Raw genomic sequence first — 72,089 nt, 5'->3', positions numbered from 1 at the left:
GATCCTTTGGTGTTCTGGAGACTTGCTTCTTGAGTTCTTTGTAAATTTTGGAGATTAGCCCTCTGTCAGGTGTGGAGTTTGTGAATACCTTTTCCCATTCTGTGGGCTGTCATTTTGTCTTGTTGACAGTATCCTTTGACCTGCAGAAGCTCCTCAGTTTCAGGAGGTCCCATTTATTAATAGTAGATCACAGTGTCTGTGCTACTGGTGTTATATTCAGGAAGTGGCCTCCTGTACCAATTCGTTCAAGGATACTTCCCACTTTCTCCTCTTAGAGATTCAGTGTGGCTGAATTGATATTGAGATCTTTGATCTATTTGGGTTTAAGTTTTGTGCATGGTAATAGACATGGAATTATCTGCATTCTTCTACATGCCAGCATCCACTTATGCCAGCACCATTTGTTGAAGATGCTCTTTTTTCCATTGTATAGTTTTAGCTTCTTTGTCAAAGATCAGGTGTTCAGTGGTGTGTGGGTTGGTATCAGGTCTTTGATTCGATTCTATTGGTCTGCCTGTCTTCTATTGTACCAATACCAAGCTGTTTTCAGGACAATAGAGATTGAAGTCAGGAATAGTGATTCCTCCGGAAGTTTCTTTATTGTACAGGGTTGCCTTGGCTATCCTCGGTCTTTTGTTTTTCCATATAAAGTTGAGAATTGTCCTTTAGAGGTAGGTGAAAAATTGTGCTGGTATTTTGATAGGGAGTGCATTGAATCTGTTGATTGCTTTTGGTAAGATTGCCACTTTTGCTAAGTTGATCCTACCTATCCAAGAGCATGGCAGATCCTTCCATTTTCTGGTATCTTCTTAAATTTCTTCCTTTAGAGACAAAAAGTTCTTGTTATACAGGTCTTTCACTTGTTTGGTTAGAGTTATCCCAAGATATTTTATGGTGCTTGTGGCTGTTGTAAAGGGTGATGTTTCTCTGATTTCTTTCTCATCCCCTTTATTGTCTATATATAGTAGGACTACTGATTTTTTAAAGTTAATTTTGTATCCTGCCACTTTGATGAAGGTATTTATCAGCTGTGGGAGTTTCCTGGTAGAATTCTTTTGGTTTCTTATGTAGACTATCATATCGTCTGCAAATAGTGAAAGTTTGACTTCTTCCTTTCCAATTCTCATCTCCTTGTACTACTTTTGTTGTCTTATTGCTCTAGCTAGAACTTCAAGTACTATATTGAACAGATATGGAGAACGGATATCCTTCTCTTGTTCCTGATTTTAGAGGAATCCCATTTAGTTTCTCTCCATTTAGTTTGATTGGTTGTTGGTTTGCTGTATAAAGCTTTTATATTTTATGTATTTTTTATTATTTTTAGGAGAATGTATATGAAGACAGAATCCATCCTTCTGTTGCATACAAGAAACACACCTCAATTTCAAACAGTCGCTACCTCAAGGTTATGGGTTGGGAAAAGACTTTCCAATCAAATAGATGTAAGAAGCAAGCAGTTGTACCTGTCCTAGTATCTAACAAAATAGACTTAAAACTAAAATTAATCAAAAGAGATGAAGAAGGTCATTTCATATTCATCATAGGAAAAATCTATCTGGAAGAAGTCTCAATTCTGAACATAGATGCCCCAAATATAAAGGTGTGCACATTCATAAAAGAAACATTACTTCAACTAAAATCACACATTAAATTCACTTTTTAATATCATTTCATATGTTCTAATGCATGTGCTCTTTGAACCACATTATAGGATATTAGGTCAAAGTCATCTACTTACCTTTATTTAAAGATAAATACCTCTCTCTCTCTTGTTTGCTCTATCTGTGTATATGTCTTATATTGACTAAGTAATACAGACTAATACAATATTATTAGGCAACCTATTCTCCACTGGAAACTCAAAGATAAGCATTCACAAATAATCTACCAAACAACAAAAAATTCTTCATATGGCATGTTTTAAGGCAATAAATGTTCTTGCTTTATATTAGACAGTTGGCTGCTTGAGCTTAAGGACTTTAAACTAAAATTTGTAGGAAGAGTATAAAGGACAAACATGTTTGGAGAACCCATTTTAGAAACAGCTCAGACGAAACATGTTGTATCCCATTTGTACTATATATATATATATACATATATATATATACATATATATATATACTGTGTGCAGTTAAATATATGAAGCATATCATATATTTGCTTATTACATATTTAATATATTATATTACACAGCAAACTTTCCCATTACAAAAGAGAATAATGAACAGCAAGGATAGATTAAGGTAAATCAACACAAAAGGAGCCCTGGTTTCCTATATGAAATTTCATGAGCTAGAAGTGCACTATTTTCATTCTGTAGGAATCATGACCTAAAATTCACCAGAAGGCTCATTAATCTCTGCAATCTGAAGGTTCTCTAAGCCTTCATTCTAAATTCCTCCACTTTTCTTCTACATGTACAACACAAAATATTCAGAAACACATACTGATGCTAAACATATTTAGCCTTTATCTCCTTTATTGCCACTGTTATGTGCTTCTTACATTAAATTCTACAGTGACAAATTGTTTAAAAGAGTGATTTAAGGAAGGAATTTCTAATTTGTCTCACTATTTGCTTATGTGCTCCACCACATTCATGAGGGGGATGCTGTCAGGAATGTGAGGTAGATGATGACAGTCCATCTGTCTTTAAGAAGCACAGAGATGTGAATTCTTTCACCCCTCCCTTTGTTTCAGTTTTAAATCAACAGCAGGGTCACTTCCTTATAAATTGTGTTTATTATTATTAACTTTTACCTAGTGTAGCTTGGTATAATGCTCAATAGAAAGTGCATATTGCTCAATGAAGTCACTATGGGTAGTTGTTTTAAAAATGATATAGTGTATTCCAAAATGATGAGTACATTTGTTTTATGTTTGAATGAGAACAAAAAGAGATTTGTCTGGTTATCTGTGTGTTGGATGGAGTATAATATAAGACAAGTGGACATATCTTTAGTCCATTACACTGATTCTAGCTGCTCTTGGTGAAAAGACTATACATCATTGGCAATATAATTGAAAGTGGTTGTACATTATGAAAATCTCACAGAAAATATTTTAGTATTTCTAGTAAAGAAAACTAATTAAATATAAAAACAGATTATTATTCTGATAAAGTATAGTGTGCAGAGAAATTTAAAGCATAATAAATAAAATCATTTGTGTTTGAAGACACTTGAATTCACCTTAAGAAATATATCATAGACAATTGATTCTTGTGTTTTACAATTGTAATTGCTTCCATAATTTCTTTCCATACTGATGAGAACATCCATTCACTTGCATGTAGTTAGAAGTTATACTTTCCTATACCACAGGAAGAATGACAAATATATATGGATTTTTGTTATCTTTTTCTATGGAAAAACATATCAGAGTATCTATACATCTGCTGCATGATGCATGAATTTCAAATATCATCATGGATCACAAAGCTCCTTCAAGGTTCCTGTATATGCTGAGATTATAAGCATCACTCCTGTCACATATAATGTTTCTATTCAAGAGGAACAACATACAAAAACACATAAATTTCAAACGTTCTAGTGTCTGACATATAAATATTGCCAACCTGATTGGCTACTACTTCTCTTTTAGAATTTGTATTACATTACATGCTTTTCCTCCAGATTTTTCTTTGTTTAAGGATTTGATATCTCTTTAAGGATTATGCTTATTAGGTACTAGGTGAACTGGGTTGACATTTTACCTATTTTTTCTAACTCCTAGAAAAATTAGCAGAGAAAGCTTTGTGAATTTACCCTGACTATTCACATGCTTCTATTCTTTAAGTTGTTTTGTATTGTAGTTGTTATTTTTGTTTTGAAATGAGTCATAGAAGGAGTTATCACAGGATAAGACATTGACTATTACATTAAACATATAGATATAGTTCCCAAATGAGAACAGGTTTATCATAGCAGAGCAGAAATTTGTACCATGACTTCAGATGTTATTTGCACATAATGCAATTTTCAGATCTTAGATAATATTAAGCTCATACTCAGTGATTACTTGATAAGGGCAAAAATGAGTATCTACACTTGTCATTCCTGCATCAAAATTACAAATCTTGCTAATAACTTGTGAAGCACTATATCACTAACAGATACTTAGAAGTGTTAAATAATGTGAACCCCTTAGGCAGAAATTATGCTGTAACTTCCTCAGAGCACACTTGACATCATTATTCCTCAGACTGTAGATCAAAGGATTAAGTGTTGTAGGTAACACAGTGTACAGCACAGAAAAAAACTTTCTGCAATTGATGGAATATTTGAGGGTGGCTTCAGACAGACAAAGCAAGCAGTAGCCATAAAAACAGTGAAAACAGTGATATGTGTGATGCATGTGGCAAATGCTTTGGACTGACCTTTAGCGGTAGGAATCTTAAGCAAAGTAGAGAAAATGTAAAAGTAAGAGATCACCAGACATATAGAGCAATATATGCCTAGACACAAATCAATTCCATGACTTATATAAATGAGCAGTGGTGGTGCACACCTTTAATCCCAGCACTCGGGAGGCAGAGGCAGGCAGATCTCTATGAGTTCGAGGCCAGCCTGGTCTACAGAGCTAGTGCCAGGATAGGCTACAAAGCTACACAGAGAAACCCTGTCTTGAAACACCCCCCCAAAAAATAAATGAGCACAAGTGTTTCAGAGCAGGTAATCTTTAGCAATGAGGGACATCACAGAAAAACTATGGGATCACATTTGAGCCACAGAAAGACATGGAAAATGTGCCAGGTGTAAATATCCCCAAAGAGTACCCCAGTAGCCCAGGAAATACCCACCATCAACATACAGACACTAGTATTCATGGTGACATCATAATGCAGGGGATAGCAAATGGCAACATATTGGTCATAAGACGTGGCAGTCAGGACAAATAATTCTTCTCCTGTGAAAAAAGTCATTAAAAATACTTGAAATGCACAACCAAGAGTGGAAATGAAATTGGTGTGAGTTAGGCATTGACAATAGTTTGGGAATATGAACTGACACAAATAAGCCATCCAACAGGGACAATTTCTTCAGAAAAAAGTACATGGGTGTTTGAAGCTGCAAGTCCAGGGTGGTAAGATTGATGATGCTGCCATGTATATCACTAGGAAGAACACACCACATAAAGTCCGCAGGTCCTGGAAGTCAGAGAACCCCAAAAGGATGAATCCACTTATTGCAGTGACATTAGGCATACTAAAATTTTTTAGGCCCTGTCAATATAAAATGAAAAATGAATAAATGCTGTTACTACCATAAGTAATAATGCTGATATAAATATATAATCCATGGAAAGGAATTCTAGAAACTACATGCAAGGCACAAATATATATTCAAAAAGTTCTTGTTTCTTTCTCCTTTCCACTCTCCTTGCCCTCTTTCTGTCCCTTCTGTATATTTTTGTGTGTATACATCTTCATCTTTCTTCTCTCTCTTCTCTCTCCCTGTCTCTCTCCTCTTTCTCTCTGCCTTTCTTTCTTATCTCCTCTCTCACCACAGCTTTGGATTATAATTAATGCTATACTCATGCAAAGTAGGTTTTTTTAAGATTCAGCTATAGAAACCTAACTCTTCTGAGTAGCATAAATAATATGATATAAAATACTATTATAATTTCAAATCTATTTTCATAATTATTTTAGATAAAGTCTTTTCATGACTTTAGGAAGCTCTTGATTCCATTCTTGATTTCATATTAGTATTAATATACTTCTTATGAATATTAATCCCAGCACTCAGGAGGCAGAGGCAGGCAGAACGTGTGAGTTCGAGGTCAGCCTGGTCTACAGAGTTAGTTCCAGGACAGCCTCCAAAAAATATAGAGAAACCCTGTCTCAATAAACCAAAAAGAAACTTTTTTCAAATAATGATTGATCATCCTGACACTTCCCTTTAGAATAAACAGGATTTGCCTCTCTAAACCAAGTCAACTGAAATTATCTAGATACTGTTCAGAAGCTGTGATCAGAATGAGGTCAGAATCAACCAGTACAACAGTCTGACCCAGTAGTTATTACCCACATTTCCTGTTCAATCAGGGAGTTCTTGTCACTAATGCAGAAGACAAGGTTATCTAATACATTAATGTTTGCAACATTCCTGTCCTAATTTTCACTATTATGTTTAATATTTGATTATTGTGGAGACCAGATATTCCTAATGTGCTGTAAGTTTCAAAAGCCAGGATCCCTAAAGAATTGAATTCCAATTAAGAAACTCCAACCAAGTATAGCCTCATTTCCTTGAGTATTTTTCATCATAATGCTGTATTGTTTAGAATTAATTTTTTAACCTTATCTGGTATGTCCTCATACAAGTCAAATGCCACATATTCAAAAACCACATATTAGTTGGTTACTAGGAAAAAATTATTTTTATTACTCTTTTCTTCATTAAATTACCAGTAGAAAAATTTCTCTATCTTTCTGGGTGTGTTTGTGTGCATTTGCATATGTGTTTGTAAATGTTCCATGACTAAATAATTGAGACTAATATGGAATATATGGGGCCATCTCTTTTTCTAGCTGATGAGGCAAATATAATAAGTATAGCCATATACAAACATTTTACTAAAAGGTCTTCATTCTTTAATTGGCATGATTTATTACAATAAAATCTTGATTTATTCATTAGTGAGGTTGGCTGCTTAAAAAATATGGTATTTACACTGATGTGCACAGGACAAGTATATAGGACAAATTCCCCTAGAAATGGCATTTAGGAAAACACACCTCTAGTGCAACATAAGATGAATCCTATTCAGAATATTTACATAAAATCTGCCTTTGTACTCTGGACAAAATGTGTGATAGAGGATAGAGATTCTGGACCCTTGCAAGGCTATTATAATCCTCTGTCTGAGGAAATACATAAAGAAGGCAAATATGAGATATGAAGGTGAATAATTCACTACTGAAATACATTGTTTTAATGCAATCCCCAATTTCCTCCATATGTAGGATATTTTACAAAAATGTTTCAGAGAGCATATTTTAACATTTTTAACAGTAGAAATTGAAATTTTGTAACTTACAAAAACTTAGATCCTTCATAGTCCTAGGTATGAGTAACTCTTTAGATTTTCCAGAAGGTTAAACTGAGTAGGGATATTTTTTTAACATCCACAAGAGCTCAGTTTATCATTGTATCACCTTGAAGAAACATGGAACAGGTGGTTACAAACTCTCTGTGGTGAGTTCAGAAATCATATCATTTTCTTTTGTCTTTGAGGTTGTTAGAAAACTCAAAGTTCTGTTTTAACCTGTCTTCATTTATTACCCTGAGAAAGCAAATATGAGCAAAAAGGAAAATATTTTACCTTTTTATAAACTTTGATATGGATTAATTTGAAACCATATATAATGAACATGTTCCTAACAGACATTGCAAAGTTACTTGGCTACACTCTGGGCATCCCAATAGGCCAACTTTTCTTGATAGCCTTATTAAGAACCCACGGCTTAAGACAATTAGTGTTGTAATAATTTCTGTTTTCTAAAATGAGATTAATCAGGTCCCAGAAATTATATCAGAATTTGTCAAAAAGAACATGTTCATATTTTCCTCTGAATAAAATTGCTAATGTATTTTCTTAGTGACACAGAGCATAGAGTTGGAGGCAATACTAGAGTTGTAAAAACGAAGTTACTCAGTAAGGATGGCAAGAAATAAGTAGAGGGAAATTCCAAATATGTCTGTGTCTTATGGATATTAGCGAATTCCAGGAAGATAAGTATGGTTACAGAAGTTACAATGACATACTACATTCATAATGCAGGGAACTATATCTGGGTAAATATTAGCAATATTAAGATAATAATATTGATGTACAGAAATGCTTGGTAGAAAATTTGTCACATCCCAAAAGTATAAAATATGATACATTTTTACATACAGTGTCATTTCTTTCTCCTCTCTTCTCATACCATTCCCCTCTTTCTCTTTCTTCTATAGATTTTCTGAGCAATACCTTTCTTCCTTTTCCTCCTCCTTTGCTCAGTCCCTTCTAACTTTCCTCACCTATTCACGCCCTCATTTTCCCTTCCCTCACTCCCTATTTCATTCTATCTGTCTACACTGGCCTTGGATTTTCCTTAAGGCTATTCACAAACAATGTAGGCTTTATAAAACTGAGATATAGAACCTTAAATCACCAGTATTTAAAGTCAATTCTGATTAGCATCAGCTACATGATATAAATTATTCTTATTTATTTTTATATTTTCATAATATTTAGGGAGAACTATTCATGGTTCTAGTTTGTGCTTGCTTCCACTTATATACTAATAGGCTGTCATTTTAAGAATATTTCATATACTTAAGTTAACTTTAGAAAGATTATAAAGAATTTTGAATGTTTGGATTGAAAAAGCACCTCAAAAAATCATTACTAATTTATTTAAGCATCGAATGATCACAATTACCCACCGTATGATGTACAATCCCGATGTACCAATATGCATAAACAAATAAATGATATAAAGAAAAATAAAAAACAAAAACTAAAATTATAAATTACAAGTGATTCATTCAAGGTGTAACCTGAATCTATTGTTTGTGTAAGGTGGCTATGAGTCAGAAGATATTCCTATCAATTCTTTCTTAACAGATTTCATGAAGGAACATCTTTTTTGGTGTTCTCAGTTTCTTTTCTTTTTTCTTTTTTAATATCCCTTTACCTAAACTGAAGCACCATCACAGAATAATTGTCAGATCACATTGGAGTCATAGAAAGGTATGACAATATGCCACTTGTATATATTGCTCCAAAGAGTACCTAGATATCCCAGGAAATACCCACCATCAGCACAAAGTGATCACCAATTAATAATAACTTCATATTACAGGGGAAAGCAGATGGCAACATAGCGATCACAGAACATAGTGTTTAGAAGAAATACACTTCCCTGATGAGAAAAAAATATCAGAAATCAATAAAAATGTCTTGATCTCCAATTTTCAATGCCAAATAGAGTCCTTCTTCCCCTAAAAACACGTCAGGAGTCAATTATCCACTATTTTAGTCTCCAGGAATTCTGACCTATACAAACTCAGTGACTTAGACTTCTCTAAGCCATAACTCCAAATTTTTCCACTTCCTTACTGCTCATCAGTTTCAGAATAATCAGAAACATAGATAGATTTTAAATATTTTAGGCTCTTACTCCTTGATTAACAATCTTATGTACAAGTTACATTTCACACTAATGTGACAAAATACATAAAACAGTGATTTGTGAAGGAATTTCTAATTTGTGTCATTGTTTGCATATGTAGTCCATCACATTCAGGAGGAGGCCATGAGATATATGATCACAATAAATCTGTTGTTAAGAAGCAAATGTTAAGAAGAGAAATGTATTCTTTCGCCCCTTCCCCTCAGTTTATTCAGTGTGGATCCATAAACCACAGAATTCAGTTCCACACAAATATGGATGAATCATCTACCTCACTCAAACTACTATGAAAACATACTTAGTGGTTTGTTTCTTACATGAATTTAATTTTGTAAAGTTTATAAGCAGCAATAACTATCACAATTATTTATAATGAAGTTTATGATAATGATTTTAACTTGGAGTGTAAGGTAAAGACCATGATATGAATCTTTGATACCATTTAAATATTTGGTACTACAGAAACACATGAAGCCCTCAGAATACTTACTCATTACTGGAAGTCATTTAGCATGAAAAACAATTTAATCATTATACACATTCATTGTTACATTGTATATTACCTAATAGATTTGTTAATAAATTTTTAATTTAAATTAGAAATAATATTCTTTTGCATTTCAAACCCAACTTCCTCTCCCTCCCCTCCTGTTCCGCCCCTCCCCCTATCTCATTCCCCTTCTGATCCCCAGGGAGGGTGAGGCTTTCTATGAGTGTTCTTCAAAGTCTGTCACATCATTTGTAGCAGGGCCTAGGCTCTCCCCCATGTGTCTAGGCTGAGAGTATCCCTCTATTTGGAGTGTTCATTAATATAAGTCTTGGAATTGGTCCACTTTTTCTCTGCTGTTTTTAAATTTTCCTCTCTTTTGATTAATTTTGTTTTGAAGTCTAATTTGTTAGATACTAGGATACCTACACCAGCTTGCTTCTTAAGGCCATTTGATTGGAAAATATTTTCCCATCCCCTTAATCTGAGGAAGAGTCTGTCTTAGAAATTGAGATGTGTTTCTTGTATGCAGCAGAAACATGGCTTCTGTCTTCATATCCATTCTGTTAATCTATGTTTTTTCACAGGTTAGTTAAGACCATTGATATTGTAGGATATTAATGACCATTGATTGTTGATTCTTGTTTTTTTTTTTGTATTTGTTTTTGGTGGTGATATTTTGTGGTGAATTTTGTGTGGGCTTTTGGTAAAAGGGATTTTCTATTGCATATATTTTTGTGAGTGTAGTTAATCTCCTTGAGATGGAGTTTTCCTTCCTATACGTTTTGCATGGCCAGATTTGTAGAAATGTATTATGTAAATCTGCTTTTGCCCTAGAATATCTGGTTTGCTCCATCTATGATGATTGTGAGCTTTTCTGGGTATAGATGTCTGGGCTGACATGCGTGCTTTCTTACTGTTTGTTGAACATCTATCCAAGACCTTCTGACTTTCAGAATTTCCCTTGAGAAGTCAGATGTAATTCTGATAGTTCTACCTTTATATGTTACTTGGTCTTTTTCTTTCATTTCTTAATAATTTTTCTTTATTTTGTTTTGATTATTATGTGACAAGGGCCTTTTTAATTTTATTTTGGTTGAGTCTATTTGCTGTTCGATAAGATGCTTTTCTTGTAATTTCATAGGCATGTCCTTCTTCAGATTGGGAAAGTTCTCTTCTATGATTTTATTGAGTAAGTTTTCTGCACCTTTGAGCTTCTTTGCCTTCTGCTATACTTATTATTCTTAGGTTTGGTAGTTTCACAGTGTCCCATATTTCCTGGATATTTTGTGTTGAGGATTTTTAGGACTTAAGATATTCTTTGGGCGATGAATCTATTTCCTTTAGTTTATCTTCAGCACCAGAGTTTCTCCCTACCCTAGCATATTCTGTTAATTATGCTTGTGTCTGGGGTTCCTGATTGTTTACCCAGCTTTTCTATTTCCAGCATTCCTACAGTTTGTATTTTTTTATTGTCTCTATTTCTGTTTTCAGGTCTTGAACTGTTTGAATTTTTTCCTTCATCTGTTTGATTGTTTTTTGTTTTGTTTTTGGCTTTCCTTGCTTTCTTTAAGAGATTTGTTGATTTCATGCATTTTTTACTTATCTTTTCTCTATTTCTTCCATTTTTTGTTTCTTTTTATTCTTCCATTTCCTTATGGGACTTTCTCATTTCCTCTTTGATGTCCTCTATCATTTTCATAAAGTTGTTTTAAGGTCATTCTCTTCTGCTTTATCTGCATTGGGATGTTCAGGTCTTGCTAGTGTAGAATCCTTAGACTCTGGTGGTATCATATTAATCTTTCTGTTGTTGAATGTGTTCTTATACTGTCATTTTCTCATCTCTTCTTCCAGTGGTTCAGGTGTGCTCTCTCTCTCTCCTGGTGGGTATGGGTTCAAGACTCTCTCCTCTCCTTTCTCCTTTAGGGGCAACACAGGCATGGTGTCCAATGCTGGATGCTTTGTTCTGCCTCCAGCTCCCTCTGGTGGATTTGGTGGCAGTAAGGGTCTGGTGGCATTAGGTCTGGTGACTCAAAGAGGGAAAGGTGTACTGGAAGAACTCCTGGCACTCAACTCTCTACCAGAGGGCAGAAGAGCAAAAAAGGAATGGTGGCCGATGCTGGATGCTTTGGTCTGCCTCCAGGTATCTCTCTGGATGGAGTTTTTAAGGAAGTGCACATTGCTCAAGAGATTTGTTATGGGCAATGATTTTAATGATCACACACATTTTGTATCCAAGAAGGGTGAGTACATTTGTTTTCTGTTTGAATGGGAGTGATAAGTGATTTGTCCCATTATGGGTATCTAAGATAGAACAGACATTCCATCAATCCTTTATCTGACTTTAGTAACCCTTTGTCAAATGACTATACATCATTGGTAATATAATTGAAAGTGGATGTACATTGAGAAATGTCAAGGAAAATACTTGTTTTTCAAGTAATGAAGACCAATTTAATATAAAGGACAGGTAATTATTCTAATAATGTTTAAAATCTATAGAGAGATAACATATCAAAGAGAATATTTTGTGTTCAAAGACACTGGTAAATTAACCTCAAGAAATATTTGATGGTCAAATGATTCTCATTTTATGCAATTTCAGTAAATTCTGTAACTTCTTTCCAGACACTGATAAAAACACTCGCTTGAATGTAGTTAGTAGTGATGCTTTCCTGCCCACAGGAAGACTGGTAAACATATATGTATGACTTTTGTGTTATGTTTTATCTGTAAGCAAACACCTACTAACAAGAGATAGAGAAACAGAATAAAAAGACCTAAGTAACTCCAACAAACTTAAAATACGTAAACCAATATAAAAACCCCAAAAAATAAATAAATGAGCACAAATGTTTAAGAGCATGAAATCCTTAACAATGAGGGGACATCACAGAAAAACTTCGGGATCACATTTGAGCCACAGAATGACATGGAAAATGTATCAGCTCTATATATGGACCCAAACTGTACTCCAGTAGCCCAGGAAATATCCACCATAAGCACACAGGTACCACCATTCATGATGGCATCATAGTGCAGGGGACTGCAAATGGCAGCATAGCAGTCATAGGACATGACAGTCAAAATAAATACTTCCCCTCCTGTGAAAGTACTCAAAAATACCTAAACCACACAACCAAGAATGGAAATGAAGTTGTTGTGTGTTAGGTTACTGAAAACAAAATTTGGGATGATAACTGACACAAAGAAAACATCTAGTAAGGACAAATTCTTCAGGAAGAAGTACATTGTGGTATGAAGCTGCAGATCAAGGGTGATCAGTATGATAATGATCAGGTTACTTATTAGGGCTGCCATGTACATCATTAGAAAGAACACTATACACATAGTCTGTAGCTCCTGGATGTCAGAGATACCCATAAAAATGAATCCACTTATTACAGTGATATTGGCCATACTAGATTCTTGACCTGTTATAAGGAAAGTAAAAATGAATAAGTACTGCCACAGCTGTAAGTAATAATATTAATATACAGATATGCTTAGAGGAAAATAATTCAAGAAGCTACACATAAGGTACAGATATATTTTAAAATATTTCTCATTTCATTACCTCTTCTCATATTCTTCCTTCTCTCTCTCCCTACTGCATATTCTTTCTCTGTGTGTGTGTATTTCTGTCTTTCTCACCTCCCTCACTCTCTTCTCTCTGAATTCCTCATTTTCCTTCTCCCTATCCTCCTATCCTCTCTCTGTGTCTCTGTGTCTCTGTCTCTGTCTCTCTCTGTCTCTCTCTCTCTCTATCTATCTATCTACTCAGGGATTGTCCATAAGTCTTTATATGTTCAAATCTTGTTTTCTATGATTCAGATATATAAACTTAAGTCTTCTTTGCAGCTTAAACAATATTTAATATAAATTAGTCTTTCATTTTGGGATTATGGTCATAATCAGTATAGGAAACATTTTCATGGACTAAGGAAAACCTTGTTTCTATTTAAGTATTTGTAAACTACCTCAATATGATAATGACACATATATCAAAATACCATATTATACCATATATTGTATGATTCATATGCATCAGTATGAATAAATACATAAAGGATAAAAACAATATGTAATGATTTTATTTAATCCTATATACTGAAACTTGATTTTGTATTAGATGACTATGAGTTTGCACAACAAAAATTTCACTAATTTAATGAATGTTTTTGTCAACTCTTTCCTAACAGTGTTCATCAAGGAATATTAAGAGAATAGTAGTAGTATTTAGATACTATTTTACCTAAAACCACTACAAATGCCCAGTGGAAAGCTGAAGGTAAGAGTAAATCCAGTGTCTTTCCTGTGATTTACTTTGCATTTGATGTACTTAAACTTTCTGAGAAACTGATGCTCAACTCTGGCAGCAATCACTGTATCTACTTCTAGACAGTAATGCTGACCCTTAAGGATTGAAGAAAGGATTGATTAACTAAAATTTTTCCAATTTATTAACAGACATTTTTACATCATCTATAAAGAACCACTAGGATGTCATTACTGTGTTCCTAAATATTTCTTGAAAAATAGAGGATTGTAGCAGATGACTCACTGTGTAGGCAGTACCCATAAAAAGGAGTAATAATTAAAATGGAAAGAAGTATCAAATCTTTCAAATAAACATCTGATATATCTCCACCATCATGCACAGGAAAAATATACATGACAAATTCCCCTAGAAATGTCATCTAGGAAAGCTTATCTCCAATGCAACATAAGATGAATCCAATTTGGAATATTTAAAGCAAGGATGTCTGTGCATGCCAGAAAACTGTGTGATAGAAGGCTGAGATTCTAAACACTTACCAGGCTATTAAAATCTTCAAGCTGGGGAAATATAGAAAGAAGGCTAATGTAAGATATATAGGTAAGTAAATCACTACTAAATTACATTGCTGTTAACACATTTCACAATATCCTACACATGTATATTATTTTAATTTATTTTGAGAACATATTTTAACATTGTGCTAATAGAAATGTGGAACTTCTACCTAAACAATTAAGATTCTTCACATTCCTAGGAAAAAGTTACTCTTAAGTTTTTTCTACCAGGTAGGTTAAAATAGTGAATTTCTTTTACATCAACAAGAGCTCAGTTTAAAATCAGATAATCTGAAAGGAAAACAGAACACACAATTCTCTTTGCTAAATCTCAAATCTTGCTATATTCTTCTGAATTTAAGGTTGGTTTACAACTCAGTGTCCTAATTTATCCTAGTTCAATTTCTTATCCTGGCAAATAAATTATGAGCAAAAGTGAAAATATTTTACTTTCTTATGAACTTTAATATGAATTAATTTGAAGTCATATATAATTACTTTATTCCTAGTAGACCACTCAAAGTAACTTGGCTACTCTGTGGAATGGCCAAAAGGCAAATCTTTCTGCCTAGCCTTATTAAGAACCCATGTCTTAAGACATTTAGTGTTATAATAATTGCTGTTTTTTCAAAATAACATTTATCAAGTCCCATAAAATGCACTAGAATGTGTGAATAAGTACATGGTCATATTTTTCTCAGATTTAAATAACTAAGGCATTTGCTTAGACACACATTGTATGCACTTGGAGATAATGTTAGAGCTGTAAAAATGAAGTTACTCATTAATGCTGGTAAGTAATCACTAGAGGAATATACCAAATAAATCAGTATGTCATGAATATCAAAGAATTCTAGAAGGATGAATCTGGTTATTGAAATTGAACAGGAAAACTCCTTTCATAGTGCAGGAGACTATACCAGGGAATCTATTTGCCATGTCCCAAATCATATAATTGATATACAAAAATGCTCAGTAGAAAACATGTCAATCAACTACTTAATGTATAAAATATGATATTTTGAATAAAACTGTATTTCTTTCTCACTACCTTTCATACCATTGCCCTCTGAATCCTTCATCTATAGGTGTTCTGATTTCTTTTGGCCCCTTTCACCCTCCATTTATCACTTTCTTCTGACTTTCCTCCCTTTTCATTGTCTCCCATTTCCCTTTCCCTCTTTCTGTCTCCATTTTCCTCTTCCTTACCATTCTATCGCAATATCCTGGCCTTGGATTGTCCTTAAGTTTCTGTACAAACTATGTAGGATTTCTAAAATTCAGTTATAAACCTTAACTCAATGCTATTTTAAAATAAAGTCTGATTAGCCTGATCGGTATGTAATACAAATCATTTTAATTTTATTTTAGAATATACCCGGCAAAGCTCTAAATCACTATAGATGGAGAAAACAAGATATTCCATGACAAAACTAGATTCAAGCAATACATATCCACTAATCCAGCCCTACAGAAAGTTTTGAAAGGAATACTCCAACCCAAGCAAGTTAACTACAACCAGAAAACATAGGTATTAGAGAATCCCTCTCTACCAACAGCCAAAAGAACAAAGGGGTGAAATTCCACACATAATTCCACCAACAACAACCATTGCAAATCGAAGAAGGATGAGCAATCAATGGTCATTAATATCCCTCAATATTAATGGCCTTAACTCACTCATAAAAAGACACAGACTAACAGAATGGATTCGAAAACATTACCCTTCCTTCTGCTGCATACAAGAAACACACCTCACCCTCAAAGACAGACATTACCTGAGAGTTAAAGGTTGGGAAAAATCTTCCAATCAAATGGACCCAAGAAACAAGCAGAGGTAGCAATCCTAATATCTAAGAAAGTAGACTTTAAAATAAAATCAATCAAAAGAGATGAAGGGGGTCAATACATACTTGTCACAGGTGAAATCCACCAAGATGAAGTGTCTATCCTGAACATCTATGCCCCAAACACAAAGGCATCCACATTCGTAAAAGAAACATTACTAAAATTTAAATCACATCTAAAGCCCCACACAGTTATAGTGGGAGATTTCAACACACCACTCTCACCACTAGACAGGAATACCAGACAGAAACTCAACAAAGAAGCAAAGGGTCTAACATAAGTAATGACCCAACAGGGATTAACAGACATATATACAACATTTCATCCACATAAAAAAGAATATACCTTCTTCTCACCACCACATGGAACCTTCTCAAAAACTGACAACATACTTGGCAACATATCAAACCCCAGAAGCTACAAAAAAAATTCGAATAACTCCATGCATCTTATCAGACCACCATGCTTTAAAATTAGAATTCAACAACAACACAAATTGCAGAAAACCTACAAACTCATGGAAATTGAATAATGTACAATTGCACCACTCCTGGGTCAAAGAAGTAATAAAAAAAGAAATTGGAGACTTCCTAGAATTCAATGAGAATGAAGACACAACATACCCAAACCTATGGGACACTTTGAAAGCACTGCTATGGGGGAAGTTCATAGCACTAAGGGCCCACATGAAGAAACTGGAGAATAGTTATATTAGAGAATTAACAGCACAGCAGAAAACTCTAGAACACAAAGAAGCAAACTCCCCCAGGAGGAGTAGATGCCAGGAAAAAATCAAATTGAGTGCTTAAATCAATAAAGTAGAAACTAGGAAAACAATACAAAGAATCAATGCAACGAAGAGTTGGTTCTTTGAGAAAACAAACAAGATAGAAAAACCTTTGTCCAAACTTACCTAACAGCAGAGGGTGAACATGCAAATTAACAAAATCAGAAATGAAAAGGGAGACATAACAACAGACTCTGAGGAAATCCAGAGAATCATCAGGTCATACTTTGAAAACCTGTACTCCACAAAATTTGAAAATTTAAAGGAAATGGATGACTTCCTGAATAGCTATCACTTGCCAAATCTAAATCAAGAACAGATAAGCAATTTAAATGACCTATAACCCCTATGGAAATAGAAGCAGTCATCAAAAGTCTCCCAACCAAAAATAGTCCAGGTCCAGATGGCCTCAGTGCAGAATTCTACCAGAAATTCAAAGAACAGCTTTTACCAATTCTTCTCAAAGTATTCCACACAATAGAATCAGAAGGCTCTTTGCCAAACTCTTTCTATGAGGCTTCAATAACCTTGATCTCCAACATACACAAAGACACAATTAAGAAAGATAACTTCAGACCAATATCCCTCATGAACATTGATGCAAAAATACTCAATAACATACTGGCAAATCAGATCCAAGAACACATCAAAACAATCATTCACCACGATCAAGTAGGTTTCATCCCAGGGATGCAGGGATGGTTCAACATATGAAAATCCATCAATGTAATCCACCATATACTCAAGCTGAAAAACAAAAATCACATGATCATCTCACTAGATGCTGAAAAAGCCTTTGATAAATTCCAACACCCCTTCATGATAAAGGTATTGGACAGATCTGGGATAACAGGGACATACTTAAACATAATAAAAGCTATATACAGTAAACCAACAGCCAACATCAAACTAAATAGACAGAAACTCAATGCAGTTCCTCTAAAATCAGGAACAAAACAAGGCTGTCCACTCTCTCCATACCTTTTCAACATGGTACTTGAAGTTCTAGCCATTGCCATACGACAACAAAGGTGGATCAAGGGGATACAAATTGGGAAGGAAGAGGTCAAACTTTCACTGTTTGCAGATGATATTATAGTTTACATCAATGACCCAAAGAACTCTACCAGGGAACTCTTACAGCTGATTAACACCTTCAGCAAAGTGGCAGGCTACAAGATCAACTCAAGAAAATCAGTAGCCCTACTATATACAGATGATAAAAGGGCTGACAAAGAAATCAAAGAAACATCACCCTTTACAATTGCCACAAACAACATAAAATACCTTGGGGTAACGCTAACCAAACAAGTGAAAGACCTGTATTGCTCTCCAAAATTTATAAATAACTCAAGAAGCAAGTCTCCAAAACATCAAAGTATCCAATTAAAATTGGACTGCAGAACTAAATAGAGAATTTTCAATCGAGGAGTCTACAATGGCTGAGAGGCACTTGAGAAAGTGCTTAACATCCTTAGACATCTGGGAAACGCAAATCAATACAACTCTGAGATACCATCTCACTCCTGTCAGAATGGCTAAAATCAAAAACACCAATGACAATTTATGCTGGAGAGGATGTGGTGAAAGGGGAACACTCCTCCATTGCTGGTGGGAGGGCCAACTAGTTCAGCCACTTTGGAAATCAGTATGGAGATTCCTCAAAAAAATGGGAATAAACCTACCACAAGACCCAGCAACTCCCCTCTTAGGCATATATCCAAAAGATGCCCATTCATACAACAAAGATGCCTGTTCCACTATGTTCATAGCAGCATTCTTTGTAATAGCCAGAACTTGGAAGCAACCTAGATGTCCCTCAACCGAAGAGTGGATAGAGAAAATGTGGTACATTTACACAATGGAGTACTATTCAGCAGAATAAAACAATGGAATCCTGAGATTCACAGGCAATTGGATGACACTAGAAGAAACCATCCTGAGTGAGGTAACGCAGTCATAAAAAGACAAACATGACATGTACTCCTTCATATATTGATTTTAGACATAGATCTGGGGAGTGTCAGCATACAATTCCATGGCCAGAGAGTTTGGGAAACTGAAACTTCATTCAGTGGCAGCAATAGAATTGCATGGAAATGTGCCAGCTTTATATATGCCTCAAAGAGTATTCCAGTAGCCCAGAAAACACCCACTATCAGCACACACAGGTACCAGCACTCATGATGGTATCATATTACAGGAAAAAATAGATGCAACATAGCCATCAAAAAATATAACAGTTAGGTGTAATACGCCTTTGATGAGGAAGAAGTCATAAAACAATACAGTGGTTTTATGTCAAAGTTTCAATACCAAATACCGGCATTGTTTCCCACAAGAAGACTCTTTTGCCAATTATACAAAATTTTTGCATCCAGGAATTCTCTCCTATAAAAATACCCCAGGCGGATATTTTATGTTAGAAATTTGTTGGACTTAAGATTTTCTTTGGTTAATGAATCTATTTTTCCTTGTATATATTCAATGCCTGAGATTCTCTCTTCTATCTCTTGTATTCTGTTGGTTATGCTTGCATCTGCAGTTCCTGATCATTTACACATCTTTTGTAATTCCAGCATTCCCTCAGACTGGTTTTTTTTTTTATTGTCTCTATTTCAGCTTTCAAACCTTGCACTGCTTGAATTTGTCTTGCAAGTTTTGATTTGTACTTTCTTCCATTTATTAAAGGATTTTCTCATTTCCTCTTTTAGCATCTCTATCATCTGCATGAAGTTGTTTATAAGGTCATTCTCTTCTGTGTTATCTGTGTTCAGATGTTCAGGTCTTCCTGTTGTGGAGTCCCTAGACTCTGGTGGCATCATGTTGGTTTTTCTGTTGTTGAATGTGTTTTTATATTGTCATCTTCTCATGCCTTATTCCAGCCAACATCAAAATTAATGGAGAGAAACTCAAAGAAATTCCTCCAAAATCAAAAACAAGACAAGGATGTCCCCTCTCTCCATACCTATTCAATATTGTACTTGAAGTTTTAGCCAGAGCAATAAGACAACAAAAGGAGATCAATAGAATACATAAGGGAAAGAAAGAGGTCAAACTTCCACTATTTGCAAATGATATGACAGTTTACATAAGTGACCCGAAAAACTCTACCAGGGAACTCCTACAGCTGATAAATACCTTCGACAAAGCAGCAGGATACAAGATCAACTCAAGAAAATCAGTAGCCCTACTATACACAAATGAAAAATGGTTGACAATGAAGTCAGAGAAATATCACCATTTACAATTGCCACAAACAACATAAAATACCTTGGGGTAACCCTAAGCAAACAAGTGAAAGACCAATATTGTAAGAACTTTGAGACTTTTTTGGGGGGAGTTGGATTTTTAAAAATTTTTTTAAATAGCTTGCTTCACATGTCAATCCAACTTCCCTCTCCCTCCCCTCCTTCCACACCCCCACACCATCACCTCCAGCCTCCCACCCTATCGCCACTTCCTTCCATATAGGGAATATCTAGTATCTGTCATTTCACTCAGGGCAGGGTCCAGGCACTTCCCTAAGAGTCCAGGCTGAGTGAGCATCCCTCTTTGTGTTATGGAAATACAAAGTCCGTTTGTATGCCAGGAAAAAACACTGATCCACTGCCCAGAGCCCCATAGGTTGCCCAGGCCTCCTCAGTGATTCTTGCACTCAGGGGGTCTGGATCAGTGCCATGCTGGCCCCCAGCTGTCAGTCTGATCTGAACAGGGGAGAGTTCTTGGACCCCAGAACTTTGAGTCTTTAAAGAAAGAAATTAAAGAAGACACCAGAAAATGTAGAGACCTCCTATGCTCTTGAATAGGTAGGATCAACATAGTAAAAATGACAGTCTTGCCAAAAGCAATCTATAGATTCAATGCAATCCTGATCAAAATACCTGCAAAATTCTTCACAGAACTTGAAAGAAAAATTTCCAATTTTATATAGAAAGATAAAAGACCAAGGAAAATCCAAAATCCCTGTTCAACAAGGCAAATCCAGAGGCATCAGCATCCCTGACATGAAGCTCTATTATAGTTCTGAAAACAGCTTGGTATTGCCACAAAAATAGACAGGTGGACTAATGGAATCAAATAGAAAACCCTGATATTAACCCACACGCATATGAACACTTGGTTTTTGAAAAAGAAGCTAAAATTATACAATGAAAAAAAAGAAGGCATCTTCAACAAAGGTTGTTGGCATAACTGGATGCTGGCATGTAGAAGACTGAAGATACATCCATGTTTATCACCATGCACAAAACATAAATCCAAATGGATTAAAGACCTCAATATAAATCCACTCACACTGAAACCCTTAGAGAAAAAGTGGGAGGTACCCTTGAACGAATTGGTACAGGAGACCACTTACTGATCATAACATCAGTAACAGAAACACTGAGATCAACAATTAATAAATGGGACCAGCTGAAACTGAGAAGTTTCTGCAAGGCAAAGGACCCAGTCAACAAGACACACAGGTAGCCCACAGAATAGGAAAAGATATTCATTAACCCCACATCTCACTGAGGGCTGATCTCCAAAATATAGAAAGAACTCAAGAAGCAAGTCTCCAAAGCACCAAAGGATCCAATTAAAAGGTGGACTACAAAACTACATAGGGAATTCTCAATAGAGGAGACATAAATGACTGAGAGGCACTTGTAAAATTGATCAACATCCTTAGGCATCCAGGAAATGAAAATCAAAACTACTCTGAGACACCATCTTACTCCTGTCAGAATGGCTAAAATCAAAAACACCAAAGACAATTTATGCTGGAGAGGTTGTCGTGAAAGGGGAATATTCCTCCACTGCTGGTGGGAGTGCCAACTTGTTCAGCCACTTTGGAAATCAGTATGGAGATTCCACAGAAAAATGGGAATAAATCTACCACAAGCAACTCCACTCTTAGGCATATATCCAAAAGATGCCCATTCATACAAGAATGTCTGTTCCACTATGTTCATAGCAGCATTATTTGTAATAGCCAGAACTTGGAAGCAACCTATATGCCCCTCAACCAAAGAGTGGATAGGAAAATTGTGGTAACATTTACACAATGGAGTACTATTAAGTAGAAAAAAACCAATAGAATCCTGAAATTTGCAGGTAAATGGATGGCACTAGAAGAAACCTTCCTGAGTGAGGTAACCCAGTCATGAAAAGACAAACATGACATGTACTCTTTCATATATTGATTTTAGACATAGATCTTGGGAGTGCCAGCCTACAATTCCATGGCCAGAGAGTTTGGGAAACAGAACCGTCATTCAATGGCTGATGGAACCAGAGGCAGACTTCCACAGCTGAACACTGATCTGAACTCAAGAAATCCAGTGACAGAGAGGGAGGACTTATGAGTAAAGGGGTTAAGACTGGCCTGGTTTAACCCCCAGAAACAGCTGACCTGACAAGGGTTAGCTCTTGAATCCAAGACTGATGGCTGGGAATCCAGCATGGGACTGAACAAGACCTCCTGAATGTGGGTGTCAGTGAGGAGGCCTAGGTAATCTATTCAGCGTTGGGTAGTAGATCTGTATTTATCCTGGGTATACAAATGGACTTTGGGCACTCATCCAACAATGAGAGATGCACTCTCACACTGGATTCTTGGGAGAGGTCCTAGGCCCTGCCCTGGATGAAATGACAGACTATGGACACCCCAATGGAGGGCCTCACCCTTCCTGGGGAAATGAGGGGATATTGGAGGGGTTGGTGGGAGTGCATGGGGGGAGGTGAGGGAAAGGGAGAGCGACCTGGAATTGACATGTGAAGCAACCTTGTTTCTAATTTAAAAATAATTAAATATATATATTAGAAAAACACCAATGACAGTTTATGCTGGAGAAGATGTGGAGAAAGGGGAACACTCCTCCATTGCTGGTGGGAGTGCCAACTTGTACAGCCACTATGGAAATCAGTATGGAGATTCCTCAGGAAAACCCAGCAATTCCACTCCTAGGCATATACCCAAGAGATTCACATTCATACAATAGGGAAATCTGTTAAACCATGTTTATAGACACACTATTTGTAATAGTCAGAAACTAGAAGCAACCTAGGTGCCCCTAAACTGAAGAGTGGATAGAAAACATGTGGTACATTTACACAATGGAGTACTACTCAGAGGAAAAAAAATGGAATCTTGAAATTTGCAGGCAAATAGATGGTACTAGAAGAAACCATCCTGAGTGAGGTAACTCAGACACAAAAAGACACACATGATATGTACTCAATCATATATGAATTTTAGACAAGCATCATGGGAGTACTAGTCTACAATACCACTGCCAGAGAGGCAGGGGAACAGGAAGGACCCTAACAGAGATATGCATGGTACCCCAAAGAAGGTGGAATGCAGTAAGATATCCTGAGCATTAGGGGAGGGGAGAGAGAGCCAAGAACAAGAGAGAGGAAGAAGGGCATGGGAGAGGAGGAATTGGGGGTGCAGGATGTTTGAGTTGGGGGAAGAGTAGAAGAGAATAAGATGAGAGATACCATAATAGAGGGAGTCATTCTAGGTTTGAGGGGAGATCTGGCACTAGTGAGATCTCCAGCGATCTACAAGGATGACACCAACTGGCAAACTAAGCAGTAGTGGAGAGACTACTTTTAAATGCCCCTCCCTGATAAGGATTTTGACAATTATCCTACATAGTATCCTAGAACCTCGATCCTGTGACAGATGGAATTAGAGGCTAACACCCACAGCTAAACACTGAACTGAACTCCTGGAATCCAGTGACAGAGAGGGAGGAGTGATGAGCAAAAGGATCAAGACTGGACTGGTGAAACCCAGAGAAACTGCTGACCTGAAAAAGGGGGAGTTCTTGGACCCCAGACTGATGGCTGAGTCCCTAGCATGGGGCTGATACAGACCCCCTGAATGTGGGTGTCAGTGAGGAGACCTAGGCAACCTATGGGGCTTTGGGTTGTAGATCAGTATTTATCCCTGGTACACAAATGGACTTTGAGTGTCCATCCCACAATGAAGGATGCTGTCTCAATTCTGGACACTTGGGGGAGGGCCTAGGCCCTCGCCTAAGGAAATGACAGACTCTAGATATCCCCATGGAGGGCCTTACCCTCCCTGGCTAATGGAGTGGGGATTGGGATGGGGACTAGGGTGGCTGATGGGTAGAAGCAGGCATGGAGGGGAGAGAGAGTGAGCTGGGACTGACATGGTAAGCAAGCTTGTTTCTAATTTAAATATATAATAAAAAAGTGTTTCAAAAAATTACCACTCCTTTTAGATAGCTAAAATTTCCAGATAAGAATGGCTTTTTCATAACTTATCAGAAACTGGTGCAATGACTACATGGGTTATTCTCATATAATCTAATTTTCTGATCTTAGAAAGATCATGCTTGGAGACTTGCTTCTTGAGTTCTTTGTAAATTGTGGAGATTAGCCCTCTGTCAGATGTGGGGTCAGTGAATATCTTTTCCCATTTTGTGGACTGCCTTTCTGTCTTGTTGACTGTGTCCTTTGCCTTACAAAAGATTTTTAGTTTCATGAGGTCCCATTTGTTAATTGTTGATCTCAGTGTCTGTGCCACTGGTGTTATGTTCAGGAAGTGGTCTCCTGTACCAACTCGTTGGAGAGTATTTCCCACTTTCTCTTCTAAAAGTTTCAGTGTGGCTGGATTTATGTTGAGATCTTTGATCCATCTGGACTTAAGTTTTGTACAAGGCGATAAACATGGATCTATCTGCAGTCTTCTGCATACCAGTACCCAGTTATGCCAGCACCATTTGTTGAAGATGCTTTCTGTTTTCCATTGTATAGTTTTAGCTACTTTGTCAAAAATCAAGTGTCCATAGGTGTGTGGGTTAAAATCAGGGTTTTCAATTCAGTTCCATTGGTCTATCTGCCCATTTTTGTGCCAATACCAAGCTGTTTTCAGGATTATAGCTCTATAATAGAGCTTGAAATCAGGTATGGTAATGAATCCTGAAGTTCCTTTATTGTATAGGGTTGTTTTTGCTATCCCGGGCCTTTTTTATTTCTACATAAAGTTGATTATTGTTCTTTCCAGGTCCTTGAAGAATTGTGATGGAATTTTGATAGGGATTGCATTGAATCAGTAGAATGCTTTTGGCAAGATTGACATTTTTATTATGTTGAAACACCAAAGGATCCAATCAAAGGGTGGGGTACAGAACTAAACAGAGAATTCTCAATGGAGGAAGCTAAAATGGCCAAGAGACACTTAAGAAAGTGTTCAACATCCTTAGCCATCAGGGAAATGCAAATCAAAACAACTCTGAGATACCATCTCACTCCTGTCAGAATGGCTAAAATCAAAAACACTGAAAACAATTTATGCTGGAGAGAATGTGGAGAGAGGGGAACACTCCTCCACTGCTGGTGGGAGTGCCAACTCGTACAGCCACTTTGGAAAGCAGTATGGAGATTCCTCAGGAAAATGGGAATCAATCTACCACAAGACCCAGCAATTCCACACTTAGGCATATATCCAAAGGAGCCAAATTCATACAACAAGGGCATCTGCTCCACTATGTTCATCGCAGCATTATTTGTAATAGCCAGAACCTGGAAGCAACCTAGATGCCCCTCAACTGAACAGTGGATAGAGAAAATGTGGTACATTTACACAATGGAGTATTACTCAGCAGAAAAAACAAAGGAATCTTGAAATTCACAGGTAAATGATAGCACTGGAAGAAACCATCCTGAGTGAGGTAACCCAGTCACAAAAAGACAAACATGGTATGTACTCACTCATATATGGATTTTAAACATGGATCAGGAGAGTGCCAGTCTGCACTTCTACTGACAGAGAGTCTGGGAAACAGGAAAGTACCTAAAAGATATACATGGTACCCAAGAGAAGAGAAATGAGACAAGATCCTCTGAACAGATGGGGAACACTGCAAGGGGTGGGGGGGAAGGGGCCCTGGGAAATAGAGAGGGGGGAGAAGTGGAAGAGAGAATAGGATGTGGAGGAACAGGAAGGTCGACTGGGGGGTAAGATAGGGGGAAGAAGGAATCATAGGTTAGAAGACAGATCAGGCACCATTGTGACCTCTAGTGATCTAAACGGATGACACCAATTGGCAAGCTAAGCAATAGTGTAGAGACCACCTCAAATGACCATTCCTGATAGTGAACTTGATGTCTATAACCATCCTGAACCTTCATCCAGTGACTGATGGTAGCAGAGGCAAACACCCACAGTTAAATACTGAACAGAACCCAAGGAACCCAGCGACAGAGAGAGAGGAGCGAAGAGCAAATTGGCAAAACCAGCAGAGACAGCTGATCTGAACAGGAAAGAGCTCTTGGACCCCAGACTGACAGCTGGGAGGCCAGCATGGGCCCGATCCAGACCCCCTGAATGTGAGAGTCAATGAGGAGGCCTGGGCTACCTATGGAGTCATGAACAGTGGATCAGTGTTTATCCCTCTAATACTAACAGACATTGTGTGTCCATAATACAAAGAAGGTTGCTCTCTCTGCCTGGACTCTTACGGAAGTGCCTGGACCCTACCCTGAATGAAATGATAGACTCTAGATATCCCCTATGTGGAAGGAATTGGCAATAGGGTGGGAGGATGGGGGGGGGATGGTGGGGAGGTGTGGGAGGAGGGGAGGGAGAGGGAACTGGGATTGACATGTAAAACAAGGTATTTAAAATTAAAAAAAAAGAAAAGATCATCCTTATACAGAGTGCATATTCAGTCAGCGTAATAATGAATAACTACATTTTTCTTTACTATGTCAGAGATTAAAAAACTGACTTGTAAATTATGGGGCTTTGAAATGTTAAATGATGTGAACCCCTTGGGCAGAGATTTTGTTGCAATCTCCTCAGAGCACACTTGACATCATTGTTCCTCAGGCTGTAGATCACAGGATTAAGTGCCGGAGGTAACATAGTGTAGAGCACAGAGAAAAGCCTGTCTGAGATTGATGGTACATTTGAGGGTGGCTTAAGGTAAACAAAGCAAGCAGTAGCAGTGAAAACAGTGAAAACAGTGAGGTGGGGGATGCAGGTGGCAAATGCTTTGGACTGACCTTTAGTAGTAGGAATCTTAAGCACAGTGGAGAAAATGTAAAAGTAAGAGATCACCACACTGATAAAACAAGACATGCAAAGACACATACCAATTCCAAGACTTGTATAAATTATACCAAGTGTTTCAGAGCAGGAAATCTTTAGCAATGAAGGGACATCACAGAAAAACTGTGGAATCACATTGGAACCACAGAAAGGCATGGAAAATGTACCTGCTGTGTATACAGTTCCAAAAAGAAGCCCCATGGCCCAGGAAACAACTACCATCAGTAGACAGGTTCCACTAGTCATGATGACTTCATAGTGCAGGGGACAGCAGATGGCCACATAGCGGTCATAGGACATGGCAGTCAGGATGATTATCTCGCCGGCTGAAAAAGAAGTCATGAAAAGTATCTGAAAGGCACAACCCAAAACAGAGGTGGAGTTGTTGTGAGTTAGGCTATTGACAAAGAATTTTGGAATTGGGACAGACACAAGGAAGACATCAAACAGGGACAAATTCTTCAAAAAGTAGTACATGGGTGTTTGGAACTTCAGATCCAGGGTGATGAGGGTGATGATGAGGAAGTTACTCATCAGGATTGCTAGGTAGATTGCCAGGAAGAACACTCCACATAAAGTCTGTAGCTCTTGGATGTCAGAAAATCCCATAAGGATGAACCCTGTCATTGTAGTGAAGTTAGCCATTCTAGATTCTTCACACGGTCTGTTAGGTAGGAGAAATGAACAAGAAATGGCATGGTCACAAATAGTTACACTGATGTTCAGAAATGCTCAGTGGAAAAAGAGGCAGGATACTACATTGGTAGCTTCACACTGTTCTAGCATCCACCTTACATTACCATAAGGTGGTAATTTCACTTGATACTCATTTGTACTAATTTATCATTCATGGAAATTTATTGTACCATGTATTGTTACAAATTTTTAGAAAAACAATAGCAGACCTCTATCGTGCTTTTTAGAATACAGTGGACTCTTCACTTGAAACTGTAGGTGTCAAGTGGATGACAAACACCAGAAGAAAATCTTAGGGTCTTTCCTTTCGATGTTTTATTTCCTTTGTTTTAACTTTGCATAGGCATACTTACCACACAAAGGGATTTCACCTGAAGTTAGTGTCATTCTCCAAAGCTAAAGAATAGAGTACTTATAATATTTTCAAAAGATCGCTGTCTGCCATATCTTATCATGTGTTCTGGACTCTTTGAATGGCACCTGATGTCCTTATTCATTCGCTTCATTCTTCCTTAAACAAAACCTTTTTCATGCAAATCTATCAATGGAAACCTGTGCCTTAACCAGGAATGATCATCTACTAGGGACTAATTTATGTCCTTTCCTGATCACATATCTGGCAGAAAAACACCCTCCAGTGAAAATGAACATCCGCATTCCAAGCAGAAGCATTTTCTCTGGATCAAATGGGGATAGACACTAATTAAGCAGAAGCAGACACCCACAGCTAAATACTGAACTGAACTCCTGGAATCCAGTTGCAGTGAGGGAGGAGTGATGAGCAAAGAGTTCAAGAAATTTTCTTCTTACTAACTAGATTCTACAGGTTCAGAACTGAGATAACCATCAATCAGGTCACAGTGTGACAAGGAATGCTTGAGCATCCATAAATCTTATCCTTGTTTTCTGAGTACTACTTTTCTTCTCACTACTTGAAAATACATAGTTACCTTATAGGTTTATATTTATAAAATGACCTTCCTGGCCTTTGCCATTGTTTTTTATCTGTTTTCAGTAATGATTAACCACTCTTAATTTGCTTCAACTCTCTAAAATAAGGTTTCTCATAGTATATTTTCTCAACAAGAAATACGAATTCCTTTGACTGTGAAAGTAATATTATCCATCACATTTTTGTATGTGTAAAATAGACATGTGTTGTAATTGTAAAGTCTCAGTTAGGGTTATATTAATTCATCTATCATAGCCAAATAGATAATTCTATCCTAGTGAATATACACAGGTTGATATGAACATATATTTGATGTTCAATATTATATCATCTTGAATTCATACAATTGTGAACTATTAAACATAACACTGAGTTTATTTAGAAAAGAAATGAGAATTGGGGTCTCCTGAGGAATTGGAATGTTGGCTTTCCCAGTAAAAAGCATATCTCCATCAAAATACTTCCTGAATATTTCTCTTTAACACATCATGGTTTCTGAAATCACTTTTAAGTAAGGTAGAACATATTGTGTTCTCCTGAGTATATTCAAGTTTTATTGATAGGTACATTGCTGCATACTAGGTTTAGGTATTTACTTACTCTTCATTGAATAGAGATACAATATTATATATACATTAGATATATTATTAAATGATCATGAAAAATGAAGAAATTCGTGGGGCAGTGGGAAGTTTGTTCTCCTGAGGAGAATGCAAAATATAAGTACTCCTTAATATATATGAAACAATCACACAAAATCCTAGAACACTGAAAAAACTCAGTATTAGCTTATAAATTAGCTCTGTGGCTGATTGATAACAAAGATTTTCAGTTCACTACAAATGTAGAGAGCAATTTAACAGGACAGGTATCACTGCATAAGATATTTTAGAAAAAACTATTTTAATATGAAATAAAGGTGGGTCTCATTTAGATGATTTTAGGATAGCGCTGATCAACAGAGAGAAAGTGTGAAAGTAAGATGAGAATAATGATGACATTTGACAGTCCGTTGCAAACATCAAGGTGAAGAAATACAAAAAAACAGGCAAAATATTTGAAAAAAAATCAGATGCATTATAATGCTTTAGTATCTTCCCTAATTCCCTAGTTATTATATTACATATGATACTTAAACCTCATTTTTGGAGGATATTGTAGTATTTTTATCAACTGATACTTGCAGTCTCTACTTTAAAACAATTTTGATTCCTCAAAGTTCAAGGGAAAAGATTGGTCATCAGATATATGTCGGAATATTTTACTGCAGGGCCAGTTGAGGAGGAAATACTTTTTATACACATTAACATTCCAATTATTGATGGATCACCTAAGTGCTTGCACATTCTGCTATCATAACATGTCCTTACAATTTAGGCTTCTGATAAGAGGTAAAAGTCTATGCTAAGCTATAATAATTTCTAAGCATAGAATAAAACAAACACACAGGAATAAAAACATTTACCATCTTGTAAATTTTTGTTAGCCTTCCTTTGAAACAGCATGTAACCTAAAGTTCTCTAGCAAATCTTTTTAAGGCAGTTGGCTATAATTTTAAGATTACCCAAAGGAAAATCTTTCTGAGTAGACTCCCTTATTTACTTTTCTGTTAAGACAATTAGTGTTATAGTAATTGGAGCTTTATCTGGGAGGAAATGATCAGTCCCCTGAAAATACACCAGAATAGATCAGGAAGAACATGGCTCACATTTTTATCAGGATTATATTAAACTAAATACATACACTTTAAATTATACTGATCACAAATTTATGAACTATATTATTACAGTTGTTAGCAAGTTACTAGAATATATGCAGCAACTTTGCATAAGGATTCTAGCCATATATTTCAAGTTATTGGTTATTTTTATGATTGTTGTAACAAACCACCCGAAAAACAAAACATAACTTAAGAACATCAATGCTTATTTGGGTCATGTTTAGAGTGAACCAGTACATTATGGAAGGGAAGGCATGAGGCCTGAAGTTCGGAGCAGCTGCTCACATTGTACCTAAATTATGAAGCAGAGAAGACACATGCTAACACTTTGTTGATGTTCTGCTCACACTTTCCTCTTTATTCAGATAAAGACCACAGACAGCAGAATGGTGTGTCTAACACCAAAAGTCCACTTTCTAGCTCATCAAATGCTATTTGGAAAGGACATTGCAAATATGTCAAGATACTTCTTCTGTCATTCTAAACCACACACAGCTGAAAATTACGATAGATCATGAAAGTTTCATCCTTTGTCAACTTGGCACACAAGCATAAAATGTTAACATCACAATATTGCATTTCTGTTGTCTGAAGTTTCATACTCATTTCCTGATGCAAATTTCTCATAGTATATCTTTTAAGGTTTGCAGTGTTAAGAACACCATTATTTGCTGTGGTGGGATGCCTTGCTCATCCTTGATGCACAGTGTGTGGGGGGGTGCTTGATTCTGCCTCAACTGGATATGCTAGGCTGTGTTGACTCCACATGGGAGGACTTGACCTTTCTGAGGATTGGGCAGTTGGGGGGGGGGAGAAGTAATGGGGGAAGCTGGAAGAGGGGAGGGAGGAGAAACTGTGGATTGAAAGTAAAATTAATAGAAAATTTAAAATAAGGAGGAAAATGTTAAATTGACCAATAAATGTTGAACTCTTATAAAATCAAAATATAAGTTACAAGTTTCAAATACAAAATGTAACAGTATAAACAAATCCATTTGAAAGAGTTACATAACAAAAGAAAAACTGGTTGAAAACAAAACTTCCATTGATATTTCTAGAAATAATAATTGATGATTGTTTATTTTTTATATTGTTGTTGGTGGTGGTGTTGATGGTGGTGGTAGTGGTGGTGTGTGTATGCATTTTCCTTCATTGCTTTTTGCTATTGTGTAATAACCTATTTCCAGTGTTACTTCTTTCTTGGGTTAGAATTTTACTTCTAGTACCTTCTGTATAGGTGGATTTGTGCATAGTTATTGATTTAAATGGCTTGCTTTAAAAATCTTGCTTTTTCCATCCATGGTGATTGGAGATTTGCTGGGTATACTATAATATAGTCAGGGATGAGCTAGAATAGCACTGGCCTTGGAGATTATAGCAGGGAACAGAATCTAAGTACCGGTAAGTTTCCTGTGGCAGGCAAGTCCCTTACCCATTCTTGCTTGTCTGGCCTGGTCCTGCTTGGCATAAATCTGGGATTAGTGGGAGAATCCAGCAGTGGAGCAAGGGAATAGGTGGGGCTGCACAGGATTTTGGAAGGGTTGCTGGGGCCAGAATCCAGGGAGGGATGTAGTTCTGTCGCTGGACTTGTCAGTAACCATTCTTGCTGATGTGGTCTCTGCGACAGTGGCAGAAGTTCAATGGGGTTGTGGTAGGGGACAAGCAGCAGCAGGACCATGGAAAAGTTGGGATGGCTTTGGCCTGGGGAAGGGTCTCAAGGACAGAGAGGCAAAGAGATCATAATGCCTCATAAACATTGTTGCAAAAATACTCAATAAAATACTGGCAAATCAAATCCAAGTACATCTCAAGAAGGTCAAGTAGACACCATCCCAAAAATGTGGAGACATTTCAACATAAAAAAATCTATGAATGTAATCTACCCATAAACAATCTGAAAGAAAATAAACACATGATAATTTTGTTAGGTGCTGAAAAGGCCTTTGTCAAAATCCAACACCCCTTCATTATAAAAGTTTTGGAGGTTTCAAGGACATAATGAACATACCTGAATATAATAAGAGCAATATACAGCAAGCTAGCAGCCAACATCACATTAAATGGTGAGAAACTCAATGTAATTCTACTTAAATTAAAAACAAGACAAGACTGTATAATCTCTCCATATCTAGTAAAACTACTACTTGAAGTTCTAGCTAGAGCAATAAGAAAACTAAAGAAAACACAAGTTGGACAAGAAGTCAAAGTATTGTTATTTACAAATGACAGGAAAATATACTTAAGAGACATAAAAATATTCTACTGCAGAACTCCTACAGCTGATAAGCACCTACAGTGAAGTGATTGGATATAACATTAACTCAAGAAATCAGTATCATTTTATCCAAAAATTATGAAAGGACTGATAATGAAATCATGGAAACAACACCTTCACAATAACCACAAACAGTATACAAAATAGCTTGGGGTAATTCTAACAAAGCAAATGAAAGACCTGTATGACAAGAATTTCAAGCATTTGAATAATGAAATTAGAGAATATATCAAAAAATAAAATGATCCCTCATACTCCTGAATCAATGGCATTAACATAGTAAAAATGGTTATCATACCAAAGCAATCTGCAGATTCAATGCAATCCTCATCAAAATTCCAACAGAATTATTTACAGACCATACACAAACAATCCTAAACTTCATATGAAAAAAAAACAAAAATCTAGCTAAAACAACTGTACAATGAAAGACCATCAAGAAGGAAAATAATCACTGATGTCAAGTTCTAATTAAAAAGCTATAGTGTTATGAATGGTATTGGAGCATAATCAGACAAATGGACAATGGAATCAAATTGAAGATATTCATGCAAATTCACATAAAATAAGACACATGATTTTTAATGAAGAAGCCAAAAATTTTATAATTGAATAAACAAAGCATCTTCAACAAATGGTGCTGAGCTAACTGGAGGACGGCATATAGAAGAATGCAAATATATACATATCTGGCACCCTGCACAAAACTCAACAGATAACTAGGTTCACTGAATATAATAAAAGTGAAAATGGAGAAAAGACTTGAACACATTAACACAAGGGATAATTTCCTGAAATGCTTCTGTGAGGCAAAGGACACTATCAAAAAGGACAAAAGAGAAGCCTGCAAAACAGAAAAAGATCTTCATCAACCTAACATCAGGCAGACAGCTGATCTCCAAAATACATAAAGAACTCAAGAAACTAGACATTGAAAAACCAAGTACTCCAGAGAATTCTTAACATAAGAATCTGAATAAGCAGAGAAACTTCCTTAGGCATCAGAGAAATAAAGATGACTCTGAGATTCCATCTTACACTTATCTAAATAGCTAAGATCAAAACTATAAATGACAGGTTATACTGGAGAGGATACAGAGTAAAGGGAACATTCTTCCATTCCTAGTGATAGTGCAACCTTGTACAGCAACTTTGGAAATCAACATGGTAGTTTCTGAGAAAATTGGGAATTAATCTACTTCAAGGCTCAGATGTCCCACTCTTGGGCATATCTAAAGATGCTCAGTCATACCACAAAGACTTTGCTCAACTATGTTGATAGAAGTTTTATCTGTAATATCTAGAGCATAGAAACAACCTAGAAAATGTGGTTCATTTGCACAATGAAGTATTAAAAGAGTTGTTAAAAGCAATGACATTTTGAAATTGGAAGGCAAATTGATAGAACTAGAATAAAACATCCTGAGTGAGGGAACCCAAACCCAGAAAGACAAACAAGGTACATACTCACTCATATGCAAATAGTAACCGTAAATAAAGGATAGCCATACTACAATTCCCAGATCAGGAATGACTAGGCAAAAAGGAGTGTCCAAAGTTGAGGAGCTGTGCATGAACTCCCTGCAAAGGAGAAATAGATCTTCTGACTGGAATGGGGGAAAGTGGGGATGAGAATTTAAGAGATATGTTTTTGGTTGCAGGGCACTAGATGACTGGAGAGATAGGACTTTTCAAGGTTCAGGAGAAACTAGATGCAAGAGAAACTCCTGAGACTCTACTAGGTTAATCCCAACTAAGACTTCTAGCAATAGTTGATACATGCTGTGAACTATCCCTTTCCTGTGATCACATATGTAAAGACCCCCATTGTCATCACAGACCCTTCATCAATTAATTGAGGGAAACAGATGCAGAGACCCACAGATAAACATTAGGCAAATTTGCGGGAATCCTGCTAAAGAGAGAGAGGGAGGAATGCAGGAGCCAGACAGGCCAAGGATATCACAAGAGCACCCACAATAATAACAACCTAGCTCATAGAAAATCTCAGAGTCTGAAATAATATCCAGGAAACCTGAATGGTTTTCTGCTTGGAGCCAATCTAAGACATTTACATGTAAGTGACAGTTGTATAATTTGGACTATGTGAGGGATTCCTAGCAATGGACCAGCAGTTGTCCCTAATGCTTTGCCTAGATTTTGGGAACAATTCTTCACGCCGGATTGCCTTGCCCAGGCTAAGTACAAGGGGAGGTCCTTAGTCTTACTGCAACTTGATATGGTATGCTTTGTTAATACCCATGGGTGGCCTGCCCCATTTTGAACAGAAATTCAGGAGATATGGATTGAAGTAGGATTCGAAGAGTAACGGAAAGAAAATGGGAGGAGAGAAGTGAGGGGAAACTGCATTTGGGATTTAGAAAAATAACAAAAGATGTCTGTAGCACATTTACCTAATGAATAATTCTTGTGGAAATCATTTATCACTCGGAACAGAATATTGATGTCTGTTGTTGTGAAAATATTGTTGGAAGCAAAATTTTATAAGAGTTTATATTTTTCCTTTCATTCTTGAGATTATAATTATATAATTTCTCCTCTCCCTTTTCATTTCTATAGACCCTTCCATTTACCTCTTTTGTTCTCTTTTAAATTCATGTCCTTTTCATTAATTTTTGTCACATGCACACATATATATGACATATATGTATAATATATATATGCATAAATATGACCTGCCTGCTCACTCTTTGTAATATTACTTATATGTGTGTTTTCAGAGCTGACTCTGTGGTATTAAATATAAACTGTTGTGTTCTTCTCTGGGGAAGACTACTTTTCCCACTCAGTATTGCTCAGTGGCTTGCAGTTCGTTTTGTAGGGCTGAGGTCTCATTTCTATTACTGTTGATTTTTTTCAGTGAATATTTAGGCAGTCATTTTGATGAAACATTTAAAAATTTAGTTGCCTATTTGTGTGTGTGTGTATGTGTGTTGCATGTTTTCATATGCATATGTATGTGTGGGGGTTCATGTGAAGGCTAGCAAAGGAAATTGAGTATACCTTATCACTATATACCTGTTTTCCCACAATTTGCATCTCTAAGTAAACTTGGGACTGAGCTTTAGCTAAGCTGGCTAGCTAGAATGTTCTACAAGGTCTCCAATTTCTGTCTATGTTCATTCAGCCTAGGTAATGTGTGGCATGGCCAAGTCTGAGATATTACATGGGTACAATGGATCTCTATTCAAATCATCATGATTATAAAGCAAATAATTGTATCACCTGAGTCATCTTACCATTTTAATGCATTTTCTCTTAAACAATCAATTGTTCTGTTGAGAATGTCTCTCTCTTTTTCCATGTATATGTATGTATGTATGTATATGTGTGTCTATATTATATTTTCAGTGTTAATCATTTTATTAAATAGCAGAAGGAAATTATCCAATGTTGGAGGAATATGTGAAATTTAGGATACTGTATGTGAATAAATGAGAAATTCAAAATTCTCTTTAGACTAGCATTGAACATTCTTCAAATATATATAACTAGAAAGAAAAAATGATCACATGATAATCTGTATGCATACAGTGCTATATTTTTGTAGAAAGGATTTAAATTACAATTTAATTTTACTGTTTTCTCTTAAAATTTAAAGTCAGAAAAGTATCAAGAAAGTACTCATTTAAAATTTAAGAAAGTACTCTGTATAATTTCACTAAAAGAAGGAAATATAGGAAGAGATGAAAAAGTAAGATGACTACATAGATCCTGCCTTATATAGTTTCTTATATAGTTTTGATTTTTATATGTGAATAATTTGTTCTCAGAAATCAAATAAAATAGTAGGATATGATTGAAAAATTAAATAGTCATTTCAAAATTATGATTTTATAAATTGACAGGATTAATTGACAAGTACCTTGTGATTACGTTAGGTGATTTGAGCTTTGAGCTAGTAAGTGATTGGAGGGGCTATTCAGGAAACTGACATCTGGGGGTAGATCCCCAAGGAAGAGAATCAGGGCTCACATGAATGCATGGAACAGAAGTGGAGGAGAGAACTCTTTGTCATGAACATGGAAAGCAAGTGCAATGACTAGTTTGGAGATGGACAAGACTAGTATATGGCAACAGGACACTCAAGAGCACTTTTAATTAGGCAAAAGAACATAAATAAGAGAAAAACATTATTGTTGTGGCTTATATCTATAATTACAACACCTGGGAGGCTAAGGTAAGATAATTGTAACCCTGGGATAAACAGTAAGCTCTAGGTCAGCTTTAGTTACCATGTAACATTTTTGTCTCAAATAATAATAGTAGTCATAGTAGTAATGATAATAAAATGATAGCCGATTACAAAGTTTTTCTAGGTCATAAGATAATTTTGGCTTGCAGTCTTGCAGAGAGACGTTTGTGTATATAAATCAGGAGAAAATTATGTGCTCTTTGACACTGTGAAATGTTATCTTTGGTTGTGGGGTAGTAGACACTTTGGAAAGTGATTCTAGAGAAAGAAACCGATCCCTGAGGACAATTATTTGTTCTCTAAACTGTAAATATGAAAGTCATGGAAACAACAGATTGTAATGATGCTTGTACTAATGGAGAGAAATTAGAAAATAATGTGATAGAAAATCAGAATTAGTTTTGTTGTACATTAATGCTGATTCAATGGTAAACACAGGAAAATACTCAGCTAATCAAATATGGTGTTTAAAATAATTTAAAATCAATGAGTTACATATTTACAAATAACAAATGTAAAAACATCACATTTTCTTTTGCTTGAATAAATGCATCACCTCAGAATCCATCCCTTAAAGCAAAAGGGATAAGATAAAGAGTATTCTTAGTCAAATGTGAGTTCCCTGGTGTGAAAACATGGATCCATCTCCCCCCACATACCATGATCTAAAATGTAAGCACTTTCATGAAATTTTCATTGCTACAAAAGAATCTCATTAATCAATCAGATTTCCAAATATTTTGGAGAAAATCATAGTTAAGTGAATTACAGAAAAACAGGCAAATTTGAAATTTTATAATATAACATGTAATTAGACATAACCTACAGAATCTGTTTCTAAAAAATACATTACTACTATCAATACAATAAGGAAATTGCTTTGTTGATGAGAAGGAAAACTGAAATAACTTTTTATCATTTCATATGTATTATTGAGATCCTTTGTATATAAGTTTGATATTCTGGTTGAAATTAAGTGCTAGAAGATATGATGTATTGAGGCCCTAAATATCTTACTTTAATGTTATTTTGACGCAGCTGGGTGTTGGTGGCACACACCTTTAATCCCAACCCTCAGGAGGCAGAGGCAGGCAGATGTCTGTGAGTTTGAGGCCAGCCTAGTCTACGGAGTGAGGTCCAGGACAGCCTCCAAAACAATACAGAGAAACCCTGTCTCGAAAAAACAAAAAACAAACAAACAAACAAAAAAGGTTATTTTGACACATGTTTACACAAATATGTGAAGCTTTTAATATAAAAACTGGTAAAAGGCAGCTACAATTGTGGTTACCAGCTATGAGTTTTACATGCTAAAACATAAATACGAAATTCAAAGTCAAGATATGTCTACTGGTAAAACAATGGTGTGACCAATATGAGGTTAAAATAAACAGCTGACATGACAAGGGTTAGCTCTTGAATCCCAGGCTGATGGCTGAGAATCCAGCATGGGACTGATCAAGACCCCCTGAATGTGGGTACCAGTGGGTCTAGGCAATCTATTGGGCCTTGGGTAGTAGATCAGTATTTATCAATGACATACAAATGGACTTTAGGTGGCCATTCAACAATGATAGATGCTCTCTCAGCCTGGATTCTTGTGGGAGGGCTAGTTCCTGCCTTGGATGAAATGACAGACTATGGACATCCCCATGGAGGGCCTTATCCTCCCTAGGGAAATGAAGGCTTATTGAGGGGGTTTGTGGAAGGGCGTGGGAGGAGGAGAGGGAAAGGGAGAAGGATCTGGAATTGACATGTGAAGTAATCTTGTTTCTAATTTAAATTTAAAAATAAAAGTTTTAAAAATGCCATTTTGTGATTTCATCTTAAACTCAATTCATAGTGGGAATGTAAGACCTTATACTCTCAACCTGATCAAAGACCAAGAACCAGGGAAACTGTAGGTCTACAAGTGAAAATATTGTTTTGTTTTTCTAAATGGACATATCAAACTAACTCCTAAATATTTACATTCATAACAAGACCCATTTTACCCTGAGCTTTGGTCAAAGAAGCTTCATTATGCTGTGAACAGTTGATGTTGAGATTCATGGCTGGTCAAGGAACTAGAACAAGTTACTATTGCGTCTTCAGTTTTAAAGATGGTACCCAAAAAACCCCTTACAGATTTCAGGAAACGCTGTGAAATAAGTGGTAGAGAGAATGTAAATGTAAAGAGTTAAGAAAGAAGGTCCTGGAATGCTGTCTTAAAAGCATGAAAAGATAATGGTGTATGTGAACTAATAGCATCTCCTATTGCTTGCACAAGACCTGTCCAAGACTCAGCCTGTAAATATTCATAGAATAGGAAAAGTCTCACGAGGGTTTAAATCTCCCATTGGTGATATTGATCATAGAGGGTTGCAAGGGGAAGGACACTCATTGTCTTCAGTGACATGGCCAATGCTCATATACCATGTTCCAATATATAACTCTATATCCATGCCCATTCAGAAGTTCTGGATAATTCCATTTGGTCAAAACAGGAAGGCATGGATGTAGTTGTGTACTTCCTCATTAAGCAGATCTTTGTTAGGGAAGGGAAGAAGAAAAGCAGAGGATGGACATGCAGTGAATATAACCACATGGATCATATGTATGAATAAAACTTTTAATGAATAAATTAGTAAAAGCAAGAGCAGCAAATATTTGGTGTTGTTAATAATATAATTCTAATTGCTGTGTATTCCAGAAAGATTTTATGCTGCAGTTCAAGAAAAACTTGAAGAGTAAACATATGCAACAAGCTGTGACTCTTAGTTGCCTAAAATAGTGGTTTAGAAGATTCCCTCTGGGTAGCAGTCAGCTGGTGATTGTTGTGCTAAGATTCTCACTCTGTATCTAGGGTTGAATTGTGCATCCCACTATATCATTGCATTGGTGCTCAGTCATGACAATCACATTTTGAAGGTACAGTACCAAGGAGGCAATCATGTGATTGTTCACTATAAAGATATTTGTGATTTAGAGCTTCCGTCAAATTGCCATCTCATTTGATACTAAACTTCACTAAAATGAATGAATGAAGAAAATTCATAGAAAAAGATGGAAAGTTCCTTCTTATGTCTTTCAAAATAAAATTGGTTATTTTTCTTTTGTCAGGGAGTGAATTATGTTTCATGAAATCATGGTATTCCTACCTCAGTATTCTCAGAAGTTAATATTGTAGCTGTGTAGCACTTGAGTTAACTTTTTATTATACCTTTATCTACTTGAACATGTGCAAAAATCTAATGGTTACTTAAACTTGTTAAATATACCATTCTCATGTTATCTCATCCTAAGCCTTTTAAAATATTTTAATTGTGATACTCTTGCTAATATTTTAAGTTCTATTCACTTATTTAGAATTTCTCATTGACCATAAAATCATATTTTCTAGTAAGAGTATCTAGCTATGTCTATAGACCAAATAATTGTAAAACCTAAAACTTGTGTCTGGTTCATCATATGTGTTTAGTAAATGATTATTAAATGTATTTTGGGAGTATGATTAGTTAGTTTCCATAAGACTCTTAGATGGAGAAACACTACTTTATTTAAAACATATTTTATGGGCTAGGTTTTCTGCCAAGGTGTAAGACTTAAAAATATGAATTTGGAATAAAACAATTGTGAACAGATGATTGGCAAATGGCATTCATTATTTACCCTGTTTATCACTGTGGTGTTATATTAAACATTATGAATAGAATAGGTATAAATAACTCTCAGTATTATTCAAAGCAAAATATTTAATGTGCATAAGTGAGCACATAATTTCAAGTACCTGACATGAGCAAGTGAGGTGTGAGACTTCACTCTAAACACAACATGATTATTGATTTCTCAAAACTCATTGATGTTTCCATTAAAATCTCTTTTGTGCTAGAAATTTCTCGAAAGCTTTTATCAATCTTTGTTCCGCAGGGTATAAAGGAGTGGATTGACTGAGAGATGAGTATGGTAGGTAGCAGAGGGTAAATGAAACCCCCAATCCAAGATCCAGCTGAAAACCTTAGGCAAATCTGAACACTCAGGAGAAGTGAATAGTGCAGAGGACGGCAAACAGCCACATGCCGGTCATAAGTCATCAATACCAACAAGATGCTTTCAGTGGCTCCCAGGGAGAAGAAGTAGTAGTATTGAGCAATACAGCCTGCTACAGGAATGGTGACAAACTTTGTGACACACGTAGCCAGCAACTTAGGTACTGTGGCTGTGCTATATCAGATCTCCAGGAAAGACAGGTTTCATAAGAAAATTTACATGGGTGTCTGCAGTGAGGAATCCATCAAAATAAGGAAAATTATGAGAGTGTTTCCCATGAGAGGCAGCAAATATACAGTGAGAAACATTACAAATAATGAAAGCTGCAGTGAGGAGGAGCCTGGAAACCCTAGAAAAATAAACTCTGTCACTGCTGTTTGGTTTGTTACAACCATATTTCATCTTCTCTACCCTGGGAGGGATCAGCAGCACTCAGGTAGGTGAGTGAGGATCAGGACTGTAACATACTGTCCATTTCTGCCATTATGGTGAGTAATTCCTAGCAACCAGAGAAAATGAAAGTTGCTGTAAACATAAATGACAATTTCACCCATAATGTATATTTATTTTTTAGCTTCATATGAAAAATAAATCTCTAATGTAAATATTCCATTTCCTCCAAATGAAAACAAAGGAAATAAATTTCCAACCCACCATTACATCCATCACTCAGGTAGTAGGGCACAGATGGAACCCTGATACCTTGATTTGTGAAGACCAAGGAAGAACATGGCACCACCTGAAACTGAGGACTTCATTTCCTAAAGTACAGATGCAAAAATCAATAATTGATGAAGTTGCTGGTGGAGGGCTTCACAACTGTGTAGTACACCCTGTTAAGATAAAAGACTGCCTACAATTTTAAATTCATAGTCTTTATTTACATATGAATTACAATTGGAAGGAGATAAGGATGTGAGTTAAACAAGATTTCTTTTTTATGAACATCCATCTAACTTTCCTAATCTCTACTTAATTTTTGTTTAGAATCTTCACATCTCCCTACTTTCTCATATTGGGCAGAAGAAGAAAGATGTATGAAAATGTGAATTTTTTGTCATTAGAGTCATAAGAATTCCTTATAGATATATCTACTTGCATTAATGTCAAAATTCCCAAGTAATGATTCTAAAGTTTAAAAATCTTCATAAACATAATAATCATATTCTTTACATTAAAATATATGTTATGAATTCTCTACAATAAAACACACTTTGTAAGTATCTCATATCACAAAGAAATCAGCAATATAATTCAACATTATCAATTTGTTTCTTTCTGTACTTTATTATTTAAACCCCTTTTATAGATTTTGAGATATAAAACTTCATTAAAACAATGTATGTGCATCCTAGATTACACAGGGTTATTATTGCAATTAATGTTGTTTATGCAGAGGAGAACTTTTTTAAAGTTATTTTCCCCTAAGAACTACATAATACTGGTTTGTTGTCAATCTTTTATTTGCTTCCTACCTGAAGCTACAAATACTAACTCCTAAGAATAGATGAGGCTTTTGCTTTCTTGCAATAAACTCTTTCAGGTTTAGGAAATTAAGGAGAATTTGAATTTCAAGAAAACATTTAAAAATATACATGAAATAGTTTTTAAAGTGTTTTAAATAAAACTTGATCTTATGAATGTTATTTGCATTTTACATTTTACAATATTTACAAAAGGCCATATTCCAAAATGGTTTTTATTGTTCTTAGGGAAAAGATATTATATAGCATCTATCCATCTTTCACAAGAAAAGCTACAGTCTTTATTGTTAAATAATTTAACTAGAAATTTATGTGAAATTAGAGTGATGTGATCCCCTTCCAAATTCCCTGTTACTTTACTAAAACACATTGCAGTTCTAGTTCTGCAATTTTTTTTTGTTTTTCCAGACAGGGTTTCTCTGTATTGTTTTGGAGGCTGTCCTGGAACTTACTCTGTAGACCAAGCTGACCTAAAACTAACAGAGATCTGCCTGCCTCTGCCTCCCAACTGCTGGGATTAAAGGTGTGTGCCACCAATGCCTGGTTTCTAGTTCTGCTTTTAGGAGTAACAAAAAAAGCACATTCTTCCATTGAACTACTTTAGAAAGAAATTGGAAGATAGGGAAAATGAACTTGAAATCAAAGCTTATATTACTCAAAAATAAAAACAACTCATACATAGATTTCTGTTTCTTCCTCATACAATAAAATCATTCAACCTTCCTCATACAATAAAATCATTCAACCTGCATAAAAAGCAAATACATGGGGATGAATATTGCTTCTCCTTAACAACATTGTCAAAATCACCAAGCCCTACTGGCAGTTATTTGTGTGGGCCTTCTGTTACTCATAGACATTTGGGGAATGACACATACAATTCCTCCCCAGTGTACTTACCTTGGGTGTTCTGCAATGTCATTTTACACAAGAATGGTACTATCAGTTAAGCACTCTCAGAGTTTTCATTTTCAGCAAACTTTGCAGTGAGTACAGTTCTCAGGCAACTCAGAGGAAAACAGGTGTCTCCTCCTTGCCGTGTTACTGGCCATGATGTAGCATCTGTGCTCTTGGAGGCACCACATTCTTTCTTACTTCTCAGTTGCATTTTCCTAATGTGATCCAGTTACAGGAAAAAGTGAGTCCAGAGTTCCCTTCTGCAAAGCATCATGCTTTCATCAGCCCAGACTCTTGGGACACTAAATAGATTCCCTGAGGAATCCCCTTTGTTGAGGGTCAAATGCTTTCCCTTGGGCACTAGAGAAGAAAAGAGATTCTTCATATCATTAGACATGTCACTACCGGAACTGAAAATGGTGTTCCAAATGACTTCATTAGTTGTGACTGCCTATGGTTTGAGTTCTTTAAAGCATAGTTATGGAAATGAATCACTTGGTATTTCAACCTTCAAAAGATTTTTTTCTTAAATCGTAAACATTAGCATATAAAATGTGAACTAGATTACCATTGAAAGTCCTTATCTATAATATGGGAACAACAAAACCAAAACAAAGGAAATGCTGAACTGGTACCACTTATGAAAATTTAAAGTATTTGGTAATGCAAAAGAAAATCTTAACCTAAAGTAGAAAGCAAGAGTGGGAAGTGTCATAAAAAGGGTTCATGCCTGTACATATACAACATTGCACAGATGGGAAAACTGAAGACGATGGTGTCCAAAGGATTTTCAATCTTGTGAAAAAAATAACATGAGTTGATATGTATCATCAAAAAGAAACAGAGAAAACAGTTTTGATGTAGATCAAATTACTTATATTCCTCAACAAAAGGTGTTGACATTTTAAATTATTCTTGGTATAACAGCAAAATATTGCTTAATATATTTTGCATAGAATATGAAACTATGAGTTTTGCCAAATTTTAGAACTTATTATAAACCAGCTGTACACAATAATGGGACTGAGACATTTTCACACAGGTTTATATTTACCCATTCCTTCTTCCCACACACCTACTCTCTGGATTCGCCTTTTTCCTCCCAATAATAATAATAATGTTAATAATAATAGTTTTTTCCTTTTAGATGCCATGCATTGGAGTGAATACATGATACTTGTATTTCAACATCTGGTTCAGTTTTACAAATTTCTTTTCATTAGCTTGGTTAGCAATAACTGGCCCAAGAAATGATTAAGCTGAAGTCCAATAGGGTAAGCCAATAATTTTACTAGACCAATTACAGTACATGGTTGAGTGTCTTTTTTTCAGGAATATGGGTAATTTAGACAATTGAATTACCAAACAATATCACTTTAGAACCGGTAATAACCTCAAGAAAGCTATATTACTGAGTGGCAAATTTGATTAAATTTCTACCACTTAGAAATTTAGGTACTTTGCCTACAACCATGTGAAACAAGTGGCCACGGAGAATCATGGATGGATTCTCAAATGAGGATCTTTGATTTTCTTTCCTTTTGTTACAATTTTTTCTGTTAGAAAATTTTAACAACACAATTACCATTACCCTAGACCTAGAAGTTACTACATTGTCTATTTACTGTTGCTGCTCAAATTATATTCCCAAGCACACTGTAGGTTGCTACGGTAACCTCAGCTCCACAGTGGGTGATAGACATATATGTCTGAAAAAGTGTTTTCCCTCTGGAAGTCAACAATCCCTGTTCCCTCAGACTCACAAAATTCAAATAAGGAATATATACTTTATTAATTTTTGTTAACTCCTTGCTTACTTACCCTAGCCCCTCAAGTCCCATGGTGTTGTGAAGTATCCACCAAAGATGAATATGTACTCAGACATTGATTTAGGACAATAGAAAATCTTTATTATCCAGACACCATATATATTGGGCATTGGAATACTAGTACAGACTGGAGCCTCTACATGGTGAGCTTCTAGGTACAAAATACATATTTTAGGTTAACTCGCTTCATTTAATATCGATAGTTAGCCAGGATCAGAACTGTAGAAGCCAAAAAGCAAGGTTTATCCATTTAGAGACTTTCCCCATAATTGCAGACATTGATGGATTAGTTGTTTGCTTTCATTTGGACTGGTCAAAGCTGATGCAGTTGCTTAATTTGTTACATGTGACACCACACTGGTCCTTCATGACGCATGTAATCATCTAACATTAATTTGGACTGTCAATGGACTGACAGTCTGGTTAGTTCCTATCCTTGTATAGTACAGGGTCATGGGGTTTAAGTACACCCAGCAATCTTGGCCGATTTTTGGCAAAAAAAAAAAATGATTGAAGATCAAAGTGGAATGTAAGTTTCTGTCTGTAATCATACTAACTACCATCTGGTAGCCAGGAGTAGGGCCACACAGACACTAGATATCCATTATCCTGGTGTTCCTAAGAGCAGGATCTCAATGACCTACAGTGCTGTAATTACATGACTCTCACCCAGAGTTAATTAATTTCTTTGTTTTTTTAGACTAGCACTAGTTGCCACAGACCAAAGAAAGGTGGGACATATTGTGGTTACAGTGTCCAAACTTTTGGACAAGTATGTTATGGGCATTTCCATGATCCAGTAGTTTGAGGTAAATATTTTTATTGTGTCTTTTTTTTGTTGATGAACGGGTCAAAAGGTTCTGAAACATCTGGCAGTGTTCGGCTGGAGCTGAAATCAGAGCTGTTTTTGAAGTCTAAAATACCTTTTAATTAGTCTCAGTTCAGAATAGGGTTCAGTGACTCCTTTTTGCTGGTTTATGGAGGACTTATTTTTTCAAACTCTGATATCCACAGATAGCAAGAACTAGATCTCGAATTTATCTCTGTGTGTTTGAAGTTGGAATTTGAAGGATGACTGCAATTCTACCTTGTGACCAGTTCTTTTCACCTCCCCTAAGATGGTAGTCAAGGTAGCTAAATTCTGATGTACAAACTTGGGCTTTTTTAGCAAACATGCTGTATCCCAGGCGATGTAACTCTTACAGCAGCCCCCCAGTGACCCTTTTATAAAAATTATTTTTTGTTTTAGAGGAAAACGTTATTTATATATTGTAAGAGGATGATTCTTAAAAACCTCTGATGGAATGATAAAAGGGTAGCATCAAACAGAGTTGAAGAATTTTTAATTCCTTGGGGCAACCTGGTATAGGAAAGTTGCTTGCTGTAACCTCCCTCTGATTCTGTCTACTTAAAGCAAAAATGGACTGACTCAACTTCTTCCAATGGGAGACTGAATAAATCATTATACAGGTAAAAGGCAATGTACACCTGTTTTTGGAGGGAAGAATTAGACTCATGAGAATTAGAGGTCCCAGGCTCTTCACAGGTAAGAGAAGTCTGTTCTAAAGTAACTGGCAGAACACCAGGATGACTGTTTCTTCAGTCTTGGCAATATGGAGTGCAGTTTTCCTCTTTGTTTCCACATTATGGGGGCATTGTTTCATCTGGATGTGGGTAAATTAAAAATTAATTACTTAACTGAGGAATTGGTTAATTGAAAAATTATAGAAACTTGGTGTTGGACCAGCCCCAGGGGTTTGTTTTTTGCCCATATTCCTGGGAATATTTGTCAATATGAGAGCTAATCCAACTGTTATCTTTCATAGAGTGAAGCTTTAACCTAAGATAGTCTTCTGACAGATGACAAGACACAATATATTGCTATCTATCTGTAAGCCTATCTGTATCTCATCATCTGAGAGAATTGACTTTGGCTTTCAGTTCATGCAAATTTTTTGTCTTTCAATTGGTTCTCTATGGCAAAACACCTCTTGAGTTACTCCAGTCTCTGGGACCTATTTATACCTTTAAATGTTTTTTTTAATGTTACAAAGTTCTTTTTCTAATATCTTTGGCTAACTGGGTGACAAAAGAAAATTTTTAGCAGCTATCTTTAATTCTTCTAGAAAGGACCTAAAGAAAATGGTTAAAATCTCCTTGGTCATAGTTGGACAGAAAGAAACTGCATTAGATCCAGGCTGCAATATGCTGCAGCCATTCTTGTCCTAGCTGGGTCAAGTTTTTCCATGTCAGAGAATAGCTGGCTTTGAATTTGCATCTGTATAGATCATTGGTTGTAAAGGTGGCAAATCATAAAAGTGTAGAAGTAGAACTTCCTCTTTTCCCTTACTTGAGGGCTGCAGTGGGAGGTAGGCATGGAGGGGAGGATAAGTACACTTCAGAGAACTATTTCCCTCTCCCTATATTCATTCTGTTTAGATGGTAGGGGGTCCTCGGTCAGAGTCTAGGCTTTTGCCTCGCCTCCATACCAGGTCTAAGACTGACCTGTTCCCTGAACAGGAGGTAGATAATAAACAAGTGATCACGCTAGAGTAGAAATGACAGGGCTTTTAGATATCTCTGGGCAAACCTGTGAGATCCAAAAGGATTTGGGTACCCAGTGATAGAGCAAAGGTCTTATGCAAGGAAGTGGTTGGGTTTGATGAGGCTCTATCTCTGTGGGACCCCCAAAATGTTGGATACCCATCAGAAAAACCACTTGGAGACATGTTTAAGTGAACAGAAAGTCTTTATTAGAAGACTGGAGATTACTCTACATGTTGCAAATTCCAGTGTAACCTTAAGACCTTTTCAGGGTGAGCTTTTAAACATAAAAATCATCTAGTTAACTTGAACAGTTAGACAGAAACTGAGCTATAGACACCAAAGAGCAAGCTTTGTCCATTTAGCAATTTTCCCAAAACTATATAATTTGATGGTTTAGGACTTTGTTTTCAGTTAGCAGGTAGTGTGTCTACATGTGGAGATTCAGGGCATGAATGGTATTCCTGGCACAGAGTCATTTGTGCTATGGTCTGTTACATTGGTCATCTCAATATAAAATAAACAAGAATACCCTAAATCTCAAAAATTTTAGCATGTTCCAAAGTCTAGAGTCTCTTCTCAAAATAATCTTAAATATAAGCATTTGTAAAATTAAAAATCAATTAATATATTAACAATATATAATTTTTCAGAATAAACATTTTCATTTCAAAAAGAGAAATTGGAGGAAAACAATGTAAAACTGGACCAAAGAAATTTCAAGAAATGACAGTGCCAACGCTACAACTTTCAATTCCATGTCTAGGTCTGGATTATTTCAGTGGCATCTTTTGCATTCCAACAGACTTGAGTAGCTCCACTGATCCACTTCTCCTCCCTGTAGAAAAAATGACCTCATTTCAGCAGGTTTCACATTATGATTACAGTTTTCCTAGGCAGACATATCATGATCTTGGCATCTTCAACATCCTAGCGTCTCCACTGAAATTGGGGTTTGTCTAAATCACTTCCAACAAAGGCCTCACAGTGTCTTCATAAAGAAATTCAAACATGTCAATCATTGCTTGATCTCATTGATATGTTTGAACCCTAGTATAATCCTCCATGGCTCCAAAAACCCCGGTAAAATCAGCATGAAATCCTGGATACGTTGGAGTTACTGTCAGCTTGAGATACAGTTTAACCTCATCTACCACTGATAAACTGAACTGTGTGTGCCTTAGTGGTTGAAATTGAGAAAGCACTTCTCTAGGTAGTAGTTTTGATCGTGGAATCTCTTAGTAGCATTTTTTTCTTTTTCCTTTTTTTAATCTAAATTAGGAACAAACTTGTTTTACATGTCAATTTCAGTTCCCTCTGCCTTCCTTCCTCTCCAGCCTCCCACAGGCCCCATCCATATCCCATCCTCTTTATGTTCACCAGGGAGGGTGAGACCTTCCATTGGATATCTTCAAAGTCTGTCATATCACTTGGAGCAGGGCCTAGACCCTCCCCCCATATGTCTGTCTGAGAGAGTATTCCTCTATGTGGAATGGGCTCCCAATGTCTATTTGTATACTGGAAATAAATGCTGATCAACTACCAGAATCCCCATTGATTAACCAGACCACCAAACCGACATCCTTTTTCAGGGGTCTATAACAGTCCTATGCTAGATTCCCAGCTATCAGTCTAGGATCCATGAGCTCCCCCTTGTTCAGGTCAGCTGTCTCTGTAGGTTTCTCCAGCAATGTTGTGACCTCATTGGTCACTCCTCCCTATCTGCAAACAGATTCTAGAGTTCGCCTCAGTGTTTAGCTTTGGGTGTCTGCTTAGATCAGCTACTGGCTGAAGGCTCTAGGATGGCATATAAGGTAGTCATCAATCTCATTATCAGTGAAGGGCATTTAAGGAAGCCTCCCCACTTAGATTCTTATTTGGGTTCAACCTTGTAGGTCTCTGTACATTTCCCTAGTACCAGATTTCTCTTTAAACCTATAAATGTCTCCATCTATTTTGGTATCTTTTTTCATGCTCTCCTCTATTCTGATCTTCCTGCTCTCTCATGTCCTCCTCTAACCTCTTCTTCTCCCCTTCTCTTTCTCCAAACTCCCTCTCCCCTCCCCTCATTCTACTAATTAGCTCAAGAGTTCTGGTCCCTTTTCCCTTCTCCAGGGTGCCATATATGTCTATCTTTTGGTCATCATTGATTCCTGGCTACTCTGACAGTGTGAATTGTAGGCTGGTACTACTTTGCTCTATGTCTAAAATGCATATATGAGTGGGTACATACCATGTTTGCCATTTTGTGGCTGGGTTACCCCACCCAGGATAGTTTCTAGTTCCATCCATTTGCCTGCGAATTTCAAGAGTCCATTGTTGTTTTATTTTTCCTCCTGAGTAGTACTTCATTGTGTAAATGTATCTCATTTTCTCCATCCATTTTTTTCAGCTGTGGGACATCTAAGTTGCTCCCTGGTTCTGGCTATTACAAATAATGCTGCCATGAACATGGTTGAACAAATGTCCTTGTTGTATGAAAGTGCATCTTTTGGTTATATGCCTAAGAGAGGAATTACTGTGTCTTATGTTATGATAATTCACATTTTCCTGAAAAATCACCATATAGATTTCCAAAATGGCTGTACAAGTTGGCACTCCCACCAGCAGTTGAGAGTATTGCTCTTTCTCCACATCCTTTCCAGCATAAACTGTCAGTGATATTTTTTATTTTAGCTATTTTGAAATGAGTAATATGGTATCTCAGAGTTGTTTTGATTTGCATTTTCCTGATGGCTAAGGATGTTGAGCACTTTCTTATGGGTCTTTCAGTCACTTTATATTCCTCTATTGATAATTCTCTATTTCTTTACCCCACTTTTTAATTGGATCCTTTGGTGTTTTGGTGACTAGTTTCCTGAGTTCTTTGTATATTTTAGAACTCATTCCTCTGTCAGATGCGGGACTGGTGAATATCTTTTCACATTTTGTGGGCTTCTTTTTTATCTTGTTGACTGCGTCCTTTGCCTTACAGAAGCTTCTTAGTTTCAGGAGGTCCCATTTATTAATTATCATGTCAGTGTCTGTGCTTCTGGTGTTATATTCAGGAAGTGGTCTTCGTACCAATTACTTTGAGGGTACTACCGACTTTCTCTTCTAAGAGGTTCAGTGTGGCTAGATTTACATTGAGATCTTTGATCCATTTGGACTTAAGCTTTGTGCATGGCTATAGATTTGGATATATCTGCACACCAGCATTCAGTTATGCCAGCAACATTTGTTGAATATGCTTTCTCTTTTCCATTGTATTGTTTTGCTTCTTTGTCAAAAATCAGGTGTTCACAGGTGTGTGGGTCAATATCATAGTTATCAATTAGATTCCATTGGTTTACCTGTCTAGATTTGTGCCAATACCAAGTTGTTTTCAGGACTATAGCTCTATAATAGAGCTTGAAGTCAGGGATGATGATGCCTCCAGATGTTCCTTTATTGTACAGGGTTGTTTTGAGCAGGGAATCTTTTAGTGGCATTTTTGATCTCATCTCCCTTCTTTAGAATAAGTATGAATGTTGATAAATTACAATGTTTGGTATGTATTTGGCTTTCAAGGCATATTATAGTAGTACATACTACATTCTTTTTCTTAATTGGGTTCATCTTTTTGGGGGGGACTTGTTTAGTATGTCATTTTGCCCAATAGTAAAAAATAAAAACCCAATCTTGGCCGGGCTGTGGTGGCACACGCCTTTAATCCCAGCACTCGGGAGGCAGAGCCAGGAGGATCTCTGTGAGTTTGAGGCCAGGCTGGACCGACAGCCTCCAAAACAATACAGAGAAACCTTGTCTCATAAAATAAAAAAAAATTAAAAAACCCAATCTCAAAGTATGTCATTTAAGATGTGGAGGAACTAGGTACATGTACATGGATTATAGGCACTATAGAGCATAGTCTAATTTTTTTTTTTGTTTCAAACACTTTGCTGATTGAGACATCTCCGCACTCCACACCTTACACTATAATGAAAGAACTGTCATATCATTACCCAGATCTCACAATCAAGGCAGTAATTTTAGATTGAATTCCAGTCTTATCCTTTTTAAACAAATGATCTTTGGTTGAAACAGCTGACAACCCAAATGAATCATCTCCAACTTGACATAGGTAATTTATTTTTTAAACAATTACAGATGCTTTCCCTGAACCCTCCTTGTCTATAGCTTTAACATTTCTCATGTTCTTTTCTTCAGAAGCAGTATATTATTTTTATCCCACTATATTGAATTCTCATTATAAACTCTGATAGACAGAATGAAAACCATGTCCCAAATTTAATATTGTATTGAAGTAAAATTGTCTCCATCAAACAGATTAGCCCATTACTTTTGAATCCAGTCCCACTCACATGTTCAGTACATGTGGACAAAGCTGTCTTCTTCAGGACAAAACATAAATGGATGTTAAAATGGTTCCCTAAAGAGTCCATGTTTCCCTCTAAAATGTCATGAGATGGGCATCCACTGTAAACATTTTGCTTGGCACTCTGGTTTTCTCAACCTCCACTCGAGTGGATCATTGATCTCTGATTAGAACATTCTACATCTATTCAGCCCAAATTTACAAAGTCTCACATATTTTAATTCATAACCCACTTCTAACAGTCAGTCATTTAAGACCTAAATAGGTCAAGAGAAGGAAATAGAGTTTGGAAGTGTTGTGATGCTATTTTAAATAAACTGTAAACTAAATAAAAATAAAAATCACTTTTAAAATACTTTAAAAGCAAAAATAAAGATCAGTGTTTCCTTTGTAACAGACAAAACTGTGGTCTGTGAAAGTGCTGAAAACATTTTTAGATAATGGAGACTATCCTTGTGTTTCCCACTGTATTTCATGATCTCCACATTTTCATATGACTCAGGTGATACCTTTCTTGTCCTTCTGCCAGTGTCTATTCCTGGATTTTAATTGGTCCATTTTTTTACCAGTTCTGTGAAAATCATCATCTACCTATATTACCTCTGGGAATTTTATCCCAATTAAGGACTGTGTTGTCAGTGGATGTTCTTATCATCCATTCTAGAGGTTGCCCACATTTTAGATAAAAAAGGACAAAACTAGTCAGCTTTTAAAGGCAGGAAAGGTGTTTTACTCATCTGGAGACATGCTGTAACCTGTTATAGACAGGAGGATTTATCTTTAAGACTTTGATTTGAAAAAGGTAACAACAGAAAGCTTCCTTCTCATTTTTGAATGATGAACAATGCTTGGGTGAGTGTTCCTTAGCATAGGGTGATTTCCTAACAATTCCCCACTTCTGTTTGAAATGTTTTAAGATTTAAAGAGAACTCCAATTACAAGTCCTGAACATTTGAGGAAAAAAATCATCTTACATTTTTATCTAAGAAGTAATTTCATTAATAGAATGTGTGAAGACAGTGTTATATCTCTTCTGGGGTAATTCCAAAGAAATGTTGCTATTTTATAGAAGTTTTATTTCAAATGTGACAGCAGTATCTTGGACCATAATAAACCAAAGTGTCACATATCAAACCAAAGACCTGATTATTGTGTTTCTATGCCACCTAAGAATACCTTGTACTTTCAAATATACTTTTATTTTTTTCAATACTTGAAAAATGTGCAAAACATGCCTATAACCTAATCCCAGAAAGGACATAAAGAGTAAAACATTTTATATAACATATAATAGATTTGTATTTTACTTTAAATTTATGCTACATACAATATTAATATATTTGTGTATGAATTCATATAATAAGATGTATATATGCCTAGAGTAAAGTAATCTTATGAAAGTATTACTTTGAATGTGGTTTTGGAATATTAATTTTCCTCCACACAATTCTCATCTTAAAATATTCTAACATATTGTTTTCCCTTCCCTTCTAACACTCCCTTATAACTCCCTTTGCTTTCTTTCAATTTCCTTCCTTTTTTCATTATTGGTTGTGATACATCATTTTAAAAGAAAAGAAATGCTCCTATTTTAAAAATGTTTCATTTCAAATGTGACAACAGTGTCGTTGACTGTGGTAAACTAAGGTGTCACATATCAAACCAAAGGGCTGGTCATTGTGTTTCTATGACACCTAAATAATGCCTTGTACTTTCAAATGTCCTTTTATTTATTAAATATTTGCAAAATCTACACAACTGCATATACACTGATCCCATAAAAGTCCTAGGGATTAAAATATTTTATATAACATCATAGATTTGTATGCTATTTTAAATGTATGCTACATACAATAATATTAACATATTTGTGTATTATGTATAAGGAATATACCTAGTGTAAAATAATCTTACAAAAGTATTGCTTTGAAAGTGGCTTTGGAATATTAACTTTGATATGCACAATTTTTAATTAAAATATTTTAAGGTTGCATTTTTAATTTATTAAAATTATGACTACTATATTTTCCATTCCCTTCAAAACCTCCCCCTTACCGCTCTTTGCTTTCTTTCAATTTCCTGCCATTTTGTTATTTGTTTTTACATATACATGTGTGTAAATGTACTTATATACTCGTAAGTATATGCATATGGTTTTTTTGCCTGCATGGATGTGTGCACACCACCTGCATGCATACACTTAGAAGCCAGAAGAAGATGCTGTAGCCACTACAGCTGGAGTTATGGAGAGTGTGAGCCACCATGTATGTTCTGGAATCTGATTCTAGTTCCACTGTATGACAAGATGTGCCCTCATCTAATGAACTAGCCCTGTATTCTCTCCAACAGTGTTTGCAAGAATTTTTCCCTGAGTAGGTCTTTAAACTATTCCTTAATGTTTGTCACATTTTTATTTTACTAGAAATATGTTTAATATATTGGGATCACATAAAGTTCAATTAAAAGATATAAATAATGTTTAATATATAAAATATATTAAAGAAATTTAAAAAAAATATTTATTAAACTTTTTTCTCAACAAAATCCATACTACCCTCTACATACCAGAATCTTTCTATACTTGCTTCTTTAATATTTCAACTGTAAGCTTTCAAAAAAAAAAACAAGAATAAAAGTCTTTAAAATAAATGTAATGGACATTAAAGCAAATTTATCAAGCAATTTGTGAATGTTCACTTTTTTGAAGATACTATTTTTTATTTAAATTATAAACAAGCTTGTTTTACATGTCAATCCCAGTTCCCTCTCCCTCTCCTCCTCCCCTTTCCCCCACTATCTCCCTATTCCATCACCTTTCAGCTACCCAGGGAGGGTGAGGTCTTCCAAAGGGGAAGGTCTTCAAAGTCTGGGTTGTTTTGTTGTTGTTGTTTCTTCCTTTTTTTTTTTTTACTTAAGTTAGAAACAAGCTTGCTTCACATGTTAATCCCAGCTCTCTCTCCCTCCCCTTCTCCCCTGCCCTCCCCATGAATTGGAAAGAAGAAGCAGGGATGTGTTTATGAGAAGCTTTGGAGAGAGAAAGAAGAAGGGATAAATGTTGTAATTATATTACAATGTAAAACCAAAACAAAGTAAACAGCAACAAAACAAAAAAACACACAAGAGCATATTGAAACATTGCAGGTCCCTTCATTTTACTTTTTTATTCTGTCTGTTTGATCAGGAAAGAACTCCCATGAATGTCAAACTTTCAGAAATGAATTTATTTCAACTCTGAAAATCATTTTCTTCTATACACCTATTGATAATTGTATACAAGAATTTTATTGAATCATATAAACATTTTCTTTGGTTTATTGACATTAAGTGCAATTAGTATTTATTGTTTAATCTGCTAAAATCACTGACAGATTTCTTAGGTGGAAATTTTCTCCAATGCAAAGAAAACTTATATTTAATCAAGAAATTTGATAGATTCAATGCATTAAAGTATAAGTTCTGTTATTTGTTCGGTATTTTTAAATTCATTGGTGCTATTAACCTACTTATTTCATAATGGTGACTTTTTCTTGCGTTAGTATGTAGGTGATGATAATTTTATTAAATTTGCTTTATAAGTCTTTACAATTTTAGTTGTAAAATTTCCTTCATTTTTATTAAATTTATCCATGAAAGCATCTTGTGCTAGAATATTCTTTTGAGAGGAAACATTAAAATACTAACTCAGTGTCCTTATTTTCACTGCTGTAATCAGATTTCCTACTTTTTAAAAGAGCTAAGTCCATATAAATTCTATCTTTTGTATTGTTAGCATGTACCTTTTAATACTAGCTCCTTTTGTTTTCACAGTAACATTTTTGTTTATTCTTTCAATACATTTTAATTAAAGTATTATTTTATCATTCCCCTTTTCCCTTTTGTACATCCAATCCTTTAAATGTCCCCCTTCCACACCTATCATGTCCTCCTACTCTCAAGTAGATGTCATTTTTTCTTTTGATTATTGTTGTTACAAATATATGTATACACAAAGATATAAATACAACTTTCTGAATCCATTTGGTTTATTTATGTATATATGTTTTCAGGGCTGACCACATTGTACTGGGTAACTAGTTAGGAGGCTCATCATGGGGAATAGCAAATTTTGCTCTTCATGCAGCATTGCTTGCTGGGAAATCAATTTAATACCTTGTCTCATATAATTTTATTTATATGACATACCTTTTTCACATATTTTACATTAGTTTATTTTACAATTTTGTCAAAACTCCATGTTTGTGTTTCTGCTCTAATATTTACTTCATATGTTGTTAATTTGAGGCTTAATTTTTGTTTTTGCTTTTTGGCTACTTGATATAAAATGCTTTCAGTTAAAAATTTTACTATTTTCATCTTAATATAACTTAATTATATATGTTTATTGTTTTTAATTATCCTTTACTGGCGAACGTGCTTGCTACAATAATTGTCATATTGTACCTGTTCTACCTGATATATTTTGTAAGTTGTATTTGATTTCTTTTCTAATCTATTTTTAAATTTTATATAATGAGGTTTTTTACCTTTAATCATTGATTTCTAGTTCACCTTAGAATTGTAAAATGAATTTGAGGTTGCTTGGCCCTATCTTAACATGCTAAAATTTATTTTGGCTCAGCATGTGTTGCACAGGACTTGTTTGACTCAGCATAATATTCTACAGGACAGTCCACACTGCTGGAAATGGAAGACAGAATCTTCACAGCTGCTAATGAACTGATGAATCATATTGTTGGCAAATATTTAGTGTACACTTATCCTGATATTCTTGAGGTAAACTTTCCATATTTACATTGTCTTCTTGTTCCATGGTGTTCACACCTACAAGTTTCAAAAACTGATTTTCATTGTGACTTATGGTTCATTATTGAAAGCTAAGTATTCAAATCTTTGCTGCCTCTTTTGTGGCATTGATTTAAAATTTGTCAGTTTGCTTTTATATTGAGATGCTCTGAAGACAATAGCAAAGTATTTGCTACTTATTGTACTTAGTTCCTTTTGTTACCTTTTTAATTGGTAATGAATTTTGACACCAGTGACAATTTTTTTAAATTTTGTACTGTCTCATAAAAGTATCATCCTTCCTGTTTACTTAGGCTTCCTTCTTTATGAAATATCTGTTTCCATCTCATCCTCATATGCGGTTCAATCTAAAGTTAGACTTTTATAGATGGGACATAAATGGTTCCTTTTCAGTCACTCTATATCTTTTGATTTATACAGTTAACATACTTCATTTAGTTTAATTATAACTAGTAAAAAGAAAGTAAATTAAAAGAAATCAAGGTAGGTTAAATGGTAAATATCAAATTATTCTTTTTTGTTTTGTTCACTGCTTGAGTTCTTCAAGACAGGATTTCTCTGTGTAGCACTGACTGACTTAGAACTTTCTCTGTAATCCATGATGTCCTTGAACTCAGATATATCTGCCTGCCTCTGCCTCCTGAGTGCTGGGACTAAAGACAAGTCATGCATCACCACTGTTTGTCTTTCTTCATATTATATTTATTTATTTTAGTTTTTAGGTGTGAATATTTTGCCTGTATGTATATACAATGAATCATGTGTATGCTTGCTGCCTATAGATATTAGAAGGCATAATATCCCCTGGAACTGAAGTTATGGTTGCATATGAACCTCAATGTTGGTGGTAGGAATCAAGCCTGAGTCTTCTGCAAGAGCAACAAGTTATTGGCCATTGATTGACACATCTCTCCAAATTAAAAGACAGAATAAAATATAAAAAAATACCAAGATGATACCTCTAGACTCAAGTGTAAAATTATTCTTAGAGACACTATGTTCACAGCCGGGCGGTGGTGGTACACGCCTTTAATCCCAGCACTTGGGAGGCAGAGGCAGGCAGATCTCTGTGAGTTCGAGGCCAGGCTGGAGCGACAGCCTCCAAAACAATACAGAGAAACCCAGTCTCATAAAACAAAACAAAACAAAAAAAAGACACTATGTTCACTTAAAATAATTCAGCAAATAAGTTTACATATTGCACCAATTGTCATTTCCTAACTAAATAAATTGCAAAAAAAATTGAAATTTAGGAAAGATAAAACTAATTCATTACTGCAGCCTTGTTGGGAAACATTATAAACTTCAACATATGTAAATCAAATTATAATCCACATCTTGTAGAACAGTTTTTCTTGTCTTCTTGTAGTTTCAGATGTTAAACCTGTTCATATGAAAATTGAGTTTTGATATTTTTGGTTTTTGAATAAAAATAGTTAAGCATAATATTTACATACAAAAGAAGTTGCTTCCCAGTTTATCAGGCTACCAGTGAAATAAATACCATTGTCTCCCTTTGTCCAAATCACTCTTGGCTTATAGTTCACTTTGTCCTCCCTCTCCTTAACATGTACTCATTCCTCCAAACCATACTTCTTTTCCCTCTGCTCTCAGTTCCCATCCCAGGTATAGTATTATTGACCAAAGTCTCTCCTTTCATAATTGTGTAACTTCTGAAAGCATATTAAATAATTGCAGTGTAACCACCCAGTCTTCAGAGAAGGAAATACTGCTGAATTCACAAAACAATCATTATAAATGAATCACAACCAACTGCTGAGTTGCTATTCCATTCATCCATCCTCTTTCAGTTTCTCAAATGAAACACAAGCAGCATTAATTTTCACAGATGCTTAGAGCAATTCTAAGAGATCTCCTATGTTGGACAATCTCATGGACCTACTCACACTCCTAATTGCCACTTATCAGTCAGCTACAGTTAGATTTTTTCTTTGTAGTTATGATGCCAGGCAACCTTGCCAAAGACCTCATGCAATACTATTTTGTTTCTTTAATTTTTACTCTATTGTCATATAATATCCAACATTGGTTGGTTTTACATTTAAACTATATACATGGTAAGAGTTTAAAGATTCTCACGGATGACATCCAACACTTTTGCAATTTATAATTGTCCTGAGATGGCCATCATGGATCTTAGTGCTCTTGGTAGGCGGTCAAACTTCCTTTTCTGTAGCATACTGCAACCAAAATCAAAAAAGCCATGGATGCTGTTTCCTGATTTAATCCTCAGTCATTTTGAATTGCTACCTTACACTGCTTCAGAAGGAGACTAAAAATATCATACACACACACACTCCAGACTTTCTGGACCTTTGCAAGGTGGGTCTTCTAATGATAAAATCCACATTAAGAATCTTTTACACTTGAAGCAGAAACTTGTTAGGTTTTATGTTCTTTAATAATAAGTCTTGAGGTGTGCATTTTATTTTCACTGCTCACAATAGAAGCCATACTAATACCATTTGGAAAACATGTTTTTCTCTTTTTGCATCTTGACAAAACAGTTTTCTACCAGTATTTGAAATGAAATAAATTATTCAAATAGGATTAATTAGCTAATGGTAATTTCCATGTCAATCAGCTCTCTAATGTCACTAAATATTTTCATAACTTTTGTGCATTTTATGCTGTTAGAATTTTGAGGTTGCCAAAATGAAAGACTCAATACATATCTGATTCTTTCAAGAAAAAAGTAACTGTGGCTATCTCATAACTTGCCTTTGCTTTGTTACTTGTCTTCTGTCAGTTTAATAGATGCTTTTTCAAGTCTTCTTGCATTGTTTGTTCTTCTTTTTAATTGGCTAAAGCTTAATATATAGGAAATACCTTTTCATTTGCATAAGGAATTGATAAAACTTGTTACAGTATTTTAGAAAGCTAATAGCAAACTTTAATTTTATGGACTTTGACCTCTATGTTTTAACACTTCTCCACTTGATCATAAATTTTAGAATATACTTTTTCAATGGGTATATTCAGGGATTCTGCCAGTAAGAAATTAGGCTTCAGGAGAGAGTAATTATTATGAAAACTAACCCTAAGCGTTTATCATCATGCCATCCAATAAAAGACTTACATATGTGTGTTAACAACTAAGCATGACAAGAAAAAGAATTATACAAACCAATGAAACAAATACATGATTTTTCACACATAAAGGCCAGTTTCAGAAAACAGAAATACGTAACATTAAGAAAATTCGAGTGATATATTAATTATTATAGGTTATTCTCTGCCATTGCTTTTTTTCCAGATAAACCTGTACTTTTGGAGAATGGACAATTCCACTCTGGTGACTGAGTTCCTCCTGGAGATTTTTGCAGAGTCTTGGGAGCTCCGGCTCCTACTTGGTGCACTGTTCTTACTGGTGTACCTGGGCAGCCTATTAGGGAACCTGACCATCATCATTGCTACTACAATTGATGAAACCCTAAACACACCCATGTACTTCTTCCTCAGGAATTTATCCATCTTAGACATGTGCTACATTTCTGTTACTATTCCCAATGCCTGTTTCAATTCTTTCACTGACCACAGGAATATTTCTGTGCTTGGCTGTTCAGCACAAGTCTTTTTGGTGTTCTTCTGTGCATGTGTAGAGATTTTCTTTCTCACTGTCATGGCCCAAGACCGCTACGTGGCAATCTGTAAGCCTCTCCTCTATCCTGTGGTCATGAACCACCAAGTCTGTGTTCAAACAACATTGGCTTCCTTACTTAGCTCTCTTGTCATTTCAGGTGTGCATACTATCAAAACATTCCAGCTGCCCTTCTGTCATTCTAATGTGGTCCAACAGATCTTCTGCGATATTCCCTCTCTGCTGAGACTTTCTTGCTCAGACACCTTTAACAACAAACTCTTAATTCTTCTGACTGCCATTGTTGTCAGTGGTAGCTGCTTTACATTCATTGCCATATCATATGTTCACATTTTATCAACTGTGTTGAGGGTTCCTGTCAAAGGAGAGCGAGGGAAGGCCTTTTCCACGTGTGTGCCTCACCTTATTGTGGTGTCTATGTTTCTTAGTTCTGGTGCCTATGTGTATCTAAGACTTCCAGGAACTTCAGATGAACTTCAGGAGATTATCCTTTCTGTATTTTATACAGTTTTTCCACCATTCTTAAACCCCATCATCTATAGTCTTAGAAACAAACAGATAAAGGAGGCTGTGAAAAAAGTAACATCAAGATTTTTTTCCTTAGGAGAATATAAAAAGAACTTGTATTGTTGAGGGTTTTCTAAAGGAAGAGAACTTACTACACACACACACACACACACACACAGAGAGAGAGAGAGAGAGAGAGAGAGAGAGAATGAGAGAGAGATACACACTGAATGCATTTTTCTTTTTATTGAAAAAATATTATTTTACACAATATATTCTGATTACAGTTAACAATCCCTGAACTAATTCTAGGTCTGCCTCACCTGCTCACTCATTCAGATCCTTCACATTTCTGTCTTTCATTAGAAAACAGACTTCTAAGGGTTAATAAAAAATAAGGTATAGTAAGATAAAAAATAACCAACTTAAATGTCCATTCCTGATAATGAACTTGACGTCTACCTTATACGCAGTCCTAGTGACTGATGGAAGCAGAGGCAAACACCCTCAGATAAACACTGAACCGAGCCCATAGAACCCAGTGACAGAGAGACAGGAGTGATGAGCAAATGGACAAAGAATGGGCTGGTGAAACCAGAAGAGACAGCTGATCTGAACAAGGGGGAGCTCTTGGACCCCAGACTGACAGCTGGGAGGCCAGCATGGAAACTATCCAGACCCCCTGGGTGTGAGAGTCAGTGAGGAGGCCTGGGCAACCTATGGGCCCCTGGGCAGTAGATCAGTATTTATCGCTGGCGTACAAATGGACTTCGTGTGTTCATAACACAAAGAGGGATGCTCTCTCAGCCTAGACTCTTAGGGGAGGAACTGGACCATGCGCTGAGCTAAATGACAGACTCTGGATATCCCCTAAGTGGAAGGAAGTGGGTATAGGGTGGGAGGCTGGGAGTGATGGTGGAAGGTGTGGGAAGAGGGGAAGGAGAGGGAACTGGGATTGACATGTGAAGCAAGCTTTTTAAAATTAAAATAATAAAAAATCCTTTATTCCTGAAAAAAAACCAACTTGTGCATCAGAATAGCACAAAATAAACAGATGGAAAAGAGCCAAGAAAAGGCACAACTATAGATGCAGAGTCCCCCTCACTCTAACACTGCAGAAGCCCATAAAACACTAAATTTAAGTATGTATATAAATATATATATACATATATATATATGCTTGTGTGTGTATACATATATATAGTAGGGTAAATATAAATATACGTATATATATAATGAAAATTGAAAAACAACATTAATAAAAGAAAAAACAAACAAAATGCCTTGACAAGAAATTATGAGGCAAGGAACCTCAAATGTCCGTGAGCTTACTTTTTGCAAGACATATTCTGTAGCCTACTCCCTTGGAGAGAAGCTCCCTTGAAGGAAACTAAATTCTTACATGACAATGGTTATCTATTAGAGATTGTTCCTGGGTTAGGGATGGGAACATGTGCTCTCTTTTCATTTCAGCTCTAGGACTTCATCTAATGAGACCCATGTAGGCTCCATGCACACCTCCTCAGTCTCTATGAAATATTACTTGCATAAATCATGTTTAATTTAGAGGATTTTGTTTACTTGGTGTCTTTTATTAACTCTGACTCTTTCACTTTTCTGCTTCCTGTTTCAAGGGCTTCCTGAGCCTAGAGGGAAAGGATTTGATGGAGACATCCCATTTAAAGCTGATTGCTCCAAGGTCTGTCACTCTCTGCATAAATTTTGGTTCTGGGTCTTTGCATTTGTTCCTATCTACTGCAAGAGTTAGGTTCTTTGGTGATGGCTGAGCAAGGCACTGATCTATAAATATAGGAGATTGTCATTGGCATCATTTTATTGCTAACTTTTAAATTTTAATTTAATTCCATGTTTTTTGTTTTATGAGACAGGGTTTCTCTGTATTTTTTGGAGGCTGTCGGTCCAGCCTGGCCTCAAACTCACGGATATCTGCCTGCCTCTGCCTCCCGAGTGCTGCAATTAAAGGTGTGTGCCACCACCGCCCAGCCATTTTTACAATAGTAATATTTGATTTTACCTTTGGTCTTGGGACTACCTAGTCTCAGGTTCTTAAGCAGTGGTAGTTATGAGTTCCATCTTATAGCATGGACCTAAAATCAAATCAAACATTGTTTGCTTACTCCCAAAACTTTGAATTACAATTGCACTAGCATGAAGGGAAGCCACCATTGTAGATAAAAGTGTTTGTGGCAGATTGGTGTGTACATTTCTGCTTTGATAGCATGAAAAGTACCACCTTGTAACAAATACATTAGAATATGCACTTGTTAACGCACTCTGTAGGCAACAGATTCACGTCTTCATGTTCAATGATTTATATATATATATATGTATATATATATATATATATATATATAATTTGTCTTAAGCAATGATGCCTTGCTGTCGGTTTTTGCAGAAGAACCTATAGTCTTGGTAACAGACTGGATTGTATTAGGATTCCTCATGTGTAGCATGTACTCTTCCCGCAAGCCGACTGGGTCCTGACGAGCCGTCTGAACCCCCAAATAACACACAGGATGCTATATTAACTATAAGATGTTGGCTGTTTGCTTTGTTTCTTACTGGCTACCTCTGACTTAAGTATTTAACCCATGATTGCTAATCTGAGTATTTCCATGTTGTCTTTGCTTACCGGAGGAAGGGTCCACATGTTGCTTTTGCGCGTCCTATATTATGACTGACTCTGCCTCTCTCCTGGAATTCTCCTTGACTCCTAGTCCTACCTATCTTGCTTCTCTATTAACTAACTGTGCTTTATTCAACAACCAATCAGAGAGACAGATTTACAGAATAACATCTCCCATCACCCATGGAACCACTGTGGAGAAAAATTCAGTGTGACGTACCCCAATCCTTATAACGGGAGCTTCATTTGATGAAACATTTGGCAAATTCAGACTCTGTCTCTCCATTCTTTGGAGACTTCCTTTAGATTGCCTTCAGGCACGTATATATTTTAAGATTCTACTGTATGAAGTTTGTTCCAAAGGCTATTATTTTTAGTGTTTTCCCTTTTCTTTCCCCCACCACATTTAATTCCCCCATTCCAGTAGCCCCTGCCATGAGTGAAATCATCTATTTCACTTTTCTAATGGAATCTATCTATACCCACATACTACTTCACTATATGCATAATTTGATTGTCATTGACTTAAAGGCTAATTTTCACATATGCATACTATATTCATATTACTGGGTCAGGATTACCTTACTCTGGATTTTTTCCAGTCCCATTGAGTTACCTACAGTTTGTCATTATTTCACTTTATTTTATTTACTTATTCTTTTCTCATACAATACATCTCAACAATAGCCTTCCATCTCTCTCCTCTTTCCCATTCTCCACTTCTCCTCTCCCCCAGCTTGACTGCTCCTTCATTTTCATTCAGAAAAGAGCAGGCTGGCCTCACAGCATTATCTGCCAAGCAAGATGCAAAAAGACTAGGCATATATCCTCATATCAAGGCCAGATGAGGTGACTAAGTAGGAGGAAAAGGTCCCAAGAGCTTGCAGAAGTGTTAGAACATCCCTACTCCTACTGTTAGGAGTAATTTTTAATGGCTGACTAATATGCCATTGTGTAAATGCACCACATTTTCTTTATCCATAATTCAGTTGAGGGATATCTAGGTTGTTTCAAATTTCCTGACTACTATGCATGGTTTAGGTATCACTATGGTAGTAAGAAGTAACATTTGGGTATATGTCCAAGAGTGTTATAGGGAGATCTTGAGGTAGGTTTATTAACATCTTCCTGAGGAACTGCCACACTACTTTCCATATTGTCTGTACATTTCCATTCCCACAAGCAATGGATTTGATTTGTATTTCCCTAATGACTAAGCATGTTGGATGTGTGTTCTCAGTCCTTTGAGTTTCTCCTTTGAGAGTTCTCTGTTTGGAACTAAATCTCATTTTAACTGTGTTATTTATTTTCATGATTCTTGAGTTCTTTATATGATTTTTTAAAAAACTAGCTGTCTATTATATATGGAGTTGTTAAAAATCTTTTCCCATTATATAGACTGCCACTTTGTCTGAATATGTCCTTTGTCATGTAGAAGCTTCTCAGTTCCATAAGGTGCCATTTATTAATTGTTATACTTGTATTTTGTGAAGAAAAGATTTTCTCGTGTCAATAAGTTCAAGACTATGAGGCATTTTTTAAAAATCAGATTCAGTTTTAAGTTGCTTCTTTGATCTGTGTGTATTTGAGTTTTGTTCAGGGAAATATGGATCTATTTAGATTTTTCTACATGTAGTTATCAAGCTATAGGACTAGAACCATTTGTTTAAAATGCTGTTATTTTTCAAGTGTCTATTTCTGCCTTCTTAATAAAAAGTCAGATGTCTTTGGTGTGTTTATTAATGCCTGGATTTTCATTTCTATTTCATTGATCTATGTGTTTGTTGTATGTCAATCCTTTTATTTATTAACTTTACCTCTTTAATACAACTTAAGGTCACCAATGGTGATATCTAGCAATTCTTTTATTATTCAGGATTAACTTTGGAAATCATGTTGTTGATGTTTTTGTTTTTTGTTGTGTGTGTGTTTCCATATTAAGCTGAAAATTGTTCTTTCAAGACACATGAAGTGTTGTGTTAGAAGTTTGGTGGGAATTACATTGAATCTATAGATTGCTTTTGGTAGGAGAAACATTTTTACTTTATTAATCTTATGACTGTATGAGCATTTAAGATCTTTCCATTTTTGATATATTCATCACTTCTTTAGCCAGTTTCTCAAAGTTTTTATCATACAATTTGTTTTAGTCATTATTTTGTTGCTATGAACAGTCACCATGCCAGTGAAAACCTTTATAAAAGGAAGCATTTAATTATAGATTGTTTACATAATGGTAGCTTGATAGCATGCAGGTAGGCATGGTACTGGAGAAGTAACTGAGAGTTCTACATTCCACTCCATAGGAAGTAGGAATATTGAAACATGGTCCCACTTGGGTTTTGGAAACTTACTATTTCCAGTGACACACATACTCCAACAAGGCCTTCTCAAGTAGTGCTACTCCTAAATGACTAAACATTTAAATGTATTATCCTGGGTGGGGGCATTCTTATTCATACCACCACAGAAAACTTTCACTTGCTTATTTAGAGTTACCCTAATATATAGTAATTGAGGCTATTATGAAATCCATTATTCTCTTAGTTTCTTTCTCAATCTGTTTACTGTTTTCATAGTAGAAGACTACTGATTTTTGTGAGTTAATTTTGTAGTCAGACACATTGCTGAAGTGCTTATCAGCTATAGGAATTTTCCAATGGAATCCTTAGGGTCATTTATGTATACTATCATATCATCAGCAAATAATAATACTTTGACTTTCTCCTTTCCAATTAATATATACTTAATTTCCTTCTAGAGACTTACTGATTTAGTAAAGATTTCAAGAACTACATTAAATATATATGGAGAAAGTTGATATCTTGGTCTTGCTCATGATTTAGAATGGAATTGCTTTGATTTTCTCTTTAGCTAGTCTGCTGTTACTTATGGACTTCTTGGACCTGCCCTTAGTATGTGGTGGTATGTACCTTGTATCCCTAATCTCTCCAGGGATTTCAAAGTGTTGGATTATTTCAAAGGCCTTTCTGGGATTAATGAAATATATTTTCATCTTCTGTATCTTTATATGATAGATTACATTTATTAATTTACATATGTTGTTCCATTCCTGTATCTCTGGAATGAAGTCAAATTGTGAATTGTTGTATCTAAGTTCACAACAGAAATTTTTTAATAATTCTATTTCTTTGTGGTGGTCTTTTTATGGTTTTGGAATCATGGTAACTGTGGCCTTGTTAAAAAACAAGAAATCCTTATTTTTCTATTTTGTGTCATAACTGGTGAACATTGCCATTACCTCTTTGAAAGTCTGGGAGAATTATGCACTGGTATCATCTGGCTCCAGGCTAGTTTTCTTTTCAATTTTTCTGCTTTTATTGTCTGCTTCTATTGCACTGGGGGTTTCTTTTAGTTGGTATGTTAAAATTGCTTGTCTGATATTGATCTAATTTTCATAAGATTCCTTTAGCGTTTTCAGTTTCATGCAGTACAGGTTTTTAAATTATGTCCTTATAATTTTCTGGATTTGCTCAGAGTCTATTATTATGTACCCCCTTTCATTTCTAATTTTGTTTATGTAGCTATTCTTTTCTCTGCCTTTAGTTAATTTGGATGAATGTTTGTCAATCATATTGACATTCTCAAAATAATCTCTTTGTTTTACTAATTCTTCATATTGCATTATTTTGCTTTGAATTTATTGATTTCAACTCCAAATATGATTATTTTTTGTCATCTAATCCTTTTTCAGTGTGATTGCTTCTTTTTGTGCTAGATCTTTCAGATATGCTGCTAAATTAATATGAGAACTCTTGAGTTTTTTGTTTCATTTATTTGCTTGTTCATTTGTTTTTTATAGGCACTTAGTGGCATGACCTAGCCTTTTCGAACTAACTGCCTTCAATGGGAAAATAATTAAAATCAAAACACACAAACAACAAACAAAAAATGGAGTTTATGTTGGCCAACTACTCCTGGGCATGGGGTCTGCATCAGAATGTGGTTGACATACCTAGTGGCACTCCATTGGAGAAAACAGTTTTTCCCTTTCTTAGCAGATATTAATTGCAAATGCTTCCTTGGTTACAGGTGGGACTTTGTATCTACTTCCCCTTTTCCATTCTGGGATTTGTTTGCATTGAACCAGTACAGATGTTTGCATGCTAACACAATTTGATACTTTTATCTTATCACTCTTTTACTTTGTTTAGATTACTGGGTTTGACTTTCATTCTTTTTTTTTTTTGAGAGAAAGAGAGTATTCATGAAGTTGGATAGGTAGGAAGAAGAGGAATATCTGGAATAATAGAGTTTATCAGTATAATGACCAGTTCTAGAAGCTTCTATACATATTTACAATTCTCTTTACCTTTTATGGCAATGATTCAAAGCATTGATGCTGATATAACTTGTCATTCTTTCTGATGACTCTGTGTGTTCATTACTATGCCATTTCTTTACTGACAAATGTGACATTTAGTCAAGTCAGTGTAGTGTCACAATGGAAGTCTGATGAACTACAGGAATAACTCAAAAAACAAATAGAAAAGATGTGCAATTAAAAATTAAAATATGATGTTATATACATATGTTGATACATGCAATACATATAGCCATGTATGATGAATTTTATAAAAGTAAATAAATGATAAACATAAAAATCAAGACAATGATTATTTTTCAACAGAACAGACACAATTGTTCAGAAGTGCATTGGAATCCTTTCTGGATATGGTTACTGGGATTAAAAATGTTATATATACATATGTATATGTATATGTTGTACATAGTCTTAATAAAATGAAATTTCCTCAAGTCTAAATTACTATTATGTAGACTAATGAGGTTTACTAGAAGCGTGAATGGATCAGAACTAATCAGCTAGTGTATCTGAACTGATACTCCAAATTTCCTGGCCAGGTGGCATCTAAGCCTCTGTGTAGACCAACCTTGTGCACTGTCTCAGATGTATTCTATAATGAACTGATGTCTGTTTACATTGAAATGACAGGGCTAGATGCTATATTACATTTTTGTTAACTATCTGATAATTTCAAATAAATGAGATGCTATACTAGATTGTGTACCTTAGTTTTCATACTTAATTTAATTTCAAGTTTTAGAAACATATCCTACAATAATAAAATAAAGTTTATCCACTTTTTCATCCACAAGGAAAAAAAAGAATATATATGTACATACACATACATACAGATAACCATAAAATCTCAAACGTATTTTTCTATATAGGTCCTCCCAAAATTATCATGCCTACTCTATAAGGATTCTTTGAAGTACCTGTAGGCTACTTCTTTCAAAGTTTCTGCTGCAGCTTGCACTGTAAAGGCTGCAATAGAAATCTGTCTCTTTACTCCATTCTAGGCCTAAGAGTCCATTTTGCTAAAATATCAAGAAGAACATCATAATTCCCTAGGAATGACTCCCCTACATAATTGTTGTGACTGCTTGAATCGAGATGATATGCCTGTTGATAAAAACAAGGCCCTGTCTATTAAGTACAGAAACAGTTTACAAGACTAGAGGGTGCTACATTGGAACTGCACACTTCTGATTTTGTTACTTAAAAAATCCACTTGTGACCTAAACTTAAAATACAATAATTGCAGGCACATTAGTACACATGACTTTTATTTTTAGTGGATAACTCAGAGTGGCTCAGAGATACAAAATAATAGGATAGCAAGAATAAACTGTGCTTAGCATTTTAATTCACTTTTTGTAATTAATAAAAATAAACCGTATGATATAGATATTAGTGTACTCAGGGGATGAAATTGGTCAGACAGGAAAAGTCATAAAACAATTTGTCTCCATGCACTTTGCCAGTAAATGATGATGTTTAAATTATATTTCCTGCTGTGACATAGCTCTCCTTTGATCACAAAAGTCATGCTTATAGCCATTCTACAGAATAATAGTGTCAACATTTTTAGTGTTTGAATAAGATGGATTCATACTTTACAAGTGTTCACTAAAAGCATGGAAAATCTTTATGAATCAGTTTCTAGGGCTATGCATAATCTAAGTAGATAACTATTATTGAATTGCACCAACTTAATTCACTGACCCTGGAAGAACATGAGTTTAATAATATAGACTTACACCAAATAGCTTAGTCCATTGTTCTTTTTTTTTTTCGTTTTTCCTCACTGAAGTTCTTGGAACTTAGCAGAATGAAACAGGATCCTTTATATTTTTTATTAGAATAAAGCAAAATCTCCAGTCTCAGTTTCTAGTGAACTTTGTACTCACATGAAATTGGTGAGCAAAATACCAAGTTTCTATATTCCTCTCAGCAGTCTAGTCTTCCTAACTCTCATGAGCAAGTTGTGCTTACCATATTTTAGGACTTAATCTGCAAACTGTCCCACATTCAACCCACAAACTAATTCCAAAAACCATAAGCCTTAGTGAGGTTTTTACAACAACAAACCACACTCAGCACAAGTTTTCTGTATTACTCACTTTTTCCTTTCTGAGACAAAATACCTCCCAGAATCATCATAAGAAAAGAATGGGATATTTGTATCACAACTTAAGGGTACCGTCTGCTATGGTGGGGGTGACCTGACAACAGAAGTCGAACATATTGCATTGACACTCAGGCAACAGAGACATGAATTCTGGTGATCCTATTACACTCCCCCTTTATTCTACCAGGAAACGGGTCATGATGCCACCTATACTATGTGTGTGTGTATGTGTTCCCAATTTGATAAAATACTTCTTAAAACAACCTCAAACCTAGGGGTCTGTCCCTTGCAAAATTCTAAATCTCATCAAGTTGACTGTAAGATAAACAATCACAGTCTCCAACCATTCCAAATGATTCTGAAGGGAAAAGATAATGCTGGAGCTATAATAGTACTTAATCTCAAGCCATATGAAAGAACCCCAGTACTGAAAGAGTATATGATGTAAAAACCACATGTGAATAAATGGAATGGAAGAGATAACCCAGAAATAAACTCACACATTTACAAAAATGTCAAAAATATTTATTGAGCAAAAGTCTTAAATAATTGGTGCTAGGTAATGAGGATAAAAGAATGAAGTTGCATCTGTGTTTCTTTCTCTCTACTGCAATCATTTCATAATAGGCCAAAGACCAAAATATAGGACCTGAAACTCTGATAATACTATAGGAAATATAATGGAAACCTTTCAAGATGTAAGTGTAGATGTAGACAAGGACATTTGAAATAGTCTCCAATTGCTAATAAATAATACCAAAAAATGACATTATTTAATGAAATAGTAAAGGTTATGTGCAACAGTGTGGGCAATCAAGTGCAGGGAATACCAGAGAAATTGGGAAAAATATTTTTGGTAGTTAAACATAAAGGATTTATTAGTAGAATATATACAGAACTTAACATATTAAACACCCAAACCCTACACTACTCAGTCAGCAAACAGGCTAATGAGATTATCACACTATTCTCAAAATAGAAGCACAAATAACCATTTAACATAGAAGAAACTGCTCAACATACTTTTTATCAGGGAAATCTAAATTAAAACCAGATTGAAATTCCATCTATCCCCAATAACTAACAAACAAGCACAAATGCTGGTGAGGATGTAGGGAGAGGGTGACACTTATATCTCAAAGGTTAAGGCACATTTAGTCCAATTACTATAGGGACAAACATGAACTTACCTCAAGAAAACGACAAATAGACCTACCATATGACTCAGCTACCCCACCTCTGAGTGGATGTATAAAGAATTCTCTACATAAGATAGAGATAAATGCATAGTCGTGCTTATTGCAGTACTATTCAGTACAGAGGAGTCGTGGGACCATCTGAGAGACCAAAATTAAAGTTAATAGAAGTTTAAAAACTTGGGCCCTAAATCTACACAGAGAAAGGGAAAATTTAACCCCTTATATCAGGAGTACCATGGCTGGCTCTTGAGCCCCTTGCTCTCAGAAAAGGGGAAGTAACTGTCCACCACTCCTGTTAACACTCCTTTGCTAATTGCTGGTTGTAAAGATCCCCTGCCAGTTGTAAAGATCCCCAGGCCCAGAGGATAGATGACAGACCCTGTGACTCCCATAATCCTCCAAGCTCATGACCTGTCTTACCCAAATGTATCTTGCTTGAAATATATAGTTACTAGTTTACTCTGTACTTTGTAGGACCTTAAGTAACCATGGAAACTGAAATTTGTAGCCTTCAACCTCATGGTCTGTCCCTTTAAATGTTTCTCTTTCTGGCTGGTGGGCATCTCATTTCCTCCACCATGGAAAGAGATCCAGTGGGCCAGCTGAACAATAAATGGAACCTTTTGCTTCT

General features: G+C 35.7%; 2 protein-coding genes and 3 pseudogenes across 2 annotated transcripts; 1 reads left to right on the top strand and 4 right to left on the bottom strand.

Annotated features, from left to right (window-relative positions):
• Positions 1-4,107: 4,107 nt before the first annotated feature.
• LOC101823602 lies at positions 4,108-5,206 on the bottom strand (annotated as a pseudogene).
• A 7,324-nt stretch (positions 5,207-12,530) lies between these two features.
• On the bottom strand, positions 12,531-13,094 carry LOC101823337 (annotated as a pseudogene).
• A 13,793-nt stretch (positions 13,095-26,887) lies between these two features.
• LOC101823066 (olfactory receptor 14A2-like) lies at positions 26,888-27,868 on the bottom strand. Its single transcript, XM_005085384.1, has one exon. The coding sequence runs from the start codon at positions 27,866-27,868 to the stop codon at positions 26,888-26,890; it is 981 nt and encodes a 326-aa protein (XP_005085441.1).
• Positions 27,869-40,879: 13,011 nt separating this feature from the next.
• LOC106022451 lies at positions 40,880-41,506 on the bottom strand (annotated as a pseudogene).
• An 18,817-nt stretch (positions 41,507-60,323) lies between these two features.
• LOC101822800 (olfactory receptor 14C36-like) lies at positions 60,324-61,280 on the top strand. Its single transcript, XM_005085383.1, has one exon. It carries the CDS (start codon positions 60,324-60,326, stop codon positions 61,278-61,280), a length of 957 nt encoding a protein of 318 aa, XP_005085440.1.
• The last annotated feature ends 10,809 nt before the right edge of the window (positions 61,281-72,089 follow it).

Source organism: Mesocricetus auratus, unplaced genomic scaffold (assembly GCF_017639785.1).
Source record: "Mesocricetus auratus isolate SY011 unplaced genomic scaffold, BCM_Maur_2.0 Super-Scaffold_4256, whole genome shotgun sequence".
NCBI lineage: Eukaryota > Metazoa > Chordata > Mammalia > Rodentia > Cricetidae > Mesocricetus > Mesocricetus auratus.
The sequence above is the reverse complement of the archived record's forward strand: the minus strand, read 5'-3'. Positions and strand labels throughout refer to the sequence as shown.

Excerpts from the sequence above, each read along its gene's own strand:
- LOC101822800 (XM_005085383.1), top strand. The coding sequence starts at position 60,324 with ATGGACAATTCCACTCTGGTGACTGAGTTCCTCCTGGAGATTTTTGCA.
- LOC101823066 (XM_005085384.1), bottom strand. The coding sequence starts at position 27,868 with ATGGCTAACTTCACTACAATGACAGGGTTCATCCTTATGGGATTTTCT.